The sequence below is a fragment of the Emydura macquarii genome, unplaced genomic scaffold, assembly GCF_026122565.2.
Source record: "Emydura macquarii macquarii isolate MOO-44397 ecotype Brisbane River unplaced genomic scaffold, CSIRO-AGI_Emac_v2 contig_1790, whole genome shotgun sequence".
NCBI lineage: Eukaryota > Metazoa > Chordata > Testudines > Chelidae > Emydura > Emydura macquarii.
The window spans coordinates 6,134,353-6,203,517 of record NW_027131927.1 but is presented as its reverse complement, the minus strand read 5'-3'; the positions used below and the strand labels follow the sequence as shown (position 1 = coordinate 6,203,517).

At 57.4% G+C, this 69,165-nt stretch overlaps 3 protein-coding genes across 3 annotated transcripts in view; 2 read left to right on the top strand and 1 right to left on the bottom strand.

Annotated features, from left to right (window-relative positions):
• The window catches only part of LOC137158857 (protein jagged-1b-like), a 16,610-nt gene extending 2,114 nt beyond the window's left edge, over positions 1–14,496 (top strand). Inside the window, exons 2-13 of the mRNA XM_067556795.1 lie at positions 532–834; positions 5,111–5,174; positions 5,563–5,817; positions 5,962–6,022; positions 6,771–6,901; positions 7,137–7,256; positions 8,178–8,291; positions 9,087–9,200; positions 10,042–10,088; positions 10,712–10,888; positions 11,360–11,462; positions 11,871–14,496. Of these exons, the coding sequence (XP_067412896.1) occupies positions 532–834; positions 5,111–5,174; positions 5,563–5,817; positions 5,962–6,022; positions 6,771–6,901; positions 7,137–7,256; positions 8,178–8,291; positions 9,087–9,200; positions 10,042–10,088; positions 10,712–10,888; positions 11,360–11,462; positions 11,871–12,163 (1,782 nt within the window). The 3' untranslated portion in view covers positions 12,164–14,496. The remainder of the gene's footprint in view (positions 1–531; positions 835–5,110; positions 5,175–5,562; positions 5,818–5,961; positions 6,023–6,770; positions 6,902–7,136; positions 7,257–8,177; positions 8,292–9,086; positions 9,201–10,041; positions 10,089–10,711; positions 10,889–11,359; positions 11,463–11,870) is intronic.
• A 4,113-nt stretch (positions 14,497–18,609) lies between these two features.
• On the top strand, positions 18,610–29,018 carry CALM3 (calmodulin 3). Its single transcript, XM_067556794.1, has 6 exons — positions 18,610–18,740; positions 24,095–24,125; positions 25,870–26,013; positions 26,534–26,640; positions 26,788–26,923; positions 27,646–29,018. Exons 1-6 carry the CDS (start codon positions 18,738–18,740, stop codon positions 27,672–27,674), a joined length of 450 nt encoding a protein of 149 aa, XP_067412895.1. The 5' UTR covers positions 18,610–18,737; the 3' UTR covers positions 27,675–29,018.
• Positions 29,019–44,911: 15,893 nt separating this feature from the next.
• Positions 44,912–59,555, bottom strand: PTGIR (prostaglandin I2 receptor). The gene is made up of 2 exons (XM_067557257.1): positions 58,704–59,555; positions 44,912–45,743 (listed from the first exon to the last, which is right to left on the bottom strand). The coding sequence occupies exons 1-2, from the start codon at positions 59,553–59,555 to the stop codon at positions 45,513–45,515; spliced, it is 1,083 nt and encodes a 360-aa protein (XP_067413358.1). The 3' UTR covers positions 44,912–45,512.
• Positions 59,556–69,165: the final 9,610 nt, after the last annotated feature.

Genomic DNA, 69,165 nt, shown 5'->3' with positions numbered 1-69,165 from the left:
AGGGGAGCTCCTGGGGGTGGGCCTGGAGAGTTCACTGTATCGGGGCGGGGTTCTTTGCTAACTGGGGTACTGTGCGAGCTGCCTGGGTGTCAGTGTCAGCGTTCCCCCACGAATTATGTGCTGCCTGGATGCTGCTTCCTGGGCTGGACCCAGCCCCCAGCCTCAGTCCCTGGTGGTGATACCCAGTGGGCGTTCATCTCTGCCCACTGCTTGCTTAGGGGTCCGAGATCAAAGCGACTTCCCCACTCCCGCTGATTTAATTCATCTTGATGGTAGCAGGGGCTGGCAAAGGGCAAGGGGCTGCTGCTGTTATTGCAATGGATGTGGGTGTGGCGCTGCCCCCTGCGATGGAATCGGGACAGCTCCGCTGTGTGTCATGGGCCCTGTACTGCTAAGAGCTGGTGAGGGATTCTCCCTTCACTCCCGCCACATGATGGGACAGTCTGGGCTAAGCTCACAGTGACCAGGAGGTGTGGTGCAGAGGTGGGGGGGACCATGCCCTGCTCTAACCAGCTGCTCTCCACTCCCTAGGTCCCTGAAGCAGCCGGCACCTTTGAGCTGCAGATCCGGCTGATGCGCAACGAGAAGGGGGTGCTGGCGGATGGGCGCTGCTGCCGGGGTGGGGCAGAGCCGCCGTGCCCCACCGGGGAGCAGTGCCGAACCTTCTTCCGGGCCTGCCTGAAGGAGTACCAGCTGCGTGTCGTCCCTGGGGGGCCCTGTGTGCTGGGAGCTGGTGCTACACCCGTGCTGGGGGGCAACACCTTCACGGCCATACCCAGGTGGGGCGCGGAGCACAAGGGCAGGATCACCATGCCGCTCCAGTTCACCTGGCCGGTAAGGGACCCTGAGCTCTCCCCACGGGGGCAGCCAGGGGGCAGGGGCAGGGGCTGTGGTGCCAGGCTACCCAGCATCCTCCTGGCCGGGTGGCAGCAGTGCTAAGCTGGCCAGGGTGTGACAGGGGCGGGGCTTATCCGGCCGGGGTGTGATGAGGCTGCTGGATGCAAACAGACCTGGGGTTTTCCTGAACTCTCCAGCTGGGGCTCCTGCCAGCCTCCTGGGCTCAGCCCCTGGGGGAGAGGGCCAGGCAGCCACCCCGACCCACCCATCACACCTTGACCCAGGGTCCCCTCCAGTGGCTCCATTCAGAGTGGGAAATGGGTCAGGGGAGGGATCCTGGCTGGAAGCCATTCAGGGCTCATGGAGGATAGCCGTGGGGCTGTCATCCCAGCTGGGGACAGCAGTTGTGGGGAAGGGAGTGGTGTCTAGTGGTTAGAGCAGTGGGACTGGGAACCAGGATTCCTGGGTTCTAGTCCCAGCTCAAGGAGGGGAGTGGGATCTAGTGGTTAGAGCGGGGCGGGGGTGGAACTGCTGAGGCAGAGTAGTCAGTCACTCTCTCTGGTCAGGGTGTGAGGAGCCCCCCAGGAACAGGGTGGGGTGGAGCTGCAGACGGTGGCGTGTCTGGGCTCTTGTCTCGCTCAGCTCCCCAGGAGACTGTGGCAGATGCTAAATCTCTCTCCATCTGTGCTGCTCCATGATTTATCGATCATGGCTCCCGCCGCACATCTCCATCCAACTCCCGTCCCCCGGGCATCCCGGCCTTTCGCTCTCTGGCTTCCATTCCAAAGCCATGGCCATCGGGCAGCGTTATTGGGTGTTTCACAGCAGCCACCCAAGGTCCGAGCGTGCCAGGTGCAGCACAGCACAGAGCACGAGACAGTCGCTGCCTTGAAGAGCTCAGTCTGAATGTGCAGAATGGGAGGGGAAACTGAGGCACAACAGGGCAGTGGCTCAGAACCCAGGGCTCCTGGCTCCCAGATCACTGCCCCTTCCTTGTCCCACGGGAAGTTGGATCCCATCAGAGGGCTGGATCGAGCGCTCTGCTTATGCAGTCACTGCCCCACCCCCTTCTCTGTAAAAGCTGTGGGGGGGATTTTCCTATTCCCCTTGTTTTGGGGCCCCCTCAGCCTCCCGCACCAAGACACTTGCAGCTGCCAGGGGAACAGACTGTGGGGGCTGAGTCCCCCGGCCTCCCTAGCTCCCTGCATCCTCACACTGGACTAGGGGAGCCACTGGCATCTTATGCATGCAAACCTGGCAATAGAACCCAGGTGTCCTGGCTTCCAGCCCCCCCGCCAACCACTAGAACCCCCTCCCAGAGCTGAGGATAGAACCCAAGTGTCCTGGCTTCCAGCTCCCCTGCTCTAACCACTAGACCCACTCCCTCCTGGCCCCACAGCTGGTACCTCCATCCGGCTTTCTCAGCTGCCCTTGGCGGAGCTGTGGGCAGAGGGCCGGGCAGGGATGAATGGACACAAAGGGTCTGGCAGATCTGCATGCAGAGAGGCCCATTCTGCCCACTCACTTGGCCCAGGCACCTCCGGCCGAGGGAAGCTGGGAGCCCGTGACCCGCCCTACATGGCGTGGGGCTTCCTGGAGCTTTAGCTGGGCTTTGGCCCAAGCAGGTCAGCGGCCTGCCCTGCGTGACCTTTCCCAGGGCCGGGATCCGATGCTGCTTGCTGATCCCAGCACGCCAGGACAGGGCCCAGGGCTCCTGCAGCACCCACGTACCTTCCGCACCACCACAGGGAGCAGCTGGGAGCTACCCCTTAGCCAGCGTCCCACCCCGCTCCCCACGGTGCCCCCAGCTGAAAAAGGCTGGGTTGGAGTAGCTGGGACCTCCCCCCACAGCCAGCACCCCTGCCCAGCTCCCTATATGTCCCCTCCCCCCGAACCATCAGCTGTATCCCACTCCATGGGCACGTCCACCACCCAGTCCTAGCTGTGCCCCAGGTTCCTGCCCCCGGCGCGGGTTTGCGTTTGTTGCCGTCTGCTTGGCCGTGGTTGCGGCTTAGCGCGATGCCCAGATTCCAGCTGGGCACCTGCCCGTCATCAGCACGGCAGCTGCTACCTTCCCCCCCATGGGAGGGCTCTTCAGCGAATGCCCAAGACACCGGCAGGCAGTGCTGCCCAGCAACCTCCTGCCATGGGCCCCAGGGCTGAGTCACGGATGTTTACGGGCTGAGATGGGGGCGCGGGCTGCAGGGAGCTGCGGGGAAGAGCCAGAAATGGGGCCTACCAACACAGCACCCCAGATGAGCGACATTGCCCCCTAGTGCGCTGCTGGAGTGCTGGGACATGGGGCGTGGCCAGGTGAGCAACAGCGCCCTCTAGTGCCCTGCTGGGACATGGGGCATGGCCAGGTGAGCAACAGCACCCCCTAGTGCCCTGCTGGAGATTGCCTTTTTAGCGCGACTGCTACCTCACTGTAGGACAGTGTCCCTTTGCGATGGCTGGGTGCAGCCCATGCAGGGCCAGCCTGTGAGCACCCTCCCCGAAGGACGGGGCTTGCGCTGCTGGCAGACTCAGCGGGGCCAGGAGATCAGTGGACTGTGGCAGTGGGACTCCCCTCTCATTCCCAGAGGCTGGCTCCCCTTCTGTCAGCACTGGGGGGCACCAGCAGAGCTGGGAGGGAGGGGAACCGAGGGCTGGGCTAGCAGGGGGCTGCGGGTCAGGAGTGGGGGTGTTGGCAGAGCTGGGTGGGGAGCAAGGCAGGGCTAGCAAGAGGATCCTTTGCGGGGACAGAAGCTGCAGGATCTACCTGCCCTGGGGGAACAGGAGATCCTCTGACCCCAGCCTCCAAGCAGGACCCAAGCATAATTTTTTCGGCCCAGTACAAACTTGTAACACAGGCCCCCTCCCACACACATACCCATGGGGGTTGCAGCCTGGGCCGGGCCCCCCACAGCCTCCGGGCCCCGGTAAAGTGTATCCTTTTTTCCCCCTCTGTGGGGGTCCTGCCTCCAAGCCAGCCCACTGCGGTGCGGCTGCTGTTGGATCTTGGGTGGGGCTGGAGCAGTGCTAGGCAGGCCCGCCCCTGTGTGGAACAGGATTTCTGGTGGATGCTGCTTGCGGGAAGCTGAGCCCGTCGCGCCCAGCCCGCGGGGCCGATGCCAGACGCTGTCCCCATCCAGGAGGGAAGCAGAAAGTAAATAACTTAATTAAAGACATTCCCTAATTACCAGGAAACTTATCCTGCCCCCATCCCATGCCCTTGAGCCAGCAGGCAGCGGTGCTGATGTGCCAGCTGTTATAGGCTGGGCTAGCAGAGTGTGTGTGGTGAGCTGCCCCGTGGTGGTGCCCCCGCCTGGGACTGGGGCACAGCGAGCTGCCCCGTGGTGGAGCCTTGGTAAATGCCAGACGAGACTCACTGGAAACAAGCTCATGCTACCAGAGTGCCCGGTTGGGCACTGACAGGGCACTGCTGTAGGGAAGCTCACAGCGCTGGAGTCCCCAGCTTGGTGCTGACAGGGCAGTGGGTTACAGCTACCCAGCATCCTCTGCTCCAGCCTCCCCTGGACCCCCATCTGGTATTCCTGGTGGGCAGGGGAGACGCTGCTGTCATGTGCCTTCCACTCTAGTGTGTGGGGGGGGTCTCTGCCAACGGGGGGAGGAGCTTCTTCAGCTGTCTGGGGAATTGACGGGCGGCCTGCCTGGGGCTCAGCTGGGGGAGGGGCCTAGGACAAACTGCCTATGCTTTGGCCCTACATGCTGATCCATATCACCCCCTCCCTTGTATCCTTCCGCCTCCAAGGGTCTCTTCACTGGCACCGGGCACGGGAGGGGATATGGTGCTGGATGGGCCCATTGGTCTGGATGGGGAGGGGGGACCAGGGAGGGGCAGGGATACCATGCTGGATAGGCCCATTGGTCTGGGGGGAGGGAAGACCATGCCGGGTGGGCCTATTGGCCAGGACCAGGGGGACCAGGAAGAGGGGGGGGAGGCTGTGCCAGATGGGCCCATTGGCCGGGTGGGGGATGGGGCAGGACCGGGAAGGGGTCGGGAGACTGTGCTGGATGGGCCCATTAGTTGGGACCGGGGTGGGGTGGGGATGCCGTGCCGGATGGGCCCGTTGATCTGTTCTTGCTCACCGGGGGGAACACCAACCTGTGCCCGTGCCCAGCTCAGCGTGGTGAAAGGAGGCTGCGCCCTCGCTGGGCCGGGGGGCGCTGGCTCACACAGCCGGCCAGTCTCACGCCTGCCCACTTCCCCAGTCCTGGAACAAGCGGGTCGCGACACCTGCAGCCTCTAACCTTGTGCTTTGATCCCCAGCGCTCGTACTCCCTGATCCTGGAAGCCTGGGATGCTGACAACACCACTGGCGCCGGCACTCCAGGTAAGGGATCCCAAGTCAGCCAGTCCCCCCCCCGCAACTGCCCTGGGTCCAGATTGGAGCTGGTGCCCCCTAGTGGGGAAAGGCCCTGTGTCCCATTCCCTGCTCCCCTGAGCCAGCCAGTCTCCCACACACTGGGGCTGGATCAAAGCCAGCACCCCTAGTGGGGGAAGGCCCCATGTCCCATTTCCCAGCCCACTGAGCCAGCAATTCCCCCCCCACCCCACACCAGGGCTGGATCAGAGCCAGCAAGGCCCCATGTCCCATTCCCACCTCCTGAGCAATCCAGTGCTGGAGCCCACCCCCGGGACGGGCGCAGCTGGTGAAGGGTTCTCTAGAGGGGGCAGGCGGTGGCGCGGGCGCAGGGCAGTGACCCTTCCCTCTCTGGCAGGCGGGGGGGCCCTGGTGGAGCGGGTGGCCCGGTCGGGGATGCTGAACCCGGGCGAGGGCTGGCAGGATTTCCAGCACCACGGGCGGGCCACGGCGCTGGAGTACCAGCTGCGGGTGCGCTGCGCCCACCACTACTACGGCGCCGCCTGCAACCGCCTCTGCCGCCCCCGCGACGACTTCTTCGGCCACCACCGCTGCGACGACGCCGGCAACAGGCTCTGTCTGGCCGGCTGGACGGGCGAGGAGTGCACGCAGGGTACGTGCTGGGGCAGGAGGGGCGCGGTGCCCCCGGGAACGGGAGGGGGCCAGAAAGGGGGGCCTGGTGCCCACAGGCAGAGGAAGGGGGAGGTGAGGGGGGCATTTCCCTGCCCCTCACCCCACCCTGTCATTTCTCCCGCAGCCGTTTGCCACCAGAGCTGCCACAAGCTACACGGCTTCTGCGAGGAGCCCGGACAATGCACGTGAGTCGGACGGGCCCCCATCACCCGCCTTTCCCCTGGCCCCGTTGCGCCCTTCCACTCCCCCACCAGCCTGGGAAGGAGGGGGCCGACCCCGGGGAGGGGGGGGATGGGATACAGAGCAGAGAAGGATGGGGGAGGGGCTGTTTGTTTGGCTTCCCTGGCAGGCCTCTGGGGCCCCCTCCCAGCTCCCCTGCGCCAGGCAGACTGTCCAGTGGGCAGGACGGTAGGGGAGGAGCATCCCTGCCTCCTGCCCCTCGGGGAAGGGAGAGGCTGGCTGGACCAGGCCCGGGTGGGGGGGAAGTGCCAGCGGCAGGCCAGGGAAGGGAACTCTGGGCCTTTTCCTTCTCATGAGGCCTGGGGGCTCCTCCCACCCCCTGCAGAGCTGGGAAAGAACCCAGGAGTCCTGGCTTCCTGCTCCCCCCCACTCTAACCACTGAACCGCACTCCCTTCTCAGGGAGCTGCCCCCACAGCTCGCCTCCCTGCCCAGCTGCCTCCCTCAGGAGCCCCCTATGGTATCGTCTGACTCTGCGGCTCCAGCTGCCCCCTATATGGCCCGTCCCCGCCCTGGGAGCCTCCAGAGCTGGAGATTGCTTTGGGGGGTGGGTCACGAGAAGAGGGGCCCTCCCCCCCCACCCACACAGAGGTGCCCCGGGGCCTCCAGGGGACGAGATGCCCGTGGCTGTTGCTGATGGCGGCTCCGTGCCAGGCTGTGCGCCCCTCTCCCCCACCCCATGTCCGTCTGCCCAGGTGCCACTACGGCTGGACGGGCCCCAACTGCGACGAGTGCGTCCCCTTCCCCGGCTGCCTGCACGGGACCTGCACCGAGCCCTGGAAGTGCGACTGCGACACCAACTGGGGCGGGCTGCTGTGCGACAAGGGTGAGCAGCTCCGCGGCTGTGCGCGCCCCACAGCCCCTGCCCCACAGCGCCCCCCGGCTGGGACTGGCTGGGCTGGAGAAGCGGGAAGCTCCCAGCCCCGCCGGCCAGCGCTCTTGCCCCACAGCGCCCCCTGCAGCTGGTTGGCGGGGTTCCCTCTCCCTGCGCCATGGCTGGCTGAGCGGCCGCACGGTCAGTGGGGTTTGGCTGGAGTTAAGCCAAGCCTTTCTCCCCCCAGACCTGAACTACTGCGGCTCCCACCGGCCCTGCCGAAATGGCGGCACCTGCATCAACACGGAGCCGGACGAGTACCAGTGTCTGTGCCCCGCCGGCTTCCAGGGCCGGGACTGCGAGAGGGGTGAGGGGGCAGCGGGGTGAGAGGGGGAGGGATCAGGCTGGAGGGCAGGGGTCTGGCTTGGGGAGGACCCCAGCATCTCCGCCCGTCCCCACGGCTGCTCTTGTGAGCTTCGGGGCACACGTGGGATTTGGGGAGCTGGTCTCTGGGGCCCCCTTGAGCGCTGGCTGGCAGCCTGCGGGGGGAAGATTTAGGGCCTGGGGTCAACTTGGGAGTGGGGGGTAGCTGGGGGAGCCTGTTGTGGACCAAGAGGGAGGGAGATTGGGGGGTTAAAGGGGCTCTGGGGGGTGGTGCTACAGGGGACGGGAGCTGGGGGGTATGGGGATCCTGTAGGGAGCTCGGGGGGATTGGAGCTGGGGGTTAAGGGGCCCTGTTGTAGGCCATGGGGGAGGGAGATGGGGAGTTCAGGGACCGTGGGAGAGATCTGGGGGATGGGGGTGCTGTTAGAGGCTTGGGGTGCCTTGGGACAAAGGGGCTGTGGGTCCTGTTGGAGGCCCGGGTGTTGCGGGGAGTCAAGTGGCTGGGAGGAGGGGGATGTGATGGGCTCAATTGGGGGGGCAGGGGATCAGGGAGAGGGACTGGGGGTGAGTGGGGCCTTGGGGCAGGGGAAGCTGTGGAGCTGGGCTGGAGGAGGTAGTTGGGGGGCTGGTGGCCAGGGCTGACCCCACTGGGGACGGATTCCCCCAAGGCTCAGGTCATCCAGAGCGCTGTGGGGCAGGACCTATGAGCAGCCTGGGGGGACAGGGGGCTTCTGCCTTAGGGGGGCAGGGTCTAGGAAGGGGGCTGTGTCTCCACTCAGCCAGACATGGGGCTTTGCTTGGCATGACGCCTGGGGCCGGAGAGAGGGCGCTGGGCTGAGCCCGTCCCACTCGCTGCAGGGATGCCTGCGGTCCTGCCCTCCCTAACTGCTGCGTCCCCTGGCAGGGCTGGACGTGTGTGTGGCGGTGCCCTGCGCCCACGGCGGGACCTGCCACCCACTCCCGGGCGGCTTCAGCTGCACCTGCCCCCCACAATGGACCGGGAAAACCTGCCGACTGGGTGAGGCTGTGCCTGGGGCCTGAGCATGGAGGGCTCCTCGGCATCCCCCTTCTGCCCCCTTCCTGCCCCGCCACCCCCTGTCCCACCCTGGTACCTCCCTTCTGTCCCCCTGCCCCGATGCTGCCCCGTCCCCCCCCCGCCCCGACATCCCCCTCCTGTCCCCCTGTTCCGCCCTGGCACCGCCCTCCTGCCCTCCAACCTGGCACCCCTTCCTGTCCCAACATGGCTCCCTGGCCCCCGTTGCTTCCCTCTCCCCTCCTCTGATGCTGCTTCCTCCCCCTGTCACTCTTCTGGCTCCCTGCCCTGACACTGCCCCTCCACCCCCCGGGACCTCCCCGCTGCCCCCCATGCTGTGGGTACTGCCCCCCCTTCTTGTGAGTCTGCAGCAGGGGGCAGTGAATCTCCCCCTGGATGGGCCCCCCTGGCCATGCAGATCCAAGGACCCCCGGCCGTTCGTGGCCCGTCTCTCTCGTCACCCATGACTGGCAGCTCAGACCCTGCCCAGGGCGCTGGAGGCTGGGGGGGATAAGGAGAAGCCTATGGCGGGGGAGGAGCCGCGTAGCTGGCACATGGGGCCACTTACCTCCCGGTGACCAGTCTGAGGCACTGGGCAGCGCAAGGAGCCAGGGGGTCCCAGCAGGACAGGGGCCCACGTTCCCCAATCACCAAGCCATAGGGTGTGAGGGGGCCCGTCTGGCCCTTTCCACCAGCCAACTGCGCCCCACACTGATCCCATGGGGCGCCAGCAGCCCCCTTCAACCACACTCTGCCTAATCTCTGCCCCCCCGGCCACAGATGCCGACGAGTGCCAGCGGGAGCCCTGCGTGCATGCCCGGGGCTGCAGAAACCTCATCGGGGGCTACTTCTGCGACTGCCTGGAGGGCTGGGCCGGCCCCAACTGCGAGACCAGTAAGAGAGCAACCGGCCGGGGGGCCGTGGCCGGGGGGTGGGGTTCAACCCAGGTGTGACCAGGAGGGGCAAGGCGGGCCGTGGCCAGGAGGGGGTACAGCCCAGGTGTGGCCCGGAGAGGGTGGCTGTGGCTCAACGGTGGCCAGCAGGGGGTGGAGTCAGGCCAGGAGGGGGCGGACCTAGGCCATCCAAGCTCACCGTTTTCACAGGGACAGGCCTTTGGGGGCCCAAGTGGTGTCTTGGGAACCACATCCAGGACCCTCAGGGCACCGGAAGTTAAAAGGGCTTCACTCCCCATGTTTCGGGTCCTGCCTGGCCCCAGTGTCATTTGGAGCAGTCCCCGTGGACCTCGGGGGGCAGAGAATAGCCACAGCGCAGGCTGTGCCCCTGCACCGAGGGTTGGGATCAGGGCCCGTTCGCCCACTGCATGGCTCAGGAGGTCCCGGGTCTGCTCCCGCCTCCTTGCTACTATCGGAGGGGCCAGAGCGTGTGACAACCGGGCCCCTTGTTCCCGAACCCGCAGGCCGTTGCCACTGGCTGGTGCTAATGGAGCTGACCACAGGAGGCAGCATAAACTCACCAGCAGCAGGTGGGATTGGATGGTCACGGGCCACGATGGGGCGTGTGGGTTGCCGGTTCAATTCCTGCAGTGGCCCCCAGTTGGGATGCAGAGGGAAAGCCCTGCTAGGGCTGGGGTCCAGGCAGGAGGGGGTCCCAGAGCCCCACACTGGGTTGCGGCTGATTCCCCTGCAATGGGGCGCTGGGGCTTCGAGGCGGGTGGGGTGCCCAGGATGCCCCGCTGCCTCTTCTCTCCCTGACCCCAGCTCCTTGCCATCTGCAGGAGACGACCGCTGCCCAGGTCGGTGCCTCAACGGGGGGAAGTGCCAGGTGGGTGTGAGCCCCTCGGACTCTGCAGCTCTGGGAAGGGACCCACCCCGGCCACAGGAATCCCCCTCCCAGTTTGGACCCAGCACCTCCCCAGCCCGAGAGCAGATCAGCGACGTGCCTCCTGCAGCCTGGCCCAGGAAAATGGAGGGACCCCAGCAAATGTGCAGAGCCCCTGCGGGGGTGGGAGAGCCCAAACAGGGGGGAGGGATGGGCATGGGTACTGGGGGGACATCAAAGACTCGGGGGGGGATGGGAATGGATGCAGGATGGATGCTGGTGGGGGTGGAGAAAAATGTTGGGGGGGACCCCAAAGGCTGGGGGGAGAGGGGATGGAGACAGGAAAGACCCTAAAGGTTGGTGAGGAGAGGGGACCCCTAAGGCTGGTGGCTGTGGACACTTGTGGGGCCCCATCCCCCTGCTGCTGGGGGGCGGGAGTGCACACTGCCTTTAACTGGCCACACCCCAACCCCTGAGACAAGGTGTGTCCCCCCCTTGCCCTAGTGGGCCGTGACCCTCAGGTTGCCCTGGGGAGCTGGGGGGGGTCTCGTCTCCGTGCGGAGCTGCTCTCTGCTGTGCCAGTGACACTGCTTCTCATGTCCCCCCTCCGCTGTCTCCTTCCCCAGGCGCTGGGCACCGGCCTCGTGTGCTCCTGCCCCCCTGGCTACACGGGTGCGGCATGCGAGACAGAGCTGGGCGGCTGTGCCAGCACCCCCTGCCAGCACGGAGCCCGCTGCCAGGAGACGCCAGGGAAGGGGGTGGTATGTAGCTGCCCACCTGGCCTCACCGGGCCCTTCTGCGAGGTGAGCCGCAGGGATTCACGGTGGCACAGCCGCAGGAGCCATGTCAGAGATGGGAGGGGAGTGGTGTCTAGTGGTTATTGTGGGGGGGCGGGTGCGGCTGGGAGCCAGGGCTTCTGGGTTACATTCCCAGCTCTGGGAGGGGAGGGGAGTCTAATGGTTAGAGCAGGGGTGGGTTAGCTGGGAGCCAGGACTCCTGGGTTCTGTTGCTGGTTCTGCTGCTGGTTCCTCACGTGACCCTCTGCAAGTCACCTGCCCCACCCCCCTCTGTGCCTCAGTTTCCCCCATCTACAAATGGGGACAGTGATCCTGACCTGCAGAGGCTGTATGGCTTCATGGGCCAAATCCAGTCTGGGGAGAAGCTGGACCAGCCCCCTGAGTGGGGCTGCATTCCCTCCCCTGGGGCTGCAAGACCCGTGTGGTGCCAACCAGGCTGTGCTGGGCCCTGCTATTTCTGCTCTCCTTGTGCCCTAGGTCTGGCTGGATCTCTGCTCCCCAAACCCCTGCCCCAGAGGGGCCTCGTGCCTGGAGGGGGCAGGCAGCTACGTGTGCTCCTGCCCAGAGGGGGGCTGCGCAGGTATGGCCCGGCCAGGGTTGGGGTTTGAACCTCTCCTGGGGATAGCTCCTTATTGGCAGCCACTATGGGACAGGCAGGGGCGGGCGGGGGCAGGGAGGTCCGGATGTGGGAGGGGGCAGGGAGCTTGGGCGAGGGGCACATCCCATGGCAGGGGGAGGAGGGTGGGCACCATGCCAGGCAGAGGAGCAGGGAGCTCCAGGCGAGTGCGGGATGGGAACGAGCAGGCCCGGCTGGTGCCAGGGCAGGGAGGGCAGAGGCTGGGCACCGCGGTGTGGGGAGGGGTGGACCGGGGGCTATCTCAGGGGGAGGGGCAGGCTGGGCCTTGGGGCAGAGGGCCTGGGCTGGGGTCCCGGGGGCGGCTGGTGCTATGGGCCTGGCTGTCCCGCTCACCACTCTCTCTTCCCGCAGGGGCTGCCAGCCAGACCCTGCTCTATGCCCTGCTGCCTCTGGTGCTGCTGCCGCTCCTGGCTGCCCTGCTCTGCACCCTGCTGGCGCTGTGGACCCGCCGGAAAGGCCGGGCACTGCCCCCGCGGGAGCTGCCAGCCAACAACGTCCCGCACCTCATCCCCAAGGCCATGCCAGACAAGGGGGGGCTGCCCTCCCCCCCACCCCGGGGCCTCGCTAAGATGGACATCTCCAACCTGGAGAGAGCCAAACTCAACAGACTCAACGCCCCGGCCAGCCTGGAGCCCAAGCTCTGATCCAGCGTGGGGGGAGAGCGGGCCGGACCCACATCACCCCCCCGTGCCATGGTATAAGGGGATGGGGGAGGGGCTCAGATGCCACACGGCTCCCCTCTGACCCTCCCTCCCAGCTCTGCTAAAGCACCTTAACCCCCCCACTGTGCCAGGGGGGCACATTCGCTCTTCTCGCCCCCCTATGCCAGCATGAGTCCAGCCCAGAGAGGCAATTCAGACCCTGGGTGCCCCAGCCGGCTGAGGCTGCCCCGGTTCATTGCACTGGTGAGCTGGACCTCGCCAGGTGAAAGCTCAGCAGGGGGGGCAAGGGATGCCTAGAATGGGCCTGGCCTGCCAGCGATTTGCTGCCTGGTGTGGGCACTGCCCCCTGCCCGCTACTGCAGCACAAGGCAACAGACTGGACGAAGCTGGGAGGCTTCCCAGCTAGGCAGTGTGACATTGGCTAGTGAGATTGAGCTGCATGGCAGAAATGGAATGGGCCCGAGGGAATCTCAGCTGGTACATTGTGGGCAGCGGGACTGGCTGGCTCAGGGGGGTGAGGAATGGCACATGGGGCCCCTCTGGTGGCACCATCTCCAACCTGGCCCCGGGGCATGGGGGGACTGGCTGGCTCGAGGGAGAGGGCAGGCAGTGGGACATGGGCCTTTCCCCTCTAGAGGCACCAGCCATGATCTCCCTGAAAGGTATTGTCAGCTACCCCCCGTGCGAAGCAAGCTTGCAGGACTCAGCCCAGATCCTAGCGGGACCAGTGTCCACATCCTCTCCCCCCCGTTCAGCCCTCACTGACTGTCCCGGGCTGGCATCCTCTGCAGAGGGATGGGCCATGGATAATGAACTCCATCCTCAAAGGGTCTCCCGGGGTGGGACTGAGGCATCGGGCGCGCTGTCAGGGCATGGAGGGGCAATGTGTCCCCTATCTCTGCCTCGGCTACGCTCACTCTATCCAGCCAGATGCTGACAGCTGTCAGGCCAGCAGCGGTGCTCCACAAAAGAGACTGCATCTGCCCACTCCCAGGCGCTCCAAGCCACACTATCCTCCCCCTCCCTGTCCATCGCCCAGCCCCATCTGCTTCTGCTCTGAGAAGTGCATTGGTCCCTTGCTAGGCCCCTCTGTCTTTGAGCCACTCATGTGGGACTGGGGCTAGTGGGAAAATTTCCACTGAACCTGTTTTTTTCCTAAGGAAAGTTGGGTGTTTGACCAAAGGAAATTTGTCTTGAAAAGCACCTGATCCCTAGGGAAGAGTTAGCAAAAAACAAACACCAAAATATTTCAATTTGGACATGCCACCCCAGTGCTTCATGGGAATCATCATAGCCTCATGCTTCTCTATGGGCTGGGCTTTGTGGCTAGACTACATTTCCCATGATGCACCATGCCAAGGGGCTCCCCTGGTGCATCGTGGGGTAGGTAATCCAAACAGGCAGCCTGGACTACAGCAAAGGGGAGCATGAGGCAATGGAACTACATCTCCCATGATGCTCCACAGAGTTCCTTCAAGAGAGGCAGTGGCATCATGGGTGTCTCTAGCTATGGCACGTCATGGGAGATGTAGTCTGGCTGGAGAGCCTGGAGCATAGAGAATGAGAAGAGGATGCACTGGGACGATATCTCCCATGATGTATCACAGACTCCCTTTGAGAGGCAGTTGCATCATGGGAGATGTAGGCTGGTTGCGGCATCTGGAGTATAGAAGAGAATAAGAGCTTAAGGAACTTGGACTACAACTCCCATGGTGCACCACAGCAGCACGTCCAAATCAAGATATTGCAGTATTAGAGTTTCTGCCAGTAATTGAAATTGTCCATGGAAACTCCCCTAACGTTTTCAATCAGCGCTTTGCCTAGGGGACCCCTTGGAGATTCCCCCCCGCCGCCCAACACCCATACATGGCCTTCCCTGCCTTCCTACTGGCCCTGTGATTAGGAAAAATAAATTATTCTTTGCCAGAGTCAAGGCACACACCCCAGCATTGGGGGGAGGGGTTATGTACTGCAGCACCCCCTGGTGGCAGGTGTGTGTGCTTAGTGTATCTATGGTGTATGATACTGTACAGATTCCTTCATAGTGTTTTTGTGATCTCTTTGCTTTTTTGTACCAGGATCTAGCCCCGCCCCAGGGTGAGACGAGCTCGCTCGGGGTGCAAACTATGAACCATGAGTAAATATTTTCCAAGCCTTGCCCGAAGTCTGTGAGACTTTATGTCTTGGGGCAGAGTGCGGGGGAGGAAGATTGAGAAATTGCCAAGCACAGCAGAAAGGGAGGGAGTAGAGGATTAGATCCAGGGAATCACGGCTTCTGGCTTTTTGTCCCAACCATTATGGCCAGAAAACATTTTCTTTTTTAATGAAGGCTGAGATTCTGCTGTACCACAAGCTGCAACCTCAGCCAAGGGCTTATCTTGCTGATGGCTTATCTTGCTGATGGCTTGGTCCAGCATGGCACCCCACTGACCGCTGCTGGTTGGCATAAGAACTGCTGAGCTGCATCTCATAGCCCCTGTACTGCAAATGGCGGTTCTCCTGTAGCTCAAGAGGATTTTGGAGGCAAGGGATCTGGGTTTTATCCCAGCTGCAGCCACAGAACCCGACATGGCCAGAGATGGACTGTGATGCTGTGGAAAGCACTGTCCCGTCATACCGCAGGAGAGTTGCTGTTTCCATTTAAAGCCCGCTAGAACATCAGCACTGCTTTAGGCCAAGCAGCCACCCACAGGCCCCAGCAACTCTCTTCCCCCCCAGCGAGATTGGATCCCTCTTCATGAGGCTCATATCCAGTTTGGCATCTGAGGGGGCATGGCCACTGGCTGGTTTGAGATAAGGTCCTTGGGTGGCAGCGAATTGCTGGTCGTGGCAGTCAGAGGTAAGAGCAGGAAGGGAGAACTGCAGGCCTTCTCTGAAACTACGGGGGCTGGCGGAGAATTTCCACTAGCTACCAGCAGTATGGGGTGTATGAGACACAGCTGGGTAGTACTGATTGCAGCCAGCAGAGGGCAGCGGTGAACATGCACATTCTGTGTTTTCCTTGCCCACATCCCAGGCCACAGGGAATTCACGCAGGTGGTGCCATGTTTCCTGCTGATTCACAGCAAAAGTCTTGCATGGACAGGAGGCCCTAGGGAGGAGGTGCCGCCCTTGGCAACTGTTCCCTGCCCCTGCCCTATTCTAACACCCCCTGTCCCTACCCAGCTGCAGCTGGTGGCCAGTCAACTTATGCAGTGTTGCCTGAACCGGATCCCTGGCTGACTGCAGGATGAGACCTGCCCTGCCCACAGCTTTGGCAGCTGGGAGAATATCCAGGGGTCCCAATGGAGGTGGGATCCATAGGGAAGTAATGGGTGGAGAATCCGAGATTGGCCACGAGTCACTGCTGTCTGGTGCCCCCCATGGGTAATGAGCGTGATCCTTCCGTGACTAGGGAAGCCACCTGAGAATGCCAAGATCAGGGCAGGCTGTGAAAAGAGCAGATTCTCCCAGCACTGGTGGGTGGCACTGAAGCCAGACTTCCCAACCAGCCACAAACTGCTTCTGACTTCCCACACTGGTTATCAAGAAGCTCAAAATACAAATACACACAGCCCCCTTTACTGCATTCCAGTCTCCAGCTCCCAATCAGCCACTAGGTCCAGTAAAGAGACCAGTTAGTTAAACTCTATGCTCTTCACTAAAAAGGTTCCCTCTGACCCCAAAGGGTCAGCCACAGTACCAGATCAATATAAGTTTGGATCTTACCCAAAATACCACACTGTCAGCCAATCCTTTAGTAACTAAAACTAAAGGTGTATTATAAAAGAAAGAAACAAACCATGAGAGAAATGTTAAAGGGTCAAAGCAAATCAGATACATACAAATGATTGAAAGTCCATATACATCAAGTTTCTGGGAGAATTGTGGAGTTGCAGGCTTGTACAGTTCCTCTGGCATACATCCAGTATCTAGATGGGTCTTAGTCCTTCAGTTCAGTTGCAAGTGAATTGATCCAGAGGCAGGTATGTGTCTGTAGCTGAACAGGAACAAAAGACAAAATGGTTTCCCAGGGCACCCCTTCTATACCCCCTGGCCATGCTGCCTATGGAACTTCACAGGAACCAAAATGGAGTCCAGAGTCACATGGGCCAGTCCTGGTGACTCATCAGGTATATCCCTGGCTTCTCCCCCTGGGCCCCTTGCATCTGTGAGTGTCTCAGTGGGCCATTAAGCAGGCTATGTCACTCAGCACAATTTGAAATACTGATATATCAAACATATCTATAACTTCCATTACACATGAACATAAGTATTATCATCTTACTTAGCACATTACAGCCTTTCTAACAGTACCTGACATGGCGTATCTCACATGAATTATTATGATTTTGACACACTGATGGCAAACAATATACTAAATGCCCCTCCCCCCATCTACCCAGCGTGACAGCGAGTCTGGGGGAAGGATGGGGTTTTGATCCAGTTCCCATCTGGACAGGTGTCTACATCCCAGGAACCATTACCATAGGGGCCCCTACCCTGGATTGGCAACTTCAGCAGACACCAGGGCTCAAGTCCCTGGTTCAATACACAGTGTTAGCCAAGGTGGGGGCTGAGCTGTTGCCACAGTTTGTTTTAGGAGTGCAGCCCTGCCAGGAAACAGGAGGAATAGGTGGATGGATAGATATGGAGGAGGGAGAAATGGGTGGATAGAGAGAGATACTGGGGTGGGAAGGATGGATGGATACTGCAGAGAGAAGGAAGGATGGATAGATAGATGGAAGAGGAAAGGAAGAGTAGATAGAGGGTAGACAGATCAAACAGACTAGGTATCGATTAGATATGTACTGTGAAATGATAGATCCAGGGTGCTGGGGCTCAAGCAATTTTTTTACTTTCATAAGTGATGTAGCAAGCCCAGAGGTGCCGGGTCTCTGAACTGCCAGGCCCAGAGGTGTCGGAGCTCAGCCCTGGCAGAAATTAAGCACCAGATAGATCCAGTGGATGGAAGGAGGGAGAGAGAGAGGTAGACAGATAGTACAGATGAAAAGAGAGAGAAGAGCTAGACACTGAAATAGATAGTGAAGGGAAAGAGAGAAAAAAAATAGCTACTGAAAATAGACCTGGTAGAAAAAACATATCCCGCTGCAGGTACCTAACCATGGAGCAAGGGTTGGGCACAGCTGGCAAGGCATTAGTGGAGGGTGGAGGAGGAGGCAGGATAGCTATTCCCTCGCCCAACTGTGCAGGGCACTCCCATTTCAGGCCGGAGTCCTGCAAGGTGGGCTTTGCGAAGTTGTGGTTGCGCCGTAGCCCTGAGAAGGGGATGCGGAGAAGCAGGGCAGCTAAGCAGATGTTCAGACAGTGATGGGGAGGCCCCTGAGCTACAAAACTGGGACCAGGATTTCCCCCGTGTTTGTGGATTGTTTGGCATGGGCTCCTAAGACTCTTCTGGGCCCACAGGCCTGGGGTATAAGGGGCTGAGCTGAGGAGGTGGGGTGCCAGCTCCATTGGATGGGCCAGGTGGTGGGAGTTGGGGAGGGGCTATTTCCCAGTGGGACACACCAACTAGTGAATGGTACTGCCCCCATGTACCAGCCTCACCAGGGTGTGAAGGGCCTCTGCCCTGAGCCTCAAGGGGACAATGGTCTTGCCTAGCACTCTGCTCCATCCTGGGGCAGGGGTCAGAGCAGGAACCCAGGTTTCTGGGGCCAAACTGCTCTGGGGTGGGCTTGTGTGTGACCTGAGGGCAGGGCCATAACATAATATGGGCATGGTATTAGGAGCAGGGCGTGGCCAGAATTGATGGGGCGTGGTCCCGAGAACAGGAGGCGTGGCCAATGATACTATGGGCATATTAAGAGAAGGAATTGTGGCTGGGGTGGGAATGTAGCCCTAAGGGGCGTGGTCTAATATAATTGGGGTGAATGGGCGTGGCCAAAAGCTTCAGGAACGTGGCCAAACGAAAGGGCCTACTGCTATGTTAATAAGGGCGAGGCCTTGTTTTAGGGGCGTGGTCTTTGTGCATCACGTGATCTGGGCTCTACCCACTCCCCTGGGTTGGCCCATCTGCCTGCTGGGGTGGGCTGCTCCGGGCTGTTCTATTCTGGGAAAGGGGGTGCCCATGCCTTTCCCCCGGCTGCACTGGTCTGGCAGAGCCCCACCCGAACCCCCCTCCCACGCTGGATTCCATCCCCGTCCCCCCTCCACCCCCTAACATGGCCCGGTCCAATTTTACGCATTGCAGGTGAGCACCGACCAATCAGTGCCGTGCTCTCATCTCGCCGTCTTCTCCGGACCAATGGCAAGGCGCTACACATTAGACGGCGACGATACAGTGTTCCTCCGCGGAGAAAGAAAGTAGTTCCCAGGACGGGGCGTCACGGCCGGGCCCGGCCTACACTGAGGGTACCGCCCCCTCCCTGTTCTGCTGCGGCAGGGCCGGGGGCGGGGCCCGAGCAATGAGTGGCTGGCCTGGTGGAGGGATCTGTGGGGAGCGGGCTGTGAAGCGATTAGTCCCGCCGGCTGGGGCTGGTTCCTCCTTCCCCAACCCGCCGTTGCTGCTGCCGCCGCCGCCGCCTGGAGCCTCTTGCCGCCGCGAGCCGGACCCGCCATGGTGAGGGGGGTGGAGGAGCTGGGGGGGCCGGCCCCGGGCTGGAGGAGTTTGGGGCCGCTGGGGGGATGGGCGGAGGTGGAGGAGTTTGGGGGCGCTGGGGTGGGGGGATGGGCGGGGAGACCAGGGGCGGGGGGTGGAGGAGGTTGGGGGTGTCGCGGTGGGGGATGGGCCGCCAGGGAGGGGGAGGGGCAAGGGTGTGGGACCTGGGCATGGAGCAGTCTGAGCTGGGCTGGGTGGCGGGTGGCGGGCGGGGATGGGGGCAGTGGGGAGGCGGGTGGGGGTGGGGACTGTCTGCTGGGGGGGCTGGGGCCATGGGAGTGGAGGGGGTGCGGGGCTGTATGTGGGGAGGGGGGCTGCAGGCGGGTGTCTTGTGCAGAGGGCCTTGGGGAGGCCAGACGGGGTTTCAGGCTGTGTCAGGTAGTTGGAGGGGGAGGGCAGGAGGGTGTCTTGGGGCTGAGCCTGTTGGGGAGTAGGGACTGGAGTGGGAGGGGGCAGGCAGGTTGGGTTGTGTTATGGGGTGTTGTGAAAGCAGGCTGCGTGGAGGGGTGTTGGGGTACTGGATGCGGGTGGGTGGGCAGCACTTAAGGAGGGCTGTCCCAGAGAGAGAAGGGTGGTGGTGTGACTGGTCAGGGGATGGGGAGATCTGGGGGATTCTTAGAGTTTGAGCAGGGTGGCTGGGGAGCTGACAGGGAGGTGTGGGTGACAGGCTTAGGGATCTGGAAGCTGCAGTTTAGGGATATAGCTTCCACCCTGGCCCCTGTACCCCGCTCTCTGGGGTTGGGGAAGTGGTTTAGAGGCTTTGGGGAGATTAGCTGGAGGGCTTGGGGCTATGGGGGGTAGAGGCAGTGAAAGGACTGGAGATCTACGGATTTGGAGGCAAGTGTGTGGGCTGGGAAGGAGCTCAGGGAATGGGGTTATGGATATAGGAACTAGGCATTGTGGGTGGTTACAGGGGAGACGTCTGGGGAAGATGGGCCTTTGGGGAATGTGGTGTGGGGCCAGCTCGGTGTGGGTTACATGAGCTAGGGCTTGGTGGGGGAACTCAAAGAGCTGATGAGAAGAGGATGGAGGTTGGCAGTGAAGTCTGAGTGGGAGAGGACAGGGGCTGGGTGGGAAGGGAGAGGATGGTGGGGGTTGGGGGAGGTTCTGTGCTGGCTAGGGAGAGTGGTTGGCAGAGGTAGCTTGGTGTGGTTTTACAGAGAGGATGGGAATGGGTCTAGGTTGGGTATGGCCTTGAGGATGGCTGGTGGGAGGGTGCAGGAAGATTTTCCTGGCGTTTTCAGGGTTGTTGCGGTGGGAGGGGGCTTGTAAAGAGTGTGGGGAGGGGGGATCACTGGAGTTCAGAGCCCATGGTCAGTTGCAAGGAGCAGCTGAGCAGGGGTTTTGCTTGAAGCACCAAGGAGCTTGGTCATAAGGAATGTGACCTTGGCACGTGTTGCGGAGAGGGCTTGGGAACCTAGGGCTCACCACACTGGATCAGTCCAGGGGCTCCCGTTCTCTGTCCCAGAGAGTGGCCATCACCAGCTGCTTCAGAGCAGGGTACAAGAAACTCAGTGGGCAGCTAGTAGGTGGGGGGAGACTTGTTGGCAGTGGGAGTGCTGAGAGAACAGGAGGCTGCAGTGGGTGATTCAGCATGAGTAAGGAGCAGAGCTAGGCTGAGGAGGAAAGAGATTGCTACCTGAACAGGATCTTGGAAGGGAAACCCACTGAGCAAGCATCCAGCAGGGCACGTCCGCGGGTTAAACTCCCTCTCCCTAGGGAAGGGATAGAGGCTCTTTTTTGGGGAGGAGGATGGTTAGGATGTCGACCTCCTGCTGGGCAGCAGATCCTTGTGCTCACTCCATGCCAATAGGGATGCCACACTGAGCTCTGGTCTTTTGCCTTGTGAGGTTACAGGCCCTGTCAAGATCAGAAAAATTATAAGAACAGCCAGACTGGGTCAGACCAATGGCCCATTTAGCCCAGTGTTCAGTCTGTGATAGTGGCCGGTGCCAAGTGCTTCAGAGGGAATGAACAGAGCAGGACAATTGTGGAGTGATCCATCCCCTGTCCTCCAATCCCAAATTCTGGCAGTCAGACATTTAGGGATGCCCAGAGCATGGAGTTGCCTCTCTGCCCATCCTGGCTAGTAGCCATTGATGGACCTGTCCTCCAGGAACTTAGCTCATTCTTTTTTGAACCCAGTTTACTTTTGGCCTACATAACATTCCCTGGCAATGAGTTCCTGTGCGTAGTGTGAAGTACTATCTTTTGTTTGTTTTAAACTCTCTGCCTATTAATTTCACTGGGTGACCCTTGGTTCTTGTTATGTGAAGGGATAAATAACATGTCCTTAGTCACTTTCTCCACACCAGTTACTGTTTAGACTATTATATCCCTCCTTAGTCATCTCTTTTCCAAGTTGAACAGTTCCAGCCTTCTTACTTTCTCCTCATATTGAAGTTGTTCCATGCACTTAATCATTTTTGTTGCCCATTAATGTACCTGTTCCAATTTTTATAGATCTCTTTTGAGATGAGGTGACCAGATCTGCATGTAGTATTTATAAAGCCATGGCACGCCCACACTTTATAGTGGCATTATGATATTTACAGTCTTATCTATCCCTTTCCTAATGGTTCCTAACAGTGTGTTCACTTTTTCGACTGCTGCTGTACATTGTGCGGATGTTTTCAGAGAGCTATTTAGTGACTCCAAGATCGCTTTCTTGAGTGGTAGCAGCTAATTTAGACCCATCATTTTGTATGTAAAGTTGGATTATGTGCATTAATCAACACTGAATTTCATCTATTTTGTTGCTCAGTCATCCAGTTTATGATATCCCTTTGTAACTCTTCACAGTCTGCTTTGGACTTGACTATCTTGAGTAATTTTGTATCATCTGCGAACTTTGCCACCTGACTGATTACCCCTTTTTTCAGTTTGTTCATGAATATGTTGATCAGTACTGGTCCCAGTACAGATCCCTGAGGAGCCCCACTATTTTCCTCTCTCCCTTCTGAAAACTGACCATTTATTCCTATCTTTTAACCACCTACTGAGCAGGAGAGGACCTTCCCTCTGATTCCATGGCTGCTTACTTTCCTTAAGAGGCTCTGGTGTGCGAGACCTTGTCAAAGACTTTCTGAAAGTTCATGTTTACTAGATCCCTTAGATCACCCGTCTGCACGTTTGTTGACTCCCTCAAAGAATTCTAATAGATCGATGTGGCATGATGTTCCTTTACAAAAGTAGTGTTGACTGATCGGCCTTTTATTGTCTCTGATGAGGAGAGGCAGGATCTTTTCCTTCCCCTGATGCCCTCCAAAGTCTCCAATCTCTCCCTGCTGCAGCAGGACAAGAGTGCTGCTCTCAGTACTGGGGAGCTGTGTAATGACCTCCCACTTCCATGGATGGAGTTGCCTGAGGCACACCAAGCCATGGGGAGGGAGTCTCTTTCTCTCTCTCCTTCTCTCCCCTCCCCCTCCCCAAACTGCCATCAGCCCTGGGGCCAGGTGGCTGTCTTTCCGCTTCTCAGCTGACTGATAGATGTTCCTGCCTGATGGATCTTTGCTCACTGCTCTCTCCTTACTATCCTGTGTTCCTAAAGCACCTTTCACCTGAGCTATCTAGGAGGGTCTTACAGGATGTGCCTGCCTCTTTACTGGAATGCTTCAGCAGTGCTACGCAGCTGGTCAGGCTAGGAAGATAAGAGCTCTATCCTACTGAAAGGCCAGGGAGTTTAGGGAGGCCGAATGGATCTGCCTGAGTTGGATTTGGGGATTTTTAATGACCGTATGGATGTTTCATGCCTCAGTTGAAGATACCTTTGCCACCTCAATGCCCGCCTGGTGTTGGAAATCTCCATTGCTGCTCTTTATCTTCCCTGGAGGGTTCCCATGACCTCACCCTGCTTTCAGCTCACAAGATCTGACCAAAGCTGTCCGAGGTTGGGGACTGCAGAATTTGATCTAGCTTTTGGGGGGCGACAGTCCCCAAGCTAGTGAGCAAAGATGAAAATGACAAACGCTCCATGCCAGCTCCCGCCGTACGCCCAGTGCCAGAAGCAGCTAGAGAATGGAGCAGCTTGATCCTGTAGCTGATTGTCTCTGCCTCAAGCATGAATGCCCTCATCTGACCCCCTGTGGAGAGCTGACCCCTTCCCCGTCACCCCCTATGGCTGGGAAAACACATCATCCAAAGCAAACCGCTGGGTCACTCAGGCTTTTTTGTTGCTCTATTGCCTTGACTCCCGCCCTGGCTGGCCACCAGGCTGTTGCAGTCGTAGCAGAGCAGTCCCCAAACACTACCCTGGGGCTTTCTGCAGCGGGATTTTAACTGGAGCAGGGCACCGCTTCCCTGAAGGGAGTGACTCCACAGAGGCCACCAGGGACTTCACTGTGGCTATTCATTTGACACAGGAGGCACCCAGATACGACTGTGATGGGCTGCAGTATGAAACCTTAATTGCTGCTCTGCTCCAAAAGCCCCCAGACACGGCGCCGTTCTTTCTTCCACGGTGCTAGGGGTTAGATGGCGTTTCATGGTGGAGCCTCATTAATGTCACCATTTCTAGTCAGTCACATGGTGCCTCCTGTTACAGCAGTTCCCAAAACTGAAGGCAGAGCGTTGGGTCCAAACGAAGCTGTGCACCAAAACCCTACTCCACCAGACTTGTCAGTAGCTTTTTACAAACCCTACGTTTTGGGGCTCCCCCTTAATCGTGGTGCTGGCACATATGGCTCAGCAAAGGGTAGGAAGCCTGCATCGCCGATATTACTGCCGTTCTGTGCTTGTTGAAGGCACGCTGCTCCAGCGGAGAGCTGATGGGTGCTTGGGGCTGGTGGTGTCTTTGCAGCCTAAGGAATGGCTAGGCTCTCAACGTACTACGATGCCTCGACTCACCGCTCTGTGTAAACCTCACTGACCTAAGGGCCCTGTAAGGCAGATGTTGTCTCCATCTCACACGTGGGGCAAGAGGCTCTCCGTGCTCACGCAGTCCATAGTGGGGCTGGAAATGGAGCCAAAGAGTCCTGGCCCCAGGTGCTGGAACACGGGCAGTATTGGTTGTGACAGTGGCTACCACTCGAGTGGCACCTGCCCTCTTAACTTCCAGGCTTGGGGTCATAGCAGCTTATGTGGGCTGTGGGAGGCGGCATGTAATAGATTATGGTTTTCAGTAGCGAGATCAATGACTTACCTTAGAAGTGATGCTCTTAAAGCAGGGCTGGCTACGCTGCCACCATCTGAATCAGAGAGCAGGGCGCTGGCCAGCCCTGTCGGTCAGCACCTTTCGCCAAGAGCTGCCTTCTAAGATCTAGTAACAACCAACCGTTTCCATGCCCCGGTGACTAACTTCCCTCTGCTCCTTCTAGGCTGACCAGCTGACTGAGGAGCAGATAGCAGGTGAGTCCCAAACCACCCCTCCCTCTGGCTGAGTGTTTGCTGTTACCCGTCCCACAGGACATGGTGCTCACAAAGTCTCTGCGTTGTAGCGATCGCCACCAAGCCCAGGGGTCTGAAGAATGGGGTGAAAACCCCAGTATCCAAAGCTTCCAGGGTGCACCTCTTGTCTTTCATACCCACCACAGCTACTGGTGACACTGGCATATTGGGCCAGAACAACCAATCGGGGCGTTCAGCTGTTCAGCCTAAATACAGGGGAACCTACATATAGGGAAGTGGGGTGAATGTCTCTCCACGAACGGCTTCAGTGAAGAATCAGTATATTTGTAGTGACTTTTCAGTCCATTATTAGCTCCCACTTTTCATCTTCCCATCCTCCTGTGCCCTGACTGAGCAAGGGGAAGGGAGGAGTCTCTGGTTTTGCTGCAGATGCTGCAAGTGGGGCATGATAAAGATTTCCAGGGGGTGGGCCCCATAACTGGCCATGCTTCCCACAACTGCAGGACAGCGTGCTCCAGGGTTCTGGCTAGGTTCTCCACTGTGTGTAGGTGACTGTTTCAGGCATAGCGATGCTTTATAACTGCTAAGTCTTCATCCCTCATTGCTGCAGCTTCTGCAGTCCCTCTCCCAGAGCTCCCCTCTTGACATGGAGCCAAGGGATCACCGAGGGCAGGCATAGAAGGATTCTGCTGCTGGGGGCCAGGAATGGGCAGCCAGTAGATGAGATTCTCCCCCCAAATGCTACCTAGAATATGAGGACAAACTCCAGAAGTATATACCTCTTCTCCCCCACCCCCTGTTAAGCACTTAAAGACAGTCACCTTAAAAATCTGATTTAAAATATCGTCTCTGCTATGGGTACCATGGAAGGTTGGTTCTTGTCTTTCATTGATGACAGCCTGTTTCCCTGGGTTTTGTGCAGAGTCAGCTTTGCTGTTCCCCATTTGCAGTGGTCACAGAGAGAAGCACATTAAGCACACTTTAGGGGTTTTGTTAGACTGGGATTGGGGACCCCGCAACCCTTGAAATGGGCTGTCTCTCTGGTTGCCTGGCCTATGCCTGTGGGTTGAGCGGCACTGTGATTAGCACGGTCAAAGTCACAGACTTATTTTGTTTGAAAATTCAAACCTGGCCCCAGGATGAACCCCAAGATGGGACCGAGCAAAGGGGCTGTGTCTGGGGGAGATGACTGGGAACAGGACGGACACAGGAATGTCAGTCTGCCACCCTCAAGAGTGGGTTGTCTTAGAGGGAAAATCCCCTGGATGGTGCCCTGTGCCCCTGCTGATAGCTTTATTTTAGCTTCTTGCCAATCTTTTAGCATTAGACTCTAACCATCCCTAGACTGAGAGGTGCTCTTTAACTATGTGGGCGCTGGCGATTCCCATCAAACGGCCTAAACTGGCCAGTGTAGGAATCACCAGCCTACGGTCCATCTCATCCCATGTCTGACAGCGGCCAGCGCTCAACCTAGGCCTCTTACGACTAATCGCTCCATTTTCAGATGCTCAGTGGGACAAAACAGATTCACCGTAGGGTCAGACTCAGCATGGAAAGCAGTGGCAAGGGGATGGGGGTGGGGAATTTGGGGTGCCTGGGTATTTTGCCTCTGAACGGCCGCGCTGCTGGGCCTGTCTCGTGATGCCGTTTGACGGAGGAAGCTCCTTGATGGCCACCAAGGCGTGCTCAGCAGCTCAGCTCTGGAGGAGCCTCATTAACCCTAGCGGGTCTCTCCCTCTGGCAGAGTTCAAGGAGGCCTTCTCCCTCTTCGACAAGGATGGAGATGGCACCATCACCACCAAGGAGCTGGGGACAGTCATGAGGTCCCTGGGCCAGAACCCCACTGAAGCAGAGCTGCAGGACATGATCAACGAGGTGGATGCGGACGGTGAGCGTCCACGGGTGGTCTGCTGGGGGGAGGAGGGGGGAAGGGCAGCATTCAGGAACAGACCCCTCCACCCCCGCTGCTGTGCGTGGCGTCCTGTGCACTCTGCATTGCTGACACGTCCTGGCTGTCCCAGCAGGCCTCCCAGGCTTTGACCTGGTGGGCTTCTGGGGGCATTTCATCTGCATGCGGGTGGTTCAAGGCCAGCGCCGGCTGTTGGCGGCTTGCAGTCGTTCCGTGAGACCCCGTTCCAGTGCCACATCACATAGTGCCACTGTACAGGCAGCCTCAGTGGAAAAGCCCTGGATGAACAGCCCCATGGGCTCTGAGCTCCTGCCCTGTCCTCAGGGGTGGATCCCACCAGAGCATGTTGCCTGCGCTGTCCATACTGCAGACAAACAGGTCATCAGGCTCCAAGCCTGGCCCTGCCTCCCCCTTATCCCAGGCTGCTTTTCCCTGGCCTCACTCAGGGAATTGGCGTCCGGCTAGTCCCCTTGGCTCAAAGGCAGCGATTCCTTTCCAGGCAATGGCACCATCGACTTCCCAGAATTCCTGACCATGATGGCAAGGAAGATGAAGGATACGGACAGCGAGGAAGAGATCAGGGAGGCATTCCGGGTCTTCGATAAGGTGAGCGTCCCTCTGGGAGGCAGGGTGTTGGCAGCCCAGCGAGCCCCGCATCCATAAGTCTGTGTTGTGAGGGAGGGAAGGAGGGGGCGGGAGATCCCTGTACTCTGAGCTAAATCCACCTTCCGTGGCCGTTGCCCCACCTCACAGGACGGCAATGGCTACATCAGCGCGGCGGAGCTGCGCCACGTGATGACAAACCTGGGAGAGAAGCTGACTGATGAGGAGGTGGACGAGATGATCCGAGAGGCTGACATTGACGGAGACGGGCAGGTCAATTATGAAGGTGAGTCGAGAGGGATGCGGAGATGCCCAGCCCTTTCCGCCTCATCTGTGCTGTTCTGCTGGGCTGCTGTGTGCAAGGGCCTGGTAACCCAAGAGGCTTCCCTGGAGTTGAGCTCCACTCACCTGACCAGGTCCTGGACGGTGCTGTCCTGCCCTCTGGACAATGCACCAAGAGGTCTGCAATCTTAAACTTACCATGTAAGCTACATACCCAGAATGGGAGCGCTCAGCTCCTAGCACTGCTGTGTAGCTGTTCCAGCTGCTGAGTTCCACCCCAGAGCTGGCTGCATTTCAGCATTGGGTCACAGTGCCAGAGGACCTGAGCACTGGATTGGAACTTGCAAGCGCTGGGTGCTAGTCCCAGCTCAGTGACTGGCCAGCTGGTGACCTTGGGCATCTTGTTTTTCCTCTTATGCCTGTTCCCCTCTGTACAGTGGAGATGATGCTGACCTTTTTAAAGTGCTTTGAGATCTGTGTAAGAGCTAACTAGCTACTGAGAGATCCGACTGGCCGAGAGGGCGTTGAGGGGTACCCCAACCTCCTTGTACCATGGGGTGTTTAGCTCTCCATCCCCCAATTCCAGACAGCTCTGAGCACGGTGTCTCACCAAACCTGAGCCTGTTGTGGAATGAGGCGAAGGGGCTATTCCTGCAGCTTGAGAATCTCCCCTTTCCCCTGGCCTGGCTCATTGATCCTGTACCCTCGCCTCTGTCTCTCTCGCAGAGTTTGTGCAGATGATGACCGCAAAGTGAAGGCTGCGGGACGGGCGGCTGGCGATGCCCATTCTCCTTCGATACTTTTCTCCAACACTCTTACTTCAGTAACCTGGTTCTCTCAGCAAACTCCAATCGGCTGTGGAATAAATCTGACTAAGCAACAAAAATTTTACTTTCCCAAACTGCATGATTGTGCCCGGTCCCTTCTGTCCCTGCCCCTTTCCTCTTCTCTTCCTTTCCCTTCCTCTCTTTCTCTCATCCCTCTGGCCCTAGCCCAGCTCCCCCTCCCATCCCCTCCACCCCCCGGAAATCTCAGCCTTGCAGATGTCTTTAGTTCCTTTGGGGGGTTCTTTGTTCTGCGGCCAGAGCTGGCCCGTGCCCCGGCACGCTGATTTCACTAGCCACGCGTCTGCGCGGAGAGAGCAAACTTTAACCGTGTTGCATGCGTCTGGCCCTGTGGGTCTGTGCATTCACCCCGCAGCCTCAGAGCGTCTCGCCCCTGGAAACGGCAGGGGGTCGGCAGGACGGAAAGCCTCTTGTCTCGTCTTTTCTAAGGGGCGGGGAACGATCCCAAAGCATGGTGAGCCTGGAGAGTGGGTTCCGGTGACCTTGTCACACCATCCAGGGAAGATGATGGTGGGGGGAGGGGAGGGTTGTAACAGCCAAAAAAGGAAAAGAAAAGAAAAAAAAAAGCTTTAAAAAATTGGCTCTTGACATGTGATCCTAAAACCAGGACTAGTTTCTCCCTGCTCGTAGCCCTGTACAAACTGTAAATGTCCATGCGATGATTCCTAAACAACATCCCACTCTCAGAGCTGCTGTGTAAATACTGGTGCTAGCCCATCCAGTCCCCGCCCTGCGCAAGGCATGGCTGCTTTTTGACTGGCAAGAGCTAGCAGGCGGGAGGGGGTGAGCGTGAGCCATCGTGGGCTGGGTGGGCGTCACCGGCGCTGCTGCTGTTCTGTAGTGACTCGATTGCACCTTGTGACCTGCCTTCGCTTTCTTAATGTCTGTGCTCGTGTTGCTAAGCCCCCCTTGCCTGGCCAACCCGCCGTGGAGAGCATGAGCCGGCAACTTGCTTCTCTTTATTTTTAATTTTTTTTAAAGTTTGGGGAAGGGGCAGGGCGCTCAGGAAAAAAAAGCAGCAGAATTTTTGTTCCCTGGAAAGTGGGTGCTTTTGTGTGCCCTGTGGTGCGATCCGCGGTGCCCCTTGGGCCCCCTAGCTGTGAGCAGGCCTGGGGGAGGGGAAGCCTGTTTGAGCGCCGGGCTGTGGGGCTGATGGAGCGAGGCTGTCTGAAAGCGGGCGATGTTGTGTTCAGTTCAAGCTGTGAAAATAAAACTCTTATCAATGTTTTCCAATAAAATACAGTGACTACCTGACACTGTTGCCCTGTGTCTCCTTCCCTGCGCCCCAGTCCCATCCTCAGGGCCCTTGTAACTGGCGCCCCAGCCAGCAGGCCTGAACTTAATTCAGCTTCTCTCCTGCCACAGAAATGTGGTCCGATCGGGCTCTGATTCCTGGCAAGCTCCAAAGGCCAGCTGGTGAGCTAGGAAAGGAGACCCCAAACATACAACCCGTGAGGCCTGACTAACAGAAGTGACTCTTAAGTATAAAAATGGGAGCAATCATTCAAGTGCTCTGAGCGGCTGGGAGGAAAACTGGATTGAAGGTTTCGGTGAAGACCTGACAGCGCTGAGGGTCCCCCTCTTACCTGAGGCTAGATATGTCTGCTCTGGCAGCCAGAGGCTCTATGGGGGGGATGTATAGAGTATGCTCTCAACGTAAGAGCATCTTTCACAGAGACCCTTTCTTTCCGGTGGGTGGGCATTAGACTGTGGAGTTCAACGATGTGTAAAAGAAACAACCGAACAAACCCGTCAGCTGTGAGCTGGCTGGTTAAATTTCACCTTTCAGGCGCTTGCCATTTGCTGCTTTAAAACTCTGCCATGCTGCCCATAAACTCCATCAGGGTAAGACAGCAGGTGTTACCCGTGTTGCTGGTAACTGCATGATCTCGCTCTGATCTTTTACTTTGGAGGGGGCGTGGGCTGGGCCAGGGCTTGACCTTTGGGTTATGTTCGCCTGGCGTATCCACCTACAGCTGCCGCTCCTCCTCCATCTGCTCTTGTGCCGTAGTTTCCAAATGGTTTAGGCTGTGTCCTCCTTTCCAGATAATGTTGTCCAGCGTGTACCCCCAGCTGCGAGGCAGAAGCCACCTCTGCCACCTACGTTTCTGCCTTCCACTTAGCAACAGCTTCTAGAGGTCTTCAAACCATGGGGTGTGTTGTGGAGGAACATTTGGGGGCATGAGCTCAGACCCCCATTGAGTTACAATTCTTGGTTGCACCTTCCTAGGCAGGCAGGTTGGGGGGGGGGGGCCGTGAGGTGGGGGTGGAGGTGGCGCTTCCTGCCCAAGCCCTGCTGCCAGGGGCTGGCCTGGAACCGCTTGGCATCACTGCAATTTGAAACCCTGGGTGCTAAATAAAACGTCTGCCACTACAGGATTTTTCTTGCATACCCACTGCCCAGAGCTCACGTACCCCAGTTTGAAAACCATGGCTGTAGTGTGTTTCAGCAGGTGGTAGATGGGGCAAAGGCAGGGCCTGTTTTCCCTTATCCATTACCTGTAAACTGAGGAGAGCAGAACCATAGCTTGTGGCTCGTAGCCTCCTTCATCTCATGGGCTCCCTTCTCTCCTGGCAGCCAGCATCATCCAACCACCAGCAGCCACGAAACAGCAGCAGGGCCTGGTGCATTTGACTGTGATGTGCTAAACCAGCAGCTGCTGCCTTGGGAAAAGGCTGTTTCTATTTCAATACCTGCCCGATCCCCCACGTGGGGGGGGAAGGGTACACTTGAACAGGGCCCTGGGGTGCCCGGCCCATGCTACGACCCCCATTACCGTGAAGAAAAATGTTTTCATGGCCCATGAGTGTATGTCTGGGATGAGGGATTGTGCTATGTGTGGGGGAGGGGGTTTGTGTTACAAGTTTGTACTGGGCCTGAAAAAATTATGCTTGGCCCTGCTGGCTGCCCCCTCTGCCTGGAAAGCCGGCACCCCTTTCAGCCACGCGGGAGAGGCAGGCTTACAAAATGGGACTTTTAACAGCTCTGCCCCCTTCGGCTTGGCAAGCAAGCACTGGCTTTAAATCATGACCTGAGCGCGTCAGTAACGCCGCCAGAAGTTAGCCATTTATTCCAGGCGCAGGGGGGGTGAGGGGCTGCGCCGTGCAGGCCGTCAGACTATTGGATCATGCTGGGCGCTGGTGACCTTAAAGTCTGCAAATAACGGTGAGTAGTCGAGAGCTTGCTCCAGGCTATGGCTGCAGCTAGGCTTAAGAGCTGGCTTTATCACCGCCTCCCAGCAGGAGTAAAAAGACCCAGCTCATCAATCTGGTTTGAAACGTACAAACCTTGTCAAAGCCGCTGTTTGGGGCGCATTCTGCCTGCTTACTGTGGCTGAACACGGCCCCCGTATGGGGGGTGAAAAGGGTACACTTTACCAGGGCTGAAGCCCCTGGGGAGTCCAGCCCAGGCTGCAACCCGCATGGGTATGTGTGTGGGAGGGAGCCTGTCTTACAAATTTGTACTGGGCCCCAAAAAATTATATTTGGGCCCTGCTGATGAATATCGCCTCTGCTGTGCTCGCTGCCTTGGAGCTGCAGTGCTGCAAGCAGCAAGAATTAGGGCTGGGTTTACTTTATTAAAAAAAAATGCATCCAAATGCCACTGAAATTCCTAGGCAGGCGGGTGACCGCAGAACATCGGCGCTGAGCAAGAGACGTGTTCAGCTGCGGCCTCTCTTGGGGTGGCGGGGGGGGAGGGAAACCCCCAGGCCTTGGAGAAGGGGTGGGCTTAAAAGTGGAGGGGGAAAGAGCGAAAGGCAGGGCCTGCTATTGTTGCCCACCAGGGCTTGGCCTGAGTTTGGGTACAAAGACAATGGGCCCTGGCTGGGGGAAATATCCCTGCGTCGGGGAAGGCTTGGAGCTAGTTGCTCTGGTGCTGCAGTTACAAGGAAGGACGCAGGAGGGAGCCAGTCACCAAAGAAAGGGACCCAGCTGGCTAAGGGAGGCCGACAAGGGCAAGGGGTGGGGCAGCTGCCCTCTCCTGCTGGCATGGGTCCTAGCCAGCCATGCCCTGCTCTGCAATGGTTTGGAGGCAGGACCATGAGACTCAGGACTCCTGGGTTCTATCCCCGCCGTGGGGGGGCTGGTGGTTCCAGAGTCCAAGGCCAGAAGGGATCCCCAGCGCATCAAGTCTGATCCCAGGCCAGCTGCCCCTCCTGCACACTAAACCCACTGGTTGAAATGAGACCAAAGGCTGATGGGGGGAGCTGGGAGCAGGACTCCTGGGTTCCATTTCCGACTCCCTGCATGACCTGAGCCAGGCCACCCGCCCCTCCCTCCCCCCCCCCCCATTCTTTGTGTCTGTCTCTTCCCAGCTGTCGCTGCCTGTACCAGTCGCTGTGGTTCTAGCTGCAGGGCACATTGAGGTGTGTGTGTGTGGGGCGGGGGTTAATTAGCTCCCGGCCTCTGCCCTTGTGCAGGTGGACAGCGGCCTGCCATGCACCGGGCAGATTCCACCCCCTGAACCAGCCCCCTGCCCCACACACAGCTAGCACAGCAGATGATGACCAGACTCTCCCCCCCCCCTCCCCCCCACACACACACACACTTTGTGGGTTACAGATACTGGCACATTTGGGTGCAGCAAGGGGCTGCTGCTCTGGTCAGGCGGGGCAGGGGGAAGAGAAACCTGATGTTTCAGACAAAACAAATCCCAGGGACAGTCTGCAGGAAAAGGGGAGTAGCTTGGACACCCCAGCACAGCACTGGGGAAACTGAGGAACAGGCTGGGGAGCTGAGTGAGCCTCCAGGCTCCCCCAGCAAGTCTGTGGCGGAGCTGGGAATGGAACCCAGGAGTCCTGACTCCCACCCCCTAGACCCTACTTCCCCCCCCGCCCCCCGGAGCTGGGGGCTAAATCCCAGGAGCCCCCCAAGTGAAGATGCAGTTTTCCTCCCCCTGCCCCATTGGATGCACAGCAGAGCACTAGCCCTGGCACTTGGCAGGCCGGGCAGAGAGCAGATGTGTGTGTGGGGGGGGAGAACACATCCCTGTAGCCGCAGGACACCTACGTAAATAGACACGTCCGCACTCCAGGCCCAGGCGCGGCTGGTCAAGAGCTTTGCTGGGATGTTTGTCTCCAGCCAGCACCGCTGCTACACCTGCTGGACAAGAGGTTAGGGGTCCTGTCCCCAGCTCTGGGAGGGGCGTGGTGTCTAGTGGTTAGAGCAGGGGGGAGTTGCGAGTCAGGACTCCTGGCTGTTCCCACCGTGAAATCCCCTCCCCGTGCCTCAGTTTCCCTGCGTGGTTGTAGCTGTTTGTCAGCCAGGCCGTGCACCACGTGGGAACATAAAGAGCCGTGGGTCCCGGCCTGGCACAGCTGTCCGAGCCGGCAGACGAGAGCCAGGCACGGGGCAGGCAGGGGCCATGGAGGCTGTGAGCACGTGGCTCTGCTCAAGTCCTCCTGCCCGCCCCACGGCCCCCGCCTGGCGCAGCCCCACACCCCGGCTCCTGCTCCCTTTCCAGCCGCGCACTGCGCCCCGGCCCCGTGCGCCCCACCCCGCGGGCTGGCAGGGCCGCCGCGCCGGGGCAGCATTGCGGGCCGGGCCGGGCCGGGGCTGGCTGCCGGCCGGGAAGGCGGGAGGTGGGGGCCGAATCCCGGCGCGCTGGCAGCGCAGCGCGGATTGATGAGGCGCAGAGCGCTGCCTTGGCTGTGTTTACACCGCCGGAGCCAGGTCGCGGCAGGCACTTTTTCCATTGGGCCAGGTGTCTTGGCACGCAGCGGACCCGGGCCTTAAAGAGACACCGTCCCTTTCCCTGCCGCCGCCTCAGCTGGCCCTGCCCCCGGCCTGAGCCTCAGCCCGGGCCTGGCCGTGCTCAGCCGTTCTCCTCCTGTCGCTTCACCGCCTCGTCTCCCGCCCCGCCGGCGGCTCTGGCAGGGCGATCGGCTCCCCTGCAGCCTGCCTTTCGCTAGGCGAAGCGAGCCCGGCCCTTTCAATCCTCCCGGGCCGGGAGATCAGCTCCCCGCTCCCGGCTCAGCTTTTCCCGCACCCGGCCCGTGGGGACGGAGAGGGGGGAACTTTCCGTGGAAGGTTTCCCGGGAGCTGGCCTTTTATAGGGCGCTTCTGCTGCTGCGGGGAACCTGGCTCCACCCGAGGGGTACAGCGGGAAGTGGATGGAGAATTAGTCTCCCCCACGCAAGGGCCTCCCCTCCCCTCCCAGTGGGGAGCTGGCTTAGGGGTCCTGCTACCAGCCCGGGATGCAGGGGGCGGGTCAGGGTGTGGCCGGAGCCCTGTGACTGTTCTCGGCCCCCCAAGGGCCAGAGGGGCAGCAGTGAGTTGGCCAAGCAGGGCTTAGAATCCCTGGAGCACTAAAGGGGTTTAAAATATCTTTGGCCCACAGCTGGGGCAGCTGGGAATTAGGCCCACAGGTGCTGGCCTCGGTCCCCAAGGCCGGAGTCGGGGGTTCAGTGTGAGCTGATTCTCACCGGGCTGGGGGGGTGGCTCTCCCCCATGTTGTCCCAAGCCCCAGCCTGCAGCTCCTCGGGCTGCCCCCGACATCACAACGCTTCTCTTGCCTTTCCCCCGGCCTCGCCCCGCATCCATCTCCTCTGCCAGCCTGGCGCTGCACCCAGAGGCTAGGCACATTCTGCTGGGAATCCACTGGCAAATCCCACCCTACTCACCAGGGTCCTTCATGGGGTCCTCACCGAGGTCGGTCCCTCCCTGCTCCCTGGGGCCACAAGCTGCAGAAACCCATCCGGGCTTCCTTGCCTGAGTGCCCTGGGCCGAGCTCCCAGTTCCCAGCCCCTGGTTTTGCACCGTCGAGTTTGGTGTGTGTGTGTGTGTGTGTGTGTGGGGGGGGGGGGGGGGGACCAGGCTAGATCTAGCCTTGCACAACAGCTCTAACCCTGTCCCCCACTGCTTCCTCCACCCCACTCCCTTGGCCCTTCTCCCTCCCAGCACCCTGGGCCCCAGCCTGCCCCCTTGCTGACGGCCCTCCCCTTTGGTATCCGAGCCAGGGGGACCAGATGGGGGGGAGATTTCACTGACACTGTATCGAATGGTCCAAATGCAGCCAAATTCCCGCTCAGCCCCCGCCTTAGTCGTGCCGGGAAGAAAATGCGGTAGGGTTACAGTTCTGCTGGCCCGTCTCAGCCCTGTAACGAGCCAGCTTAGCCCAGCCCGGGGCCCTTTCCCCAGCCTGGTCAATTTCATAAACAAACTGGTGCTGGGCCCCTGGCTAGCACAGGCCGCGACCCTCCCGCAGGAGACCGGCACCCAGCCCAGATCTGATGGTCGAGCTAGAAAACGGCACCCGAGCTTGACATATCAGTTCCGAGTGCTGGAGAATCCACCCTGACCTCTGGGGTGCTGCTCCCATGCTTAGCCCACCCCACCAGGCCAATATTTGTACCATCTGCCCAGCCAGAGCACTGCTGATTCTGCCCACCAGCCACGGGAGCTGGCTCAGCCCTTGGCAGCATTTTCCCAAGGCGTTTCTGAACTGGGCTGCCCTAGGGTGGCTCCAGGTGGGCTACGACTGAAAGCAGCCTTGGGCTAGTGGCCCATATATCTAGTGAGAAAGGCTGGTAGTTGGGGGCTCTCAGGTCAATTCCCAGCCCTGCCTGAGGCCCTTCATCTGCAAATCAATGGGGATAATACCCTGCCCAGAAAGTGACGCCCTCTTGGGGCACCCAGAACTGGGTCATCACCCTCTACCACAGCAAGGAAGACCCCCTACCAGACTAGAGGGGGTCCTCCACTGGATCCAGCCCCTTGCACCAGACACGGCCACTGCCTGCGGCATGCGTCAGCTGCTGGTTTCACCAGGACCCTACTTTAACACACAGCCAGGAGGTGATTTTACAGTGAAACCAACAAACATGTTGATTAATAAAGTCCAGTGCTTTAAGGGCGAATAGCAACATGGTTACAAATGACGTAGGCTTTCTGGGGGTGTAAAATGTAACAGCTTCTACCCCTAGGCTCAGGTAATTTCGCCCCATCCGCCTCCCTCATGGCTGGAGGCGCCACCTTTCCAAGAGTGCCCTCTTGTCCATTAGGAGTTGGCTTGCAAAGGGGTTTTCTTCCCCTCCTCTAGCCCAGGCCCCTTTGCCATGTGGGCTAGTGAAGCATGGCTCAGAGAAAGATCCTTTCCCTGCTGTTTGTGCTGCCACCATGCTGGCTTCCCCACCCTTCTCGCAGGCCGCTGGCCCCATGACTGCGACGCAGCTGGGAGGGTTATTGTGTCGGCTTCAGGCAGGCTAGGGTAGCCCCAGGCCTGTGTTGAGGACAAAGTCGATCGGCCGTTCTAAGGTTGCCTGCGCTGACTGTATTGTAGGCCCCGATTTCCAACACACACCTAACTCTTCACACGCTACCTGACACATCAGTGCCCAGACGGCCACCCGCTCGCCTCTGCTGCCTTAGGTGTGATGAGTGTGTCAGGCCTGCTAGGGGTCAGAGGGCAGAGTGTCCTCTGTCATTTGGCACAAGGGACTCTTAGGGGTTACAGTCCCTCTGTCTATTTGGACTGGATATGCTCTGGAGCAGGGGCCGTCTCTCCTTCTGTGTCTGTGCAGCACCTGGCACGAGTGGGGCCCTGATCTCAGCCCAGCTCTCTGCAGTGCCTGGTGCAAGGGGGGCCATGATCTCAGCCGAGTCAGTGCAGCACCCACCAAAATGTGGGGCCCACTCTCAGCTGGGACTGCTAGACTCTACCGTAATACACGTAATAGTAACAAAGGAAGCGTAAACAGGAAGGGGTGATGCAATCTGTTATGAAAGCAGCATCCAGCCACAAGCTGCCGTGGAAGCAGCATCCGGACCTGTCACAGCTCAGGCTTGTTACTGCATTGTCATTTCCCCCAGGCACTCTGTCCTAGGGATAGGTCGCATGTGGTTTCGGGTGGTGCTCTGTGCAGAAAATAACAAAGCCAAGTGTGCACTAGAAGCTCCCAGACAATGTCAATCGGCCGTAGCTCCATTGGAGTCAATGGGCCAGATCTCACCTGTTCTCAGTCAACTGTAGCTCCACTGGAGTCAATGAACCAGATCCCAGCTGGTGTCAATCGGCTGTAGCTCCACTGGAATCAGTGGGCCAGATCCCACCTGTTCTCAGTTGGCTGTATCTCCATTGGCGTCAATGGGCCAGATCCCAGCCGGTGTCAATCGGCCGTAGCTCCATTGGAGTCAATGGGCCAGAGCCCCAGCCTGGGCAAAGGGGGTCTCATTCCATTGGAGCTGATGGAGCAGCACCGATTCCCCCAGCTGACAATCTGCCTCTGTGGGTTTGATGCTGCGGGATTTTGGGCACTATCACGAACATTTGGCCCTGATTGGATTCGTGGCTCCTCGCAGCAAAAGACAAATGAGCCCCCAGGAGCCCTTTTCTCACTGGGCTTCCTTGGGGCTGGGGTTGCAGCTCTGCTGGTCCCGGGGTGTCTCCCGCATTCAGTTCCTGTGGCACAGGCCCCCTCTTCCCCCGGCGACCAGGGGGGCCAGTGGAAAGACAGGACACGGCTGGGGGAGGGTGTCTGTCACTGTGAAGCACCTGGCACAGGGCTGGTGTGCATATGTGGTGAGTGTGCATAAGTATGTATTTGTGTGTGTCTGTGGGGTAATTTGTGGGTCTTTGTGTGTGTGTGCGGTGTGCACAGTGCCAGCCTCGCTTTTGTCAGTAACCCTCCCGGCTCGCTCTCTCTCTCTCTCCCGCCCTCCCTCTCCGTGCCCCCTGGGATCCCTCCAGAGCTGGGAGCTGTATCATTCCATCACTTCCCACTCCCCCCCCCCCCCTACTCTGGTACCTGCTCTGTGGATGAAGGGGGAGGGACACTGGCCCCTGCCCACCTCCCGGCCATTCCCTCCTGGTCTTTCCCCAAAGTAGGCATCGCTGGGGGCCCGGCCAGGATCCCAAGTCCCTTTGCTTTGGGGAACCCGTCTGCCTTCGAAGGGGCGGCAGCTCCCTCCGGGGGAGGCAAGAACACCCCAAGCCAAGGGCCCCTTAAAGCAGGGCTTAGTACCCCCTTCCCCTGGCCCAACTGAGAGAGTGCCAGGCGCAGGGCGTTGGTCTTTTCCCCTGTGCCCCGCCAGCCCTGACATTGCAGCACAGTTCAGGTGTGCTGGGGGCAGGAGAGAGAGGGCGTTAATTCCCAGATCAAATCCTTCCTGTCCGTCCCGCCCGACCCAGCACCCAGCCACGGCCAAGGCCCACAGCCTTGGCTCTGTTCCCTCCAAGCCACCTGAGCAGTCCCCATCTCCCCAGTGCCACTCTGCAAGCAGAGCCGGCCCAGCCCGGGATACACACCACATACTCTTTCCTTGCCTGAGACACGGCTTTTGTTCTGTCTTCTTTCAGGCCCGGTCGGGCTGCAAGACCTGGGGCTGCCTCCAGTGGGGGAATCGGGGCTCGGGAAGGGCCCTGTTTGCCCAGACACCATCAACGCAAGCCCAGGCGAGGCTGTCATCCTGAACGCAGCTCCCGCAGAGCCAGCCGGCTCATTGCAAACCGGCGCAGAGAGGGGCCCATTGTGACCATCTAGTCCAGGGGTTCTCAGACTGGGTGTCGGGACCCCTCAAGAGGTCGTGATGTTATTATGGGGAGGAGGGGCCACAAGTGGTCAGCCCCCACACATGCTGGGGCTGCAGCTGTCAGCCCTGTGCATGGCTGACAGCCAGAGCCCTTCAGATCTGGGTGGCCAGAGAACAGCTGCTGGCCAGGTGCTCTGAAGGCAGCGCCACCCTCAGCAGCAGTGCAAGTAAGGGTGGCATGACATGAGGGAGGGTGGCATGGCATGGGGGGGGGTCATCAGTTTTTGCGGGGGGTTGTCACAGCCTGAAATATTTTCAAAGGGAGTCCCAGCAAAAAAAGTTTGAGAACTCCTGATCTAGTCTGATCCCCCTGCATAACGCAGGCCCGAGATCTGCCCTGAATTAAATCCTTCTTGACCTAGAGCAGATCTCTTAGAAGAAACATCCAGTCCTGGTTTTAAAATTGCCAGCGATGGAGCATCCACCATGATCCTGTGTCAATTGTTCCTATGGTTAATGACTCTCTGTTCAACATTTACACTTCATTTCCAGCCTGAATTTGTCCAGCTTCAGCTTCCAGCCTTTGGATGGTGTTAGTTAGACCTTCCTCCACCAGCCTGAAGAGACCCTAGTTAAATATTTGTTCCCCTGGTAGGTACTGAGAGACGGGGATCGAATCACCCCTTCACCTTCTCTGTGTTAAGCTAAATGGGTCGAGCTCCTGGAGTCTGTCACAGTAAGGCAGGTTTTCGAACCCTTTCATCATTCTCATGGCTCTTCTCTGACCCCTCTCCAGTGTATCAATGTCCTTCTTTAATTGTGGGCCCCAGAACTGGCCCCAGGATCCCAGCAGCGGTCGCACCCCTGCCAAAGACAGGGAAAATCACCTCTCTGCTCCTACTGGATCCCAGGATCACACTGGGTCCCCTACACATGCACACACCAAATTCTGGGACACTGTGTCCTCCCCCTACCAGCTGCCTGCTTCTGAGTCACCGTGTCTGACGCCTCCCCCGTCCTGGAAGCCTGACTCAGGCCTTTCGGCAGCTCAGGAGCGAGGTTTGATCAGCCTTCCCTTCCGAGGAGCAGGGCTGGGAAGCAGCACTGACTCCCCATCACGGCCCAGCAGCATGGAAAGGGTTAAACGCTTCCTGGGGCGGACACCCAGTTTAGTCTGCAGGGCACATTTCCCAAATCCCAGGCAGTTGGATTGCTCCCTTTCCAGGTGCTGTGATTGGTGTTGAAAAACACGTCCTGAGCTTAACACCAACCACGTCTTTATCTGGCTTCCTAATAATAGCTCCTTTGATTATTAACTCGGAAAGAATGTCAGGCCCCGTGCACTTTCTCGCCCCACATCCCCTTGGACTGGCTTTGGCTCTGCGCTTGGCTCCCTGGTCAATTTCACTGTCTCCTTCTGATCAGTTTCCCTTTAAGGGCGTGGAATTCAGGCACCCAGAATCACTAGCCACTTGTGCAAACGGAGGCCCAGGGCCTGCTGCACACTCAGATTGTGCTGACACAGCATGGCATAGCTCACCTCATCCGATCCCTGCCGTTGCACGATCCGTGGGCATTGTAGCATCTCAGTCTCTTCTGTTTTCTGCCCGTGGGCACACAGAAGTTTAGTGTCTAACTCAAGTCATCAGGCTGACCATAGGGACATAGCCTGGGTATTACAGGCGCCGGAGATCAGCCTTGATGATCTAATGCTACATAACCTACTGCTCCCTCCTATCCTTAGACTCCATGAATCTACGTAACTAAAGGTGAGGTTTTAAGCAGGTTTAGTGAAACAGGTGCAATTCTGTGTGTAGCACAATCAGCTTCAGATGCTCTTATACCTGTTTAGCTTAAGCCCTGCTCTACATACAGCGTTTGTCCCAGTATCGCTATATGGGTTGGGGGTGTGATGCTTTTAACCGATAACATTATACCGGTATAAACACTTGTGGTGGAGCAGTTACCAGGAGAAAAACTGCCTTCCCAGCCAGTTGGAAAAATCAGGAAAAAAGAAATCGTTTCAGGGCAAAGCGAAAATGATATATTTTCAGAAATGTTGGCAAATTGAACATTTAAAAAAAAATTTAATAGATTCATAAATTCCCATGCCAGAAGTGATCACTGTGATCATCTAGTCTGACCTTCTGTATAGCATAGGCCAGAGACCTTCCTTCCAATAATTCCTTGTAACAGATCTCTTAGAAACACACCCAATCTGGACTTAAAAACTGTCTGTGATGGCGAATCCACCACAACCCTTGGTTCCAATGGTTAATCACTCTCAATGTTCAATATATACACCTTATTTCCAGCCTCAATTTGTCTAACTTCAGCTTCCAGCCATTGTACATTTGTTAGATGTTTCCCTGCTAGATTGAAGAGCCCATCGTTAAATATTTGCTCCCCATGTCAGCACTGATAGGCTGGGATCAACTCACCCCTTAACCTTCTCTCTGTTAAACTAAACGGATTGAGCTCCTGGAGTCTATCACGACAAGGCAGGTTTTCTAACCCTTTGATCATTCTTGTGGCTCTTCTCTGACCCCCCTCCAATCTAGCTACATCCTTCCTGAACTGCAGGTCACAGGACTGGACACAGGATTCCAGCAGCGGTCGCACCAGTGCCAAATACAGAGATCAAATAATCTCTCTGCTCTTACTTGAGATTCCCCTGTTTATACATCCCAGGATCCCATTAGTTCTTTGGCCCCAGCGTCGCTGGAAACTCACGTTCAGCTGATTATCCACCACCACCCTCAAATATTTCTGCGTCGCTGTGTCCCAGGAGAAAGTCCCCTAGCATGTAAGTACAGCCAACACTCTATGTTCCTAGATGTCTGCATTCAGCGATATTAAAACACACATTGTTTGCTTGCACCCCCGCTTACCCTGCAGTCCAGATCTCAGTGACCTGTCTGCCCCATCAGTTACCCCCCCCCCCCCCCCCCCCAGTTTTTGTGTTGTCTGCAAACTTTATCAGTGGTCAAGTCTGGGATCAAATGAAATGGCTCGTTGCCCTTTTGAGCATTTTAAAAACATTTTTCGTTGCATTTTTTAAAATAAAACTGATAGACATTTTGAAACAAAAAGTCAATTAGAAGCAAAAAAAAAAATCTAAATTTTCAAAAACATTTTGCTATTTTTAAAGATTTATTTAAAAAAAAATGTCACCCTGAACAGTTCAACCAAATAGCACGGATTTGCAAAACAAAAATCTGCCGGTGTTTGCCTGAAAACAAAAACGTAGCCTAAAAGTTTTGCTCAGGTCAACACACACACGCTCTCTCTCTCCCTCTGGCTTCTGGTGGCTTCTTCAACATACAACCCAGGGAGTGCCCATCAGAGAGCTCACAACTATTTAAAAGGCTACCATCTCATTTCTACACCCCCGCGCCTACAAATGCCATGCGGAAACCTGTTCCGTGGCCCAGCCAGCAGGGAGAGAAAGATCCCCTGGTGTTACCATGGGTGTGTTGGACATGGTGGCATCAGACACAATTATTAAAGCAGCCTCAGCAGCATAATTTCTCTTGGTGTCCTGATGCACGGGTGAGAGGGGGTGAAAGCAGCTCCCCACCCCACAATCTGCCTCTTTTCTGCAGATCTCCACGCAGCGTCGTGTGGGAGCTGGGTTCCATGCCATGTTACCACTGGCCAGCGGTGTCTTTTACCCAGCCTTCACCTGATCGCAGAGCCTGATGTTACCTTAAGATTTGCAAGCCAGCCTCCACCCTGTGCTGCAGGTGCTGTCTGTGGCCAGCGCCACAAAGATATTCAGGCTGCTGATTGCAGTGTCAGGTAGGCGCAAAAATACTTTTGAGGCCTGAGGACTGAAACGTTTTGCACTCACTAAAGCAGTGGGTTTGGTATTTGAGTGGAGTTTAATGACCTGTTACACACCCAGTGGTCACTCCTGGCCTTAAATCTACAAACCTCAACTCCAGCATGAGCCGACTGTCCCGACGCTGCGAGAGCATCTCCCACCCAGGGGGACCGGTTTGAAAGCTGAGAGTGGGCGAAAATTCACATGGGTTTGGCCACTAAAATGTCAGGGGAACAACGTGCCTTTGACACTGAGCCCTTCCAGCCTTGGGAAACGTGCGTCCGCCATCAGCGCTTTATAGATTTTTTTATCATGATTATTTATGTTTTTAATTAATTTGACCAAATACAAACAGATACCAGGTTTGATATTTGCAGTATCTGACACCAGGCCTTTATTGAATCTAATTAATTTTATTTATTCATTCATTACAGTCGCACTTAAAGGCCCTGACTAAGATCAGGGCCCCGTCGTGCCGGGCGCTGCCCAGACACACAGTGACCGAGATCAGGGCCCCGTCGTGCCGGGCGCTGCCCAGACACACAGTGACCAAGATCAGGGCCCCGTCGTGCCGGGCGCTGCCCAGACACACAGTGACCGAGATCAGGGCCCCGTTGCTCCGGGCACTGCCCAGACACACAGGAACCGAGATCAGGGCCCCGTCGTGCCGGGCGCTGCCAAGTAACTGAGGCACAATGAGTGGGAGGTGCGGGGGAAGGTGTTAATTGGCCATGTGTTATTAATTCCTTTATTGATTACTGCCTTGTTGTGGTTGGTTGCCTGTGTGCCCCAGCCTTCTACTGGACACAATCAGAACTGCCCCTGTGTGTCACAGACCCCTATACTGCTTTCAGCTCTTGGAGGAGTCCCCTGCAGCTCTGCAGGTGGAAGCGGGGCAGGGGCTAGGCTGTAGCCGTGCTGAGTGTTTGATGCAGCGACTCACCTGAATTCCTAGGCACGGATTTGCTCTGTCCTGTGGCCTTACCTTTGCCCGGCCGGGCGCTTGTTCAAACGCAGAGAAAGGCCCTTCCCCCTTTGCTCCCCCACCCCCGAGCAAGCGGCTTGAGATCTCAGCGAGATGAGCCGAGACCCAGGATGGAGCAGGGGCAGGAAACACCTGCTGCAGGGGTCGAGCCCCGGAGAGGGCATGGCTGGCATTGCACGGGCGTGGCAGGTCTGCACCAGGCTGAGCCCCCCAGCACAGGGAAAAGGGGAGCTGACAGGTTCTGCATTCCCCCCAAAAAACACATGAACGACAGGCAGCTCCCCGAGACGCTGGGGGCTCTGCGAGAGGCTGCTGGCGTTGCTGGCTCTGGCCACTAGGCAGTGATGTGGCCACCCTGGGTCGGCCCCACTGTCCAGCCTTGCCAGCACTGAGGGTGCTGGGAGCAGAAGGGGGACGTGGCCCCGTGGGGTTTGGGACTCTGCCCGCCCCGGAGCACAGCTGCAAATATTTTGACAGGAGGGGATTAGCCGGAGGCTGCGGGGGAGGCTACCGGGGGATTAATTCACCAAAGGAAATATTTACACAGCTCAGCGTTGGTTGCAGAGCTGATCCAGTGCCTGGATCCCAGTGGGGGGCACAGCCCTGTGGGACAGGCAAGCAGCATCAGCCGGAGGGCAGAGCGGGGACAGGAGGCAGGAAGGGGAGGGTCGGAGCAGGGAGACTGAGGCAATTGATAGTTAAGATAGTGAAGTCCAGAGCAGCCTGGGAAGAGTTACAAAGGGATCTCACAACCTGGGTGAACGGGCAACAAAATGGCAGGTGAAATTCAGTGTTGATAAATGCAAAGTAATGCACATTGGAAAACATCATCCCAACTTTATATATAAAATGATGGGGTCTCAGTTAGCTGTTACCACTCAAGAACGAGATCTTGGAGTCATTGTGGATAGTTCTCTGAAAACATCCACTCAATGTGCAGGGGCAGTCAAAAAAGTTAACAGGATGTTGGGAATCATTAGGAAAGGGATAGATAATAAAACAAAAATATATTGCCTCTTTGTAAATCTTTATAAATACACCCACGTCTTGAATACTGCATGTAGGTCTGGTCACCCCATCTCAGAAAAGATATACTGGAATTGGAAAAGGTACAGAAAAGGGCAATAAAAATGATTAGGGGTATGGAACAGCTTCCATATGAGGAGAAATTAATAAAACTGGGACTTTTCAGCTTGGAAAAGAGACAATTAAGGGGGGCTATGATAGAGGTCTATAAAATCATGACTGGTGTGGTGAAAGTAAATAAGGAAGTGTTATTTACTCCTCATAACACAAGAACTAGGGGTCACCCAATGAAATTAATAGGCAGCAGGCTTAAAATGAACAAAAGGAAATATTTCTTCACACAATGCACAGTCAACCTGTGGAACTCCTTGCCAGAGGATGTTGTGAAGGCCAAGACTATAATGGGGTTCAAAAAAGAACTATATAAGTTCCTGGAGGATAGGTCCATCAATGTTATTGGCCAGAATAGGCAGGGATTGCTGTTTGCCAGAGGTTGGGAATGGGCGATAGGGAATGGATCACTTGATGATTACCTGGTCTGTTCATTCCCTCAAGCACCTGGCATTGGCCACTGGTCTGAGCCAGTCTGGCCATTCTTATGTTCTTAACTGGGGGCACAAACAACCCTCGGGTCACCCCATGGCATCCAGGCACACAGCTCTTCCAACACCCCTCACTCCGGAGCCACAGCCCCCTGGCACTCCAGCCCTGAGCTTCTCCCCGCTCTACTGCCCATATCTCTGCTGGTGCCCCTCACTGCCAACCCGCAGCCCCCTGCCGTCCCAGCCCGGGATCCCTCCCCCCCCCACACTAATACACAGTGATGACTGGGAAGCGACTTTTACACTTTCTTTAATAAGAGCGACTGAAGCACTAATTAACGAGCCTGAGGCCGGCCCGCACCATTTCCACAAGGGGAGGGGGGCGCACAGCCCAGCCACACCCACCAATGTCCATGGCCCCCTCCACCTCCCATTTGGATTGTGCCCAGGGTGGGGGGTGGGGTCAGAGTCAGGGGCCAAAATCCCATCCCTTGTCCCCTCCCTGACCTGATGTCCCCCCCCAGGGGGCTCAGCCACTGGTGCCAGCTTCCAACTTCTACCCCAAGTGTCCCTCATATGCCCCGGAGGGGCACCCACATCCTTCCCCCCAGGTGGCTCTGCCCCACAATAGGAGGGGGGTCTCCGCCGCTTGGCCCCTTTGCTCGCACTCTGTCCAGTCGCGCACGTCGTCCTGCCCCCACCCTGGCATGTGACCTGGGCTTCCTCTTCATCCTCCTCTTCCTCAGTCGGCTTGCCTCCCCTGCCCCCAGCAGCGTCTGTCGCAGGTGGGTGGGGCTGGGTGGAGAGTCCCAGGTGCCCGTAGTCGGTGCCTGTGGCCAGTGTCTGTGGCGCCCACGGCGAGGCCTGGCAGTGCCTGCACGGTACCCACGGTCCACATCTCAGCTGGAGAACTTGGCCGGGAAGGGGACGCTGTCCAACGTGCGGGGCTCCGGGGTCCGGCGCCCGGCCCAGGGCCAGCAGAGCAGCGAGCGCAGGCTGCGGAAGACAGCCTTGCGGAAGAGGATGAAGATCCAGGGATCCAGGATGGGGTTGAGGGCGCTGAAGCGAAAGGCCACCATGTCGCCCTTCTCATAGCCGTCCGGGGCCAGCCCACCGATGTAGGCACGGATCTGGGGGGAGAAGGAGGGTTACAGCCACTGCCTGTGGGGACGTGATGTTAAAAGAGACTACAAGAGGGGGTTGGAGCTGCGGGAGGGGATGCAGAGCAGGAGGAGCCAGGGGTTGGAGCTGGGGGGGGTGTTCAGCTCTGTGACCTTTAACCCCCCGAGTGGTTCTACTTATTGACCCCACATCACAAGCTGACACACACGCACACACACACACACACACACCCTGGCTGCCCCCCAGAGCCACAGTCCCCGGGTCGCCAGCCCGGTGCTGGTAACCCACCCATGCGGGACACCCCCAGGTGAGCCGAACCCTGGATCTGCAGCTAGAACTCAGGAGTCCTGGCTCCCAGCCCCCCTGCTCTAACCACTAGCCACCACTCTTCCCAGAGCAACCAGGGGCCAGTGTCAGGCGAGTCCCCAGCTGCTGGCCCTCCCACCCCCATGGGTGCCCATGTGCTCAGGCTTTTCTGTCTGCTCTCCAGCTGTGTGTGATGGGGGTACAATCCCTCACCCCTGGGAGATTATGGGGTCAGGTCACCCTCCAGAGGACAAGAGTCTGCTACAGCTGCATGCTGGGGGAGCTGCTCCTTTATGTCAACCAGCAGAGCATCTGCTAAAAGCCCCGGGCTCATACAAGGCTGGATTTACCTACACCCACAGGCTCCGCCCTCTTCCTGTGCTAGGGCTCCGCCCCCTCCTGGCAGAGGCAGGGGTTGCCAGTGTTCACTCCAGCAGTTGGGGCGCCTCTGCTTGCAGGGGGGCTGGACCTGCTGCGCTCCCCTCCTCCTCCCCACACAGAGCAGTGGGGGTGGCAAGGAGCACCGGGGATGCACAGGGCAGCTACTCCTGGGAGCAATCAGCTCAGGTCTGCAGACTCAGGCAGCGCAGACTCACTGTCCCATTGTAGAGCTTTTCTCACCACCCCCAAGGGCTGGAAACACCCTTTTTCATTTTAAATTAAAAAAAAATTATGGCATATGGGATCAGGAAAATCTAGGAGCAGGGGCCTCGGGCATGGCCTTAATTGCCTTCTCCCCACCCCACCCCCAGAGACCCAGGCCAGGCTCGCTGGCCAGGCTGAAGGAGGCAGATTCATAGATTCCAAGCCGTCCCTCTTGACGCAGGCCAGAGAACAGCTCCACAATCATTGCTACAGCAAGGCTCTTAGCAAAACATCCCAGCTTGATTTAAACATTGTCAGGGCTGGAGAATCTACCACAACCCTGGGTAACTTCTTCCACTGGTTAATTACTCTCCCTGTGAAAAATGTACACCATATTCACAGTCTGGCTTCAGCTTTCAGCCACTGGGTCATGCTAGATCTTTCTCTGCTAGACTGAAGAGCCCATTATTCAATATTTGTTCCCCAGGCAGGTACAGATAGACGAGGATCCAGTCACCCCTTAGCCTTCTCTTTGTTGAACTAAATAGATCGAGCTCCTGGAGTCACTCCCTATGAGGCAGATTTTTTAATCCTTTCATCATCCTCATGGTTCTTCTCTGACCCCTCTGCAATTCATCACCACCCTTCTTGAATTGTGGGCACCAGAACTGGACACAGGATTCCAGCAGCGGTCTCACCAGTGCCAAATCCAAAGGGAAAATACCCTCTCTGCTCCAGATCCCCCAGTTTATACATCCCAGGACTGCATTAGCTCTTTTGACCACGCTATCACACTGGGAGCTCACGTTCAGCTGATTCTCCACCCCCACCCCCAGATCTTTTTCAGAGTCGCTGCTTCCCAGGAGAGAGGTCCCCAGCCTGTAAGTACGGCCGACATCCTCAGTTCCCAGATCGATACATTAACATTTAGTCATGTTTAAAAAACGTAGTGTTTGCTTGCGCCCCGCTTACCCAGCAAGCCAGATCTGTCCCCTCCATCATTTACCTCTCCCCAGTTTTGGGGGCCTCTGCAAACTTTACCAGGGATAATTTCATGTTTTCTTTTATGTTAAGCAGCAAAGGGCCAAGCCCCAGTGGGACCCCGCTGGAAACGGTTCCCTGTGATGCTGATTTCCTGTTAGTTACAGTTTGAGACCTGTCAGCCGGCTGGGAGGCCGGGTAACGTGGGCCATGCTCATTTCACTCCCAGGGGCGCAGAAGCAGATAGGGTCAATGAGGGGACAGACGGGGGCAGCATCTTCCGTCCGGCCACAAAGCTCCCAGCGAGACACGTTGGGCTGCACAGAGTCCATCTAAATTAGACAAGGCAGGCAGGGAAACTGAGCCACAGGGAGCAATGACCCCTCCCCCCCCCACAGCCCAATGGCAGAGCTGGGTATGAAACCCATGTGTCCCGACCCCTGGCTGGCACCCTAGCCGCTGGGCCACACAGCTTCCCCAGAGAGCGCCCCCTGCTGGGCCCGAGGACTCGTTCTCATGCCCAGCCCTCCCGGTTTCCTCCCAGGCCGCCCACACAAACCGGGGCTGTGCCATGCCGACTCACCAGTGCCCACCTGGCTGCACCCCGCTGGGCCACTCCAGGAAGCGCCCCTGGAGGCAGAGGGGTGGTTACTAAGTGACAGGATGAGGTGGCAAGGAGAAGCAAAGTCTCTACCATCTCCTCCTATTGACCAGGGTCCCCTCGGTGACAAGGATCCAGCCCTGACTCCTTTACTGGGGGGCAGACAGGGTCTGTGTGGGGCCAGTGGCTATCGCAGGGCAAATCTAGAACCTACAGCTGACACAAGTCGAATCCAGACTGGAAATGAGCCCCGGCACTTTTTCCAGTGGACAGTTAACAAGATCTTGGCTCGTCAAAGGGCACCTTTGAAAATCATCTCTTTCCTGCCCCTGGTGATAGTCGGGGCTGCCTGGGAAGGCAGATCCAGCTGCAGAGAGACCTCCCTCACCCAACCTGGTGTGAAACCGGAGTCGCTCAATGGCGCAGCACCAGGCTGGACACAGGATAAGTTTCATCCCTGTCAGGTTGGAGGCTGCTCCCTGGAGAGGTAACTGACTTGTCTTGGAGAAATGCCACTCAACCCAAGGAGGGATGGCGGGGAGGGTGTGTGGAATCTGGGTCCTGACAGCTCTTAGCCCCTCAGGCTCGCGAGTCCAGCGCAGCAAGGCCGATCTCCACCACAATCTAAGAATGACGCCAGGAACACCAAGTGGAGACAGACAGAGGAGGGAGTGGGAGGAAACAAGGGATACGAATAACGATGCATAAGAGGAACTTGATCTATTTAGCTTGTCAAAGGGAAGGGTTGATTACAGCCTATAAGTGCCTCCCCGGGGAGGAGATTTCAGAGAGCAGAGGGCTCTTTCGTCTAGCACCTGCAGGCCAAATGAAATGCGATGGCTGGAGCTGAAGCGAGACAAATTTGGACCGGAAATAAGGTGCACATCTGTAACCGGGAGAGGAATCCTCCCCAGGGGCAGCTCCCAAAGGATGGAGTAGGGTCTCCATCACTTGAAGTCAGGCGTGTCTGTCTAAAAGCGCCGCTCTAGCTCGACCACCAGATATGGGCTGGAGGGAGGAATGGCTGAGTGGGACTCTCAGGTGATGAGAGTCCAACCAGAATTTTCATAGTGTTTGAGCCCACAAGGGATCCTAGATCTCCTAGTCACAGCCCCTTCTGTCCTTGAACGCTATGACTCCAAACACCTCAGAGCCATCTCCCTGCAAACCTCTTTTTCTAAGGGTGGTAAAGTAGAGTCATGAGAGAAAGAGAGAAAGGTGGACAGATGCTGGGCTGGGATGGACAGGGACTGACCCAGGACAGAGGGCCCGGCCCAGCTGGCACCAGGCCCACAACTCCAAGCTATCTCAGCGACCTTCGGGGCGTGAACCTCTCACTTCAGCTCAGGAACAATAATAATTGCTCTATAATCCCTCGCACTTATCTAGCTCTTCCCAGCGGTAACTCTCAGAGCACTTTACAAAGGAGGGTCAGAATCATTATCCCCCTTTTAGAGATGGGAAAACTGAGGCACCAAGGGGCAGGTGTCACCCAGCAGGCCAGGGCAGAGCCGGGAATGGACCTCACCAACTGTGGATGTGTTGGAGACTGGCCTTCACAGAGGAGCCCCTGGTGCTGTCCAGCGCTGTCTCATTGTTTCCTTGTATGCCCCCATCTGTCAGTCTGTCTGACGGCCAACTGTTGAATGTCAGCTCTTTGGGACAGAGACGTGTTAGGGTAGGACCTAGGATCCCCTGTCACAGACCAGGGCCCTGTTGCGCCAGGCGCTGTACAAACCCAGAACAACCTAATAGCAATACAAATGTACAGCACCTGGTGCAACAGGGCCCTGGTTCATGATTGGGGCACCTAAGCATTACCATAATGCACCTAATAGTAATAAAAATGTATAGCACCTGGTATAATGGGGCCCTGGTTCATGATTGGTGTACCTAAGCATTACTGTAATGCACCTAATATCAATTAATGTACAGCACCTGGTGGAACAGGACTCTGGTCCATGATGGGGGCTCCTAAGTGCTATCGTAATGCACCTAATAGCAATAAAAATTGTACAGTCCCTGAGCACTACTGCAATGTGGCCCTGAGCACTACCGCAAACCACATAATCAATAACAATCTATCGCTATAAGGACAATTTTTCAGTCCTTACGTCAATCTACTCTGACCTCTCCAATCTGTCCTTCTGGAAGTGGGGACAACAGAACGGGACATAGCTCATCAGTATCCCATCACACCCCCCTCCTGCTTCACGTATCCCCGTTAAATTCAATACCGGGCGCCTCATTAAATTCAATGCCCCACGGCCGAGAGCTGGGCAGACAGCTCCAATTAATCCTCAGCCAAGTTCCCCTCTGAAGAAGGAGCAGATTGTAAATAAACATCTCCTTTTTCCTAATCCGAGCAGAGGACTTGGAGGGCGTGAAATGAAATTGGCCAGAAATTGACTCTCAAGGGAACTGAAACTGACTGAAGATTCTCATAGTGCCTGCTGAGAAAAAAAAACGAGGAAAAAAAACCCAACCACAAAATAGCAGAAATGGAGAGAATAGGACCGAGAGGTTTGGTTGGTTGTTTACACTCTAATTTGACCGTCTGTGAATGTTTCATGACACTGGATCAGGTTTGTGTTGGTTTTTTTAACGACAGGGCCACGATTCAGCTCTCACAACAGGGTATGAAGGAGCAGTAACTCCGCAGGAGTCAGCAGGGATAATTCCCCTGTTGGTCACCACCGTGTAAATCTGGACTAGCTCTATAGAAGGCAGAAGAGATAGGCCCGTGTGAAAACTGGAAGCAAAGGTTTCAGTGGCAACGCGCTTAATTCTCTTCTTCCTGAGGCGTAGCTCGGGAGTGACTCCACTGAAGCCAGTGGGGTAGCACTGGTGTAAAACAGAAGTGACTCCATTACAGTTCAAGCAGCTACATTGGTGTAAATCAAAAGTGACCCAGAGTCACAGGTTCCGGTCTCCTGATGTCAGTGTTTAACCTGATAGCGAGTGTCCCTTCTAAGGAAGAAGGTGACCCACGCGCCCGGGAGAGCCCAGACTGACACATGATCAATGGTGGAAGAGAATCGGGGTCTCAGCCTCCCACAGGCAGCTGCTGCCCTCGGTCACCCCAAGAGAAAACAGGAGGAAGACCTGGACATCAGTGACACTAGTGTGATACAGAAGCAGGGGGAGTGAGAGCAGAATCAGGCCTGGGGGGCCTGCAGATGGGAGAGAAAACTGGTGCATGTGGCCAAGAAGTGTAACTTGCACCAATGTGAGTGTGCAACAGACATGCCAGAGAAGGAGCACAGACAACAACCAGAGCAAGTGAATCAAATTGCACGTATGCACAGACTTCGTACACATGCATGCACACACACGGGCTGCACAAACCCATACACACACACGGGCACACACGCACACTCACAGAAGGGGAGTATTTCTTCTCTGCCCTGCACCTGGTCTGATTTCGTACTCCAGTGGAAATGAGTGTGAAATGCTGGCCAGCCAGTCTGGGTCTCTGTCTTTACCCACATCTTACCCAGGTGTGGATGGCAGGGCAGAGTCACCCTAGCAATCTCAGGTGTAATTAGAAACATCAGAAAGAGGGTCTTAAAAAAATGTGCCGGCTGCAGCTGATTCACAGCCCTGAACCCCTGGGGGTCATGTTAAAAACGAGGGGCTGATTTTTGATCAGCGTAACCGCCCTGATGTCAGGGGGTTACCCCCGATTTGCACCCAGTGGGAGCAAACGGAGAACTGGAGTTCAACTTTCCAGTTGCTCATGCCCGTGTAAATCAGAAATCACGCCCCCGGTGTCGAAGAGATCCGAGTCAGGCCCCATGATCATCGCCCTCTCTATTTAAAGCTTCAAATGGGAAACGCAAGAACAAGGCCATCAGATCCGAGGCCCCTCTGTAATTTACAGACACAGGAGAAGAACTAAATCCAAAGAGGAAAGAATGAATCACGCTGAGAGAGACGCCGTGCCAGGCCGATGTGTGCACACTGGGGGCTCTAGACATGCCATGGGAATGGGGGGGGGAGAGGCAAAAGCAGAGGGGCTCTGACCCCAGGATCTCTTGGGCCAGATCAGTGTAAATCTGCACAGCTCAGATGACTCCGGGGCTGCTATGGTTGACTTATGCCGGCTGGGGATCGGGCCCGCTGTGGTGTTGTGCGCTTGTTATGTGTTGCTGGAGCGACAGGGGTCCGCCAGGGGAAGCGATAGGACGGAAAGGCAATGTTGAAACAGGTGAAGGAAAGCCTGGGGTGGAGCTGCCCAACAGGCTCTATCAGTGCCGGGCAGCCGATAAGCGCGATCGAGCAGGGAGGGTTTGGAAGGACAAGGAGCGTGTTAGGAGCCGCGTTTGGAGAGACGCCCCATGGCAATGTTTGCTCCAGGCACCTCGGGGAAGGCTGTGGAGTCCCATGAGCTGCCAGGATCACAGCGAATGCTGTAACAACACCGTAGCAGTCGCTGCAGCTGATCTGACCAGCTTCTAAAGCCCAAATGTCCGGTGCCTGAACTACAGGGAAATCACCATCAGCTGAGAACAGTACAGGGGCTGTGACACATGGATGAACAGCTCTGATGCCATCCACTAGGAGGCAACAGTGCGCTCTCTCTCACACACACACACACACACACACACACACAGAGTGCGCATGCACATGGATGGGGTTGGATAGCACTTTGTGCTAACGTACATGCCACCTCTCAGCCCAGAGCCCTTGCTCACGTTGGGATGGCTCTTGCCATGTCTGTTTTATAAATGGTGGGGGCATGGCATGGGGAGGGGAAGTGACCTCCCGAGAGCCACCCATCAGAGCCAGGAACAGAACCCAGGAGTCCTGGCTCCCAGCCCTCCCTGCTCTGCCCCCTCGCCCTGGGGATAGAAACCTGGCCTATGCCGCATGTCCTAGACCCAAAACTAGGTTGGCAGAAGGCACCGAAGGGTCGCATGGGAGGGGTGTCGGGTCAGGAGACCCTCAGGGGTATTTGCAGAGCTCACCCCTGGCTGGCTAGGTTCGGCTCCCTGCTCCAGGCATTGTGGCCTGGCACCTGGGGGCGCAGTGCCATGGAGGTCTGGCCCAGCCACTCCTCCATCATGGGCAGCGAGAAGCACTGGGCCACTTGTACCAGCTCGTAATGCCAGTCACACAAATTTAACCCACCTGGCCCAGTCGGGGGGGGCTGGGACAAACCTGAGCAGCGCTGCCCCCCCACCAGATTGCAACGCCGGGAGCATGGAGCTGAGCAAAGCCCAGCCAGCTCCAAGGGACAGGAGCGGCAGCTAGGCACGGTGCATTTCTGTAGTACTTCTCACATTCATGTATGTAGCCAGTGTCGGGGGTAAGAGAGACCCAGCCAGAGGGTTTTTGCATGAAGGTATTTACTGGGTCACGACTGAGAACCAAGATACCAGCCCAGGCTGCTCTCCTTCAGCAGCTCTTTGCAAACCCGTCTAGTCGCCTTCCTGCCCCCATGTTGGTTTAACAATCAGGGAACAATAAACAGCCTGTTTGCCTGATAATCACCGAAAGGATTTGTTTTTCCGATTGTTAAAGCAGCAGCACAGCAGGATTCGAATCTCTGGATCCGGTGTGCAACGAGGCCCGTAGCCAGGCATGAAACGGGGCCCGTAGCCAGGGCACTGACACCAGCACTCACTCCCGGATCCGGTGTGCAACGGGGCCCGTAGCCAGGGCACTGACACCAGCACTCACTCTTGGATCCGGTGTGCAACGGGGCCTGTAGCCAGGCATGAAACGGGGCCCGTAGCCAGGGCACTGACACCAGCACTCACTCCCGGATCCGGTGTGCAACGGGGCCCGTAGCCAGGGCACTGACACCAGCACTCACTCTTGGATCCGGTGTGCAACGGGGCCTGTAGCCAGGCATGAAACGGGGCCCGTAGCCAGGGCACTGACACCAGCACTCACTCCCGGATCCGGTGTGCAAGATTCAGCACTAGAGCCTGCCGCCTCCTCCATGAGCATGACCCTGATATCGGCTGCCTCAGCTCTGAACAGGGGCTGTCACTGGGGCTGGTGGGGTTACGGAGGAGGAGCCAGATCAGCATCCGGACCGTACCCTCCATCCCTCAAGAGCTGGGGGGGGGGCAGCATCCCCCCCCTTCCAGATTCCCACCCCCCAAATGAGTGCAGAGGCTTCTGGAATGCCAGCTGCAGCTAGGCCCAAGGGACTTGTGAGTAGTCGCTCCGACTGGAGAGGTGCACTGCATTGTGGGAAAGCGCGAGCAGCCCTGGATTCAATCCCAGCCGCGCTAGGGAAACACGAGCTACAGACCTGGTCCCTGACGTCTGGGACACCCGCCCCAGGGGCAGTTGGGCTGGTGTCATGAGATCCCGGCGGCCCTGGAAACTTACAGTTACCACCACTTGGTTCTTACTGTGGATGGGACTTTCCACCCTCAGCCACAGCTGTTTGCAGCAACAGTTCAACAAAAGGGAGCAGGCAACTACTCCCGGTTTCCCCCTTCCTCTGCTGGATTTTAAACAATCCCCCCCCAGATCTCTGATCCCTTCCCTCGAGGATCACAGAACAACCCCCACCACCCCAAAACCAGCTCCAGGCCTCAGCACTGGGTTCCCATCTCACACCTGGCTGTAAATCCTGATCTCTGGCCATTTACTGCGGAGCAGCAGGGAATCTCAGCTGCCTGGAATCTGCCTCCCATCCTCCTATGCCCAGGAGAGAGAAGAAGCAGACGCAAAGCTGTCAGTGCCATCGGCTGAATCTTAACATCCCCACGTGGGTGCTTGGAGAGAACTACAGAGTCTGCTTGTCAGCCCATGCCTCAGGGAAGGATCACAGCCCAGCCGCCCCTTGCCTGCAGGGTTTCAAAAAAAACTTCCCCTGTTGCCAGCTCCAAGAGGGGTGAACGCCTCTAGTCTCAACGAGCTCATTGTGTGTTAACCCTGGAGTCTAAGGATGACACTCCAAGCGACCTGGGCTGTCTCCATTTACGGTCCTGCCTTCTCACACGGCTCCTCAACCGCCGACACGAGAAAGAAATCTCAATTCAAGGCATCCACCCACAGTATTATCAATCATCATCCATCCTATCACCTCTCTGGACATAGGTGGACAAATAAACTTTGCAAGGGACAGATAGACAGAGGGGTGTGTATGGGGATGGATATACTTAGACAGTTAGATAAATAAATGTAGCAACAGAGACAGACAGACAGACTGATGGATGGATGTGCAGGGGGATAGAATAGTTTAATGTTCCCATGCAGTGTTAACTGGCTACCATGCCCCGCCCCAGAGGTGGCTGCACTGCAGTGGTGGATTCCTGGGTCTCTGATAAGCCGATGAGGGCCCTTCCCCAGACTCCTGCTGCTCCTTCCCTAGGGCCCGAGTCTGGCTCCACTCCCACACACAGAGGAACCATCAGCTTCCCCAGTGAACCAGGGGCAGCTGCTGCCTCTCAGCAGGTGGAGGGCTGGGCTGGGCCCCACTCCAGGTGTGTTCCCCCCATTCATCCCTCCAGAACCCTGGGGCCCTGCAGCCAGGAGCCTCCAGGGTCCCTGCCAACCTCCTCCCCCCCCCACACACACACCCTCCCAGACAGACTGCCCCTCCCCCAACATCTATAACTTCCCTGACACCCTCCCCCAACAGATCCACACCCCTCCACAGGAACTACAGCTTCCCTGACACACACACCCTGACAGACCACCCCTCCCCCAGGATCTGTAACTTCCCCAACATCCCCCCCAACAGATCGACCCCCTCACAGGAACTACAGCATCCCTGACACCCCTCAACGGATCCACACCCCCCACAGGAACTACAGCATCCCTGACACCCCTCAACAGATCCACACCCCCCACAGGAACTACAACTTCCCTGACACCCCCTGCACAACTGATTCACACACACCCCAGGAACTACAGCATGCCTGACACCTTCCCTGACTGATCCAAGACCCCCAGGAACTACAGCATCATAGAATCCTAGAAGATGAGGGTTGGAAGGGACCTCAGGAGGTATCTAGTCCAACCCCCTGCTCAGAGCAGGACTAACCTCAGCTATATCATCCCAGCCAGGGCTTTGTCAAGCCGCAGCTTAAAAACCTCTAAAGATGGAGATTCCACCACCTCCCTGGGTAACCCATTCCAGTGCTTCACCACCCTCCTAGGGAAAACGTTTTTCCTAATATCCAACCTAGACCTTCCCCACTGCAAGTTGAGACCGTTGCTTCTTGTTCTGTCATCTGCCGCCACTGAGAACAGCCCAGCTCCATCCTCCCTGGAACCCCCTTTAAGGTAGTTGAAGCTGCTATCAAATCCCCCCTCATTCTTCTCTTCTGCAGACTAAACAAGCCCAGTTCCCTCAGCCTCTCCTCATAAGTCATGTGCTCCAGCCCCCTAATCATTTTTGTTGCCCTCCCCTGGACTCTTTCCAACTTGTCCACATCCTTCCCGCAGTGGGAGGCCCAAAACTGGACATGATACTCCAAATATGGCCTCACCAATGCCGAATAGAGGGGAATAATCACTTCCCTCGATCTGCTGGCAATGCTTCTACTAATGCAGCCCAATATGCTATTAGCCTTCTAGGCAACCAGGGCACACTGCTGACTCATATCCAGTTTCTTATCCACTGTTACCCCCAGGTCCTTTTCTGCAGAACTGCTGCATAGCTCGTCGGTGCCCGGTCTGTAGCTGTGCATGGGATTCTTCTGTCCTAAGTGCAGGACTCTGCACGTGTCCTTGTTGAACCTCATCAGATTTCTTTTGGCCCAATCCTCTAATTTGTCTAGGTCACTCTGTATCTTATCCCTGCCCCCCAGCGAGTGTATCTACCACTCCCCCAGCTTAGTGTCATCTGCAAACTTGCTGAGGGTGCAATCCACCCCAACCTCCAGATCATTAATAACGACGTTGAACAAAACTGGCTCCAGGACCGACCCCTGGGGCACTCCACTTGTGACCGGCTGCCAGCTAGACATGGAGCCATTGATCACTACCCATTGATCCCGGTGATCTAGCCAGCTCTCTACCCACCTTATAGACCATTCATCCAATCCATACTTCTTTAACTTGCTGATAAAAATACTGTGGGAGACTGTATCAAAAGCTTTGCTAAAGTCAAGGTATATCATGTCCACCGCTTTCCCCACATCCGCAGAGCCAGTCACCATTTCATAGAAGGCATCCCTGACACACACGCACCCTGACAGATCCACCTCACCTCCGCAGGAACTACAGCTTCTCCAACACCACCCCCCTGCACCCCATGGACCCACACCACTTTCCCCAGGAACTACAGCATCCCTGACACCCCACCCGACTCATTCACCCCACCTAGGAACTACAGCTTCCTTGACACCTCCACCCGACAGATCCATTCCTCCCCCCAGGAGCTACAACTTCCCTGACACCCTCCGCACAACTGATCCACACACATCCCAGGAACTACAGCTTCCCTGACACCTCCCCCAACTGACCCATCACCCCCCTCAGGAACTACAGCGTCCCTGACACATACCCCTGAGGGATCCACCCCCTCTGGCAGGGACTACAGAGTCACTGACACCCCCCAATAGATCCACCCGCACCTCAGGAACTGCAGCTTCCCTGACACCCCCTGACTGATCCCCCCCAGGAACTAGAGTCACTGACACCCCCCCCCACCGACTGATCCACAACCCACCCCAGAAACTACAGCATTCCTGACACCTCCTGCTCCCCATGGATCCATCTCCCCCCCAAGAACTACACCGTCCCTGACACTTCACCCCCCCGCCAACGGATCACCCTCACCCTGGAACTACAGCATCCCTGACACACATCTCCAACTGATCCCCCCCCCCAGAAACTACAGGGTCCCTGACACCCCCCCCCCAACAGATCCACACACACACACCCCCCCCCGCAAGGAAATAAAGCATTCCTGATCTGACACCCCCACCCATGGATCCCCCCAGGAACTACAGCGTCTCTGACAACCCCATTCCCCTCAATGGATCTAAACACACCCCGTCCCGGAAGCCTATAGAAAGCCTCACAACCCACCCACCCCAATCCACTACCCTGCAGGAGCCTCTAGCATCCTTGACAACATCCCTCCCCTCCACCCCCCAGCTCAACAAGGCTGTTATTATCTGGGGGTTGTGAGTGGAAAAGCCGGCGAGGGCATGCTGGACCTGTGTGCAAACAGCGCCTGGGAACTGGGCCCAGCTGTGTTTGTCTTGGCCCCGCGTGCCATCCGTGAGCCCGGCTCCCACAAGGACAGTGGGGAAGGATCAACAGCCCCCCTCTCCAGGCACTGGCGGCTGGTGGGGCTTGGCCACGGCAAATATCAGGGCAGCTCTGGGGAACCACCCAGGATCCTCTGCCATGTCCCCAACCCAGCCCCTCACAGTCTCCCTGACGCCACTCCAGGACCTCAGCATCTGCCCAAGTGCACTCCCAGGGACCCACAGTCTGCCCAGCCCGCCAGGGTCCCCGGGAATCACGGTCCCTTGCCACGCCCGCCCCCCCGGAGCTGGCCGGCGCGTACCGTGAGTGGCAGGGAGCAGATGACGAAGATGACGGTCATGAGGGCCAGCAACACCAGGTGATCCACCTCCTCCTCCCCTTGGCCGAACCAGCTCTTCCGGCGGCGCCGGGCCAGCCCCAGGGAGCCGCGCCGGGCCCGCTGCTTGCGGTACATCTGGCAGAGGCTGACGATGACGGAGCCGTTGCAGAGGAAGATGGCGAGGATGAGGAGGGCCATGAGGGTGGCGTAGGTGAGCGAGAAGGCGGTGGTGCCCGGCTGCCCGGACGCCATCTCCACAAAGCACCAGGTGCCGGGGCAATACTGCTTGTGCCGGCCCACGCCCAGGAAAGGCAAGCTGCAGAAGCAGGCGCTGAAGGCGTAGATGGCCGGCAGCGCCAGCTTGGCCCAGCCGCGCCCGTTGTGCTGAGAGTAGAAGTAGGGGTGGCTGATGGCCAGGCAGCGCTCCACCGCCATGGCGCACAAGATGAGCATGGAGGCCAGGCCAAAGAAGGTCATGGCAAAGCCGAAGAGCTGGCACAGCCCCCGCCCGCCCTCGGCCAGGCCCAGCAGCGAGGCGTTGCGGGCATAGCTGACGAAGACCACGGGGCTGAGGAAGCAGGTGCCCAGAAGGTCGGTGGCGGCAAGGCCGGTCACCAGGATGCAGAAGGCTGAAGACTTGGTGCGCAGCTCCTTGCGGTGCACGCCCAGGATGGCCAGTGCCACCACGTTGCCCGCCACGCCAGCGGAGAACATCAGGGAGCTCAGCACCGGGCTGCCATCCTCCTGCAGCTGGGTGGTGTTGGCACACAGGTTGCCCACGGGCCCCTGGGGGGGCAATGTCACAGGACCCAGGCTCTTCTGCAGGAGGAGCATCGGCAGGGATGGGACTCCTGGGGTCAGTCCGTTGCTTGAGGAGGGCAGTGGTGTCTAGTGGTTAGAACAGGGGGGCTCGGGAGTCAGGACTCCTGGGTTCTTTTCCCAGTTCTGGGAGGGGAGTCTAATGGGTTAGAGCAGAGGAGGAGGGGAACCAGGACTCCTGGGTTCTACCCCTGGCCCGGGGATGGGAGTGGGGTCTAGTGGTTAGAGCAGGGGGCAGGGTGGAAGCCAGGACTCCTGGGTTCTATCTCGGGCTCTAGGGCAGCTGTAGATGAGACCCACCCGCGTGGGTCCCCCGGAGATCGGCGTCCTGCAGACGCTGCTGGCTCGGCTCAGCCCGGGACCCTCCGGCGGCGGCGGCTGGAAAGCGGCTTCTGCCCGAGTCCACTCCGCACTGCCGCGCCGGGCAGGGCGGGGGCGGGGTGGAGGCGGGGCGGTGCCTCGGGCGCCAACTTGTTTCCTTTCTTTAAAGCCGAAGCGGGCGGGGCCGGAGGGGGGGAGCTGCCAACATCAGCCCCCTCCTGGGCGGGGCGCAGGGGGCTCAAACTGCCCAGCTCGGGACGCAGAGCGGAGCGGAGGGGGTGTATGGGGGAGAGAGCTAGAAGGATGGGGACAGAGATATAGAGGAGTGGAGGGGGTGTGGAGGGAGGGCAGATAGAGGGGGGCAGAGAGCTGGGGGGTTTGTGGGGGGGAGGGATGGCTAATAACAATCCCTGGCTCTCTCAAAGCACATTACAAAGGGGGTCAGTATCATTATCACCATTTTACGGAGGGGGAAACTGAGGCACAGAGAGGGGCTAGAACCTGTCCAAGGTCACCTCGCCGACCAGTGGCCAAGATACAAATAGACCCCAGGTCTCTGGAGCCCCAGTGCAGGGCTCTCTGGCCATAGGCCATGCCACGTTCCCGCAGCAGGCTCTGGGCGCTGGGCACCATCGCACGGGCATAACCAGCCGCCCTAGGGGAATGCAACGTGGCTGACTGGGAAGGAACAATTTGCCCAGAGCTGTGGCTCAGAGTTGCTCTTAGAGCCCAGCAATGATTTTAAAGCCCAGCTAATGCCACAGATGGGGCATGGTTAGCTACTGCTGGAGAGGGAGGCTGGGTGGAAAGAGACCACCAGCCCTGACGATTTCTCTCTCCTGCCGAGCTGAGATCTCAGCCCAGACCCCGGTGCACATGCAAATCTCCCCATTCTCCACCACACACCCTGCCAGCTTATTTACACCAGCTGAGGATTTGGCCCAGGACCCTCTCTCCAGACCCCTCCTGAGCTTGTGTCCCGGCAATATTCCAGAGTCGGATTTTTAGCAGCAGGTTTTGTGGAACCATCAAATGCTCCATCTCCAATTCCCCAACCTTCCCCTGCAACCCACAGAGCCGGCCAGACCCCAGCCCCTGTCCACCCACCCGGGGCCAGATCAGAGCCAGCACCCTCTAGAGGGTACAGGTCCCACAGCCCATCCACCACAGCCCACTCATAGCATGTTTCCATAATCGGAATCATAGAATCCTAGGGCTGGAAGGGACCTCGAGAGGTCATCTAGTCCAGTCCCCGGCACTCATGGCAGGACTACGTAATATCTAGACCAGCCCTGACAGGTGTTTGTCTAACCTGCTCTTACAAATCTCCAGTGATGGAGGTTCCACAAACTCCTGAGGCAATTTACTCCAGTGATTAACCACCCTGACAGTTGGGAAGTTTTTCCTAATGTACAACCTACATCTCCCTTGCTGCAGTTTAAGCCCATTGCGTCTTGTCCTGTCCTCAGAGGTTAAGAAGAACCATTTTTCTCCCTCCCCCTTGTAACAACCTTTTATGTATTTGAAAGCTGTTATCATGTCCCCCTCAGTCTGCTCTTCTCCAGGCTAAACTAACCCAGTTCTTTCAGTCTTGCTTCATCGCTCATGTTTTCTAGACCTTTAATCATTTTTATTGCTCTTCTCTGGACTTTCTCCAATTTGTCCACATCTTTGCTGAAATGTAGCACCCAGAACTGGACACAATACTCCAGTTGAGGCCTAATCAGTGCGGAGTACAGTGGAAGAATCACTTCTCATGTCTTACAACACTCCTGCTAATACGTCCCAGAATGATGTTCGCTTTTTTTGCAACAGCATTACACTGTTGACTCATATTTAGCTTGTGATCCACTGTGACCTCTAGATCCCTTTCTGCAGTACTCCTTCGTAGGCAGTCATTTCCCATTTTGTACACATGCAACTGATTGGTCCTTCCTAAGTGGAGCATTTTGCATTTGTCCCTATTGAATTTCATCCTATTTACCTCTGTTTGTCCAGATCATTCTGAATTATAATTATAATCCTCCAAAGCACTTGCAACCCCTCCCAGCTTGGTATCACCGCAAACTTAATAAGTGTACTCTCTATGCCATTATCGAAATCACTGATGAAAATATTGAACAGAACCGGACCCGGAACTGATCCCTGCGGAACCCACAATGCCCTAGGAAGTCACAGAGCAGGCTCCTGGCACCAGACTCTTTGTGGGGGAAGATACCTGGTAATCCAGACTGAGCACTCCTGATGCCAGGCTCAGCTGTGTCCAAGCACCTCGGGATGGGGTTGGGGAGGGGACCCAGAGAGCATCTCCCTGCTCAGTACCACAGGAGAAGGGGGGAAGTCAGCAAACACCTGCCCTGGTCCGGAGACAGATTCCCAGCCTCAGCAGCCCTGGTGTGGCGCTTCCATGTGCTCCGGGCAATTTTTATAGTCAGATTTAATGGATTCTTTGGGTCATTCTGTCATATACAGCAAAATAGAGAGATCCAGAGATCTGAGTCTTATTTATTAGGTGTATTATGGTAACACCTGAACCCCACTGAGATCAGGGCCCAACCCTGCCAGGCGCTGCCCAGACACAGTGATCAAGATCAGAGCCCTGTCGCACCAGGCGCTGCACAAGCAATAACCAAAATCAGGGACCAATTGCGCTGGGTGCTGCACCGACACAGTGAGAAAGCCCCTGCCCCGAAGATCTCATAGTCAAAATAGACAAAAGATGGGAGTGGAAACAGGTACAAAGATGGGGGAGATTTGCCCAGGTCAGTCTCAGAACTGGGCAATTGGGGAAACTGAGGCACCAACTTTGGTTGGAAAAATGAAGGACTCAGAGGTTAGATATTTGGATGGAAAATTAAAAAAAAAATCAATGAGTAAACTACAGTCAAAGGGAGAATAGTTTGAGATGCAGTTTAGTCTGTGGGAGGGGACATTCCCAGGAACACCGGCCCAGAAATGCCCCAGTGTGGGGACTGGGTGGCAGTTTAGATATGATGCAGTGACAGTAAATGGTGACACAGTTCTGGGCCGTGTGCCTGAAGCCCTCCCGTGCTGGGGCAGAGAACAGCGTCCTACCCCATCTGGCTTTGAGCAGACCACCCAAGTGGGGTCCTGTGCCTAGCTCAGAGTCCTTCAGTCCCAGAGTCCTTGCGTCCCCCTCCCTGCAGCGCCAACAGCTGTTGAGTCTGGGCCCTGCGGGACCAGAAGGCAAGTGAGTTTGGGCTCAGACCTTGGGGCTGCATGAATTGAGTCATGTAATTTACAGCCCCTTTACGGTGCCATAGGCTTAAGCCTGGTCTCCGTGCAGGTTTTGTCCTGGAACAGCAACATCGGGTGGGATCAGGCCCTGGATATCCATCCTTTTGCCAGCCAAGGCACCGCCACCCCTTGAATACTGCATGCAGCTCAGGTCGCCCTGACTCAACAAAGATAGATCAGAACTGGAAAATATACAGAGAAATGATGAGGGGGATGGAACAGCTTCCATATGAGGAGAGATTAAAAAACGGAGACATTTCAGTTTAGAAAAGAGATAGCTGATGGGGATATGACAGAGATCTATGAATCACAACTGGTATGAAGAAAGTGACTAAGGACGTGTTCTTTACCTCTTCATATAACATACAAACCAGGAGTCACCAATGACATTAATAGGCAGCAGGTTTAAAACAAACATGAGAAAGCACTTCACCCAACGCACAGTCAACCTGTGGAACTCACTGCCAGGGGATGCTGTGAAGGCCAAAAGTATAATTGGGTTCAAAAAAGAACTAGAGAAGTTCCTGGAGGACAGGTCCATCAAGGGATAGCCAAGCTGCCCAGGGACACAGCCCCGCGCTCCGGGTGTCGCTCAACTTCTGGCTGCCTGAAGCTGGACCTGGGTGATGAGCTGGATCCCTCGCTATTTGCCTGGAGAGTTTAGTCCTCAGAAGCACCTGGCACCCGCTGCAGTTGGACGTAGGACTCTGGGCTAGCTGGACTGACTCCTAGACCCCCTTCCTCTGGCCACTCCCCACCAGAGACTTTCCCTAGTGGACCCGACGTGTGGGACGAGCAGCCAGTCGGCAACTAGGTGACTCCCCGAGCCCTTCTCCCCATCCCTGCCTCTTGGTGCTGGGTTGCAGAGGTGGGAGCCCTGGACCAAGCAGACCCAGATGGGACTGCACCTCGGGGGGCGGGGAGAGGCAGAAACTCCCACTGCCCATGATTGGTGGGGAGCATCAGCCCATCACACTTCCCCGCCCCTCCCCCTGATCTGTGCCTGGTTCCCCCTCCCCTCCCCAGTGCCTTTCACAGATAAAAACCGCAGCATCCCTTCTGTCCATGGCATGAGCGGCTGAGTCTGGCACGCTCATTCCCAGGGCAATCTCACAGATTCAGCCATTGCAGTGGAGCAGCTGAGCAGGCTCGCAGCCACCCTGCCGCTCTCCCCTCAAGCAATGGGGCCAAATCCCCAGCTGGTGTAAACCCACCCAGCTCCACAGGGCAGCGTGATGTAGACCAGCTGGGGCTGGGCGGGGTGGAGGGGAAATCTGGCCTCAGGTCATGTGGCATGAAGCTAGATGTCTATGGGCACTAAATAATTTAGCAGCATGTCCTTTGCCCCCAAGGAGGTACAACAATAATTTCATTTACAGTGGGGGAAACTGAGGCACAGAAGGGAAAATGAGCCTGCTCAAAGTTTCACAGCAGGGCTGAGACTAGAACCCAGGAGTCGTGGCGCCTGGCTCCCCTCCTCTAATCCATTAGACCCCACTCCCCTCCCAGAGCTAGGGATAGAACCCAGGGGTCCTGGCTCCCAGCCATCTCACTCTAATCACTAGACATCACTCCCCTCCCAGATGGGGGGAGCAGAACCCAGGAGCCTTGGCTCTCAGTCTCCTGCTCAAACCATTAGGTCCCCACTCCCTTTCCAGGCAGGGCATGGAACCCAGAAGTCCTGGCCAGTTCTCTGCCTCCCTCACAATTAGCAGACTTGGGGCCTTGGAGCGTGTTGAACCGTTCCTGTAAACATTATTTGTTCATTCAGATTCGTGGCCACGCTATTGCATACGCCTACAGCACAGCCCTACCTGGAAAGTCCCGGCGTGCTCTCAGGCAGTAGATCAGTTCTTCGACACATAACAACGTAGGTTGCTCCATCAGCCCCAGTGCGACTGTGTCACCACACCCCTGCTGGGGATCCAGCTCTCAGTTTCCAACGGAGTGACTCCCGTTCACACCAGCCGGGGACCTGACTCCTTTGCCCCCAGAGGATCGATGGCTGGTTTAAAGCAGCTGGGGATCTGTCCCAGTACATCCCGGGATGCTGCACGTCATTGTAATGGAAGAGGTGCCGGGGTGCAAGCAATTTTTTTACATTCATAACTGACGCAGCAGATCCAGGCTATGTCTTCACTGACGGCAGCACATTCACCGCCGTCAGATCGACTTATCTGGATCGACTGAGTGGTCAGTGAAGACCCGTTCAGTCGATCCAGAAATCGCCGTATTAAGACCACCTTCGCAAGTGGCATAGCGCTGCGGTTCCCATGGGCACAGTGCAGTGAAGATGGCACGCAGAACAGAAGCACAGAAGTCGACGGGAGTTACACAAGTTTTTTTAATAGTTTGCGTAACTCCAGTCGACTGCCGCTGAATCTCCGAGGTAAGTGTAGACAAGCTCTCAGAGGTGCCAGGGCTAGGAATTGCCAGGCCTGGAGGTGCCGGGGCTAGGAGCTGCCAGGCTCTGGCAAGTCCTGGCACAAATTAAGCACTGCCAGGATGGCTTTGCTCACCACAGAGCTACGACTCCCCTGGGGTGGAGCCAAGCAGCTGTTTAAGAGCAACAGTCCAATTGTGGGGCAGAAGGGAGGGAACTGGGGAGGTTGGAAATATGATGCGCCCATTTGCCATATGTAGCTACACACACCATTGCTGCCCCGTGGGGAGGAGGGACCGCTCTCTGTGACCCAGCTGCACCACATTCTTCTCTCACACCGGAGTAAACCAGGAGTAACTCACTGGAAACTCATTCTGGAGTAAACAAGGAGTAACTCCACTGAAACTCAAACCAGCGTAAACTAGGCATAACTTCATGGGAACTCCAACCCAGTGTAAACCAGGTGTGACATCATGGCAATGCAGTCTGTCTTTAACAATGAGAGCTTTTCTCCCAACTGCTATTTGAGCATTTGAGTGAAATCAGCAGTCATAAAAAGAAAGCGATTTGACCAGCCGGGAGGAAAAACCCCAGCTGCTCTGATTTCACGTCTTTGGTATTTTTGATCACATGTTCCCACCTGGTCCAAAGCTGCCCCTAGGAACACCCAAGGCCTGAATTTCTAACATTTAAAAAACCCAAACAGCAAAGAAAGCTCCTTTCTTTCCCCCTCCCGGCTTCTCACATGCAACACCCTGGAGCGATCATGGTAGCTGCCAATCCCCAGGGTGCAGGCCTGTGCCCTCCATGCCCCCCCACATTGGCCGGTGGGCATAGGGCCCTTCCAGTGGCTGAATCTGCTCGCTTCAGGCTGGCACCACAGTCTTAATGTACCAGTCAACAGCCATGTAAACAGCCCCCTTATCTCTCCTGACATTTTTCCTGCCACACCCTCCCAGTGCTGAGATCCCCACACTCCCCTTCCTCCCTCCACCCCCTCTTGCTATAACTTTTCTTTATTTGCATAAAAATTATCACCTCCTGGCTCTTTTGCACTGGTGCAACGGCAACTTGGCCAGCAACCCCACCCCATGGCAGTGCTTGCTTCGGGCTATAGGCCAGGGCCTGCCAGCCGGCAATAAACACACCCGGCCCCTGCACATCATTGCCCTCTGCCGCGGGGGATCAGACACACTCATCTATGGGTCAGAGACCCCTATACTGCCGGCAGCTGGTGAGGATTCTTCTTGGGATCAAGGGGCTGTGGCAGGGTCTACCTTAGCCTCTGTGTGTGCGTGGCCTAGTGACATCATATGCAGTCCTGGGTCCCTGAGAATCACTCGTACATGCTGAATGGGGCCCACATCGGGGCACCCGGAGGATGTGGGGAGGGCGCTCCAGGAGGGCGAGGGGCAGAGCTGGGTTTGTGTGTGAAGAGATCTCGACAGCGGGGGAGAGGCGTGGGCAGAAAGCTAATGTTGAGTAGTGATAATGAATGGGAATCTGGGGCAGGGGGAGAAATATGGGGGAGTCTCTGGAGCAGAGAAAGGGGCCTGGGAAGGCACAGGGCTGGGTGGGACCCAGAGCAGAGAGAGAGGCCCAAGGCCTGGGGAGCGAAGGGGTCCTGGAACAGGGAAAGGCCCAGAGAATGCCTTTGGGAAGGGCACCCCATTTCCAGTTGCCGATGGCTCAGGCCTGTTCCCGGCTGCAAGCTGCCGACACAGCAGCATCCTGAGGAGATGGTTAGCACCTCCAGTGAGCCGGCCACGGCGGTAGCCGGAGCTCCCAGCCTGGGACCGGGGCTGGGTGAGTCCACATGGAATAACTAGGCAAATACGCCGGAGACAGCTACTGAGTAAACCCGGAGCCACCCTCTCCCGGCTAATGGAGGGGATGGATTCCACCCACCCTGCATTTCTGCAGATCCACCCGCCCCCTGGGTTGGCACCGCCTCCATGAAGCCAGACGTGCTTGGGTCCCTGTCACCGGACGCCAGGCCTGGGTGCGCAACACCAATCAGCCGGGCTCTAGATCTCAGCCCCTGGGCCCCACTGCGCTTGGTCAGCCTGTCCCCGCTAGACGCCTCCACCATGCTCCATCCGGCCCAGCGCACCCAGAGTCAGGGAGCCCTTCTCCACCTGCCCTCTGCCCTGGTCAAAGAGGAACCTGTCTCTTTTATTCCTGCGCTTGTGAGCATCACAGCTTCCCTGATGGACCAATACAGTTCAGCCCGCCATACGTACGCACACGCATGCACACACACACACGCACAGACAACACGCACACACAGACGTGGAAACACACACATGCATAGACATACACACACATGCATGCACGCATGCACACACACACTCACAGACACACACATTCACAGACACGGACATGCACAGACACACGCACATGCACACTGCAGACACACACGTGCAGAGACACCACACTTGCATAGACATGCAAAAGCACATGCAGAGAGATGCACACACACACCACTATACTGTCATTCACACCTCTGCCTCCTCTCACGCACCCCTGCCTTGCCCTGCAATTAACCTTCCGGCTCATCCCACCAGCCAAGTCATTTCTGAGTCTCCTACGTGAGATTTAAGAGCAGTTTACTTGGCACTGCTTGGCACTGCTTGCCCTTTAAAGGCATTAGCCTCCTGCCGCCCACAGGATTGTTTCAGCATAGCTGGGAAATGGGCATCTGTTATTAACCAGCCGCCCTGGCTCAATCCGCGCGGCCTTCCCGGAGAGAAGGGCTGGGCTGAGCACCCAGCCGCTGGTCCAGTGTCATCTGCCCTTCAGTGGGATGAGACACAGCACTGGCAGAATCTAACTACCTCTATGCCCTCATACACCCCCCATCCGTCTATCTATCTATCTACCCGCATACACCCCCCATCTATCTATCTATCTACCCCCGTACACCCCCCATCTGTCTATCTATCTCTCTACCCCCATACACCCCCCATCTGTCTATCTATCTATCTACCCCCATACACCCCCCATCTGTCTATCTATCTCTCTACCCCCCCATCTGTACACTCCCCCCGTATCTGTCTATCTATCTCTCTATCCCCATACACCCCCCCACCCCCCATCTATTTATCTCTCTCTACCCCCATACACCCCCCATCTATTTATCCCTCCCCTCCTCCCTGCGCCCATCTCTGTCTAATCCAGCCACCCGTGGGACTAAGTCCTGCGACACCAGGCCAAGGCAAGAGCAGAGCAGAGGTCGCTGGGTGCTGGACCTAGGGGTGCTGGGGGTGCGGCTAGAAGCGGCTTCCTCCCTGCGCAGGGTTCACAGTTTTGTTCAGTGGCTCTCGGCTCCCCCGCTGCACAAACTCTTTCAACGCCCCCGGCTGGGTGCAGGGAAACAGGCTCCGAGGAACCCGACAGCGTCGGGATTTGAGGTTCCGTCACTCCGGGTTCTTGCCAGTCCCGGGCAACAGGGGGCACTGTGTTGTGTGTGAGTAGAAGGTCCACGGGGCAGGGGTGAGCCGCGGGACAGCACAGACAGCTTTGCACCCCAAAGCAGACCCAATGACCAGGCGGGAGGGTCCCGACCCAGCTCCCCCACCCCCAGCCTTGCTGCTCTGGGGGTGGGGCACACCTGTGCTGATGGCTTACCCGTGCCCCACAACGTGCCCCCCCAGCCTGTCA

Excerpts from the sequence above, each read along its gene's own strand:
- CALM3 (XM_067556794.1), top strand. Across the intron at positions 26,014-26,533 it reads CAACGAGGTGGATGCGGACG|GCAATGGCACCATCGACTTC; the intron begins GTGAGCGTCCAC and ends ATTCCTTTCCAG. Across the intron at positions 26,641-26,787 it reads CATTCCGGGTCTTCGATAAG|GACGGCAATGGCTACATCAG; the intron begins GTGAGCGTCCCT and ends CCCACCTCACAG.
- PTGIR (XM_067557257.1), bottom strand. The coding sequence starts at position 59,555 with ATGCTCCTCCTGCAGAAGAGCCTGGGTCCTGTGACATTGCCCCCCCAG. Across the intron at positions 45,744-58,703 it reads TCTGCTCCCTGCCACTCACG|ATCCGTGCCTACATCGGTGG; the intron begins GTACGCGCCGGC and ends TTCTCCCCCCAG.